Source organism: Quercus suber, unplaced genomic scaffold (genome assembly GCF_002906115.3).
Source record: "Quercus suber isolate HL8 unplaced genomic scaffold, Cork oak 2.0 scaffold_64, whole genome shotgun sequence".
NCBI classification, from domain to species: Eukaryota; Viridiplantae; Streptophyta; class Magnoliopsida; order Fagales; family Fagaceae; genus Quercus; species Quercus suber.
In genome coordinates, this window is record NW_027069529.1 from 36,435 (window position 1) to 106,611 (window position 70,177).

At 33.2% G+C, this 70,177-nt stretch overlaps 6 protein-coding genes and 1 pseudogene across 6 annotated transcripts in view; 1 reads left to right on the top strand and 6 right to left on the bottom strand.

The window, feature by feature from the left end:
- Positions 1 to 8,035, bottom strand: part of LOC112013229 (calmodulin-binding transcription activator 3) — a 13,323-nt gene extending 5,288 nt beyond the window's left edge. The window contains exons 1-7 of the mRNA XM_024045615.2: positions 7,655 to 8,035; positions 6,554 to 6,673; positions 2,841 to 2,956; positions 2,610 to 2,698; positions 1,237 to 1,279; positions 278 to 479; positions 1 to 104 (exon numbers count right to left, since the gene is read on the bottom strand). The exon at positions 1 to 104 is cut by the window's left edge and continues 10 nt beyond it. Coding sequence (XP_023901383.1) covers positions 1 to 104; positions 278 to 479; positions 1,237 to 1,279; positions 2,610 to 2,698; positions 2,841 to 2,956; positions 6,554 to 6,673; positions 7,655 to 7,694 — 714 coding nt within the window. The 5' untranslated portion in view covers positions 7,695 to 8,035. The remainder of the gene's footprint in view (positions 105 to 277; positions 480 to 1,236; positions 1,280 to 2,609; positions 2,699 to 2,840; positions 2,957 to 6,553; positions 6,674 to 7,654) is intronic.
- Positions 8,036 to 14,708: 6,673 nt separating this feature from the next.
- On the top strand, positions 14,709 to 21,120 carry LOC112013236 (cyclin-dependent kinase C-1). The gene is made up of 12 exons (XM_024045626.2): positions 14,709 to 14,976; positions 16,333 to 16,414; positions 16,571 to 16,661; positions 16,776 to 16,805; positions 16,970 to 17,079; positions 17,169 to 17,241; positions 17,344 to 17,464; positions 17,603 to 17,720; positions 19,012 to 19,151; positions 19,258 to 19,315; positions 20,109 to 20,179; positions 20,484 to 21,120. The coding sequence occupies exons 1-12, from the start codon at positions 14,867 to 14,869 to the stop codon at positions 21,028 to 21,030; spliced, it is 1,551 nt and encodes a 516-aa protein (XP_023901394.1). The 5' UTR covers positions 14,709 to 14,866; the 3' UTR covers positions 21,031 to 21,120.
- An 8,289-nt stretch (positions 21,121 to 29,409) lies between these two features.
- LOC136067238 (1-aminocyclopropane-1-carboxylate oxidase homolog 6-like) lies at positions 29,410 to 30,313 on the bottom strand (annotated as a pseudogene).
- A 7,346-nt stretch (positions 30,314 to 37,659) lies between these two features.
- LOC111993166 (1-aminocyclopropane-1-carboxylate oxidase homolog 6) lies at positions 37,660 to 41,903 on the bottom strand. The gene is given in 2 exon segments (XM_065772806.1): positions 37,660 to 37,786; positions 41,074 to 41,903. Coding segments are annotated over 2 exon segments (957 nt in total).
- A 435-nt stretch (positions 41,904 to 42,338) lies between these two features.
- Positions 42,339 to 42,866, bottom strand: LOC136067246 (1-aminocyclopropane-1-carboxylate oxidase homolog). Its single transcript, XM_065772807.1, has one exon. It carries the CDS (start codon positions 42,864 to 42,866, stop codon positions 42,339 to 42,341), a length of 528 nt encoding a protein of 175 aa, XP_065628879.1.
- A 13,413-nt stretch (positions 42,867 to 56,279) lies between these two features.
- On the bottom strand, positions 56,280 to 60,655 carry LOC111990868 (1-aminocyclopropane-1-carboxylate oxidase homolog 6). The gene is given in 4 exon segments (XM_065772781.1): positions 56,280 to 56,693; positions 59,849 to 60,063; positions 60,066 to 60,113; positions 60,116 to 60,655. Coding segments are annotated over 4 exon segments (951 nt in total). The 5' UTR covers positions 60,549 to 60,655; the 3' UTR covers positions 56,280 to 56,438.
- A 9,227-nt stretch (positions 60,656 to 69,882) lies between these two features.
- LOC112002298 (1-aminocyclopropane-1-carboxylate oxidase homolog 1) overlaps positions 69,883 to 70,177 on the bottom strand; it is a 1,787-nt gene continuing 1,492 nt past the window's right edge. The window contains 1 exon segment of the mRNA XM_024034454.2: positions 69,883 to 69,893. Coding sequence (XP_023890222.2) covers positions 69,883 to 69,893 — 11 coding nt within the window.

The following is a 70,177-nucleotide window of genomic DNA, read 5'->3' on the forward strand; positions in this document are numbered from 1 at the left end:
TCCAGGAAAATAAGGTTCAGTGAGTCCAGCATTAATCTTCTCCACCATGGGCTGTTGTAAATCAAAGAGAGAATGCAATCCAGAACTTGTTTGGTAATTACAGGCTGCACATATCACATTGAGTTGCAGAAATGTAATTAAACAATATTTAGAACATGCTGAAAATGAACAATCATGGCATAGATCATCCTCAAACATGTATAAAATCTTCTTTGTGAAGTAACATTAGCAGCTTATAGTTAAAACAAAAACTGAGGCATAAAGACAACAAACCTACCTGATTCAGCATCCTCATATTCTGATGCCTGAGCACTACTGTTGAGACTTGTTGTATCTGTATTTTGTGAAGTTATTTGGTAATTATTCGGATGAAAACAAGAGGATCCAGAGCTATCTATCTCAGAATTGGGTTCAGTTTCTTGGGAATAGGGAATAGCTTCTTCAGTCTCTTTAATGCGGTTACAACTTGTCCTATTGCCCTGATCAAGTTGGAAAACATTGAAAGAATATAAACTCAATGTACAAATATTTTAATGTAAATAAAGATTTGAGGAATAGTACACAACCCCCTACAGAAAACACGGAACCCCCTGAAGTTTTGAGCTTTAACACTAAAACCCCTGGGCATTTTTAGTATAACACAAAAACCCCTACGGTGTTGTTTTATGTGAAAATGTAACTATGTTACACTCAAAACCTTAAAGGGATTCCGTGTTTTAAGGGAAAACAATAGGAGGGTTTTGTATATATTTCCCAAAATTTTAATATGGAACAGAAGTAATTAGGAGATTAAAATCTGATTCCAAAAAATCTACAATGAGCATCAAAGCTGAACTTAATAATAATGGGTATACAACACAAATAATAGCAAATATGACTAAAACTGCATGGGCATCTTATAAACAGAGGAAGTTCCATTAGAGATAGAGCTCATTGGCAAACAAGGTTCAAAATATTATTTGGTATTACCTATAAACCTCTTGTTATTGAAAAGCTAAGAGTCACTAGTAGTGAAAGTTTAAAAAATACCACCATACCACACAAATACCACAACCACCACCATGGATCAAAGAAGCTGTGTAATGGGAAAGGTTAGATTATATCTTTCTTAGAAGAATCATTTAAATACTAGGGAGATAGTGAAGTTAATAATGCCATAAAGGACTATATTATTCACAGTTTACCCATTTATGACTTTATGGGTATACAAAATAAAGGGTAAAAAATATGAGTTACCTTTACTTCCCGATAGTGGACAAGCACAATGTGTGAGAGCTCCCTGAAGTAGTAGTGAATTAGGTAAGCAACAGAAGAGAAACCCAAACCAAAAGCCATTTCAAATATAGAAACTATAAGAGACAGAAGTGGCAATTATTTAAGCAAGCCTTATGGCATTTTGAATCAATAAGAATACCAGTGGCACAAGACTGGTTGATAACTAGAAGTGAAAATATTGCGAATTCATTCACATGCCTTTAAGCTGAAGACCATTCATGTAAATCCATGTCGGGGGAAAAGTAGAGAAAACTTAGAAAATAAATGGTAACATGGCTAGAGGCTTGGCAATGCTAGAATATCTTCTCTGGATTCTGCAACAAATGAGTGGAAAGCCAAAAGGAAAAACAGAATCCAATTTGCTGCTCAAAGCACAGCTTCTAGTTATGTCTATGGGTAGATATGGTTCTGGGGTTTTTTCAGAAACTCTGGTTGATTTTGGTAGTAGTTGGTTCTCTAATTTATTAGGAATTTTTACAATTTTGCTTAATTTCCAGTTTTACTTTATTAGTGTATTGATTTATTATGAGTGATTTGGAGCCTAGTTAATTAAAATGGATACAATCCACTAGATGTTAAGTTTGTATACTTGCACAATCAGAGGGTCTAATGGTGATTTGATTTAAAGCAAACAATTGATTTTGACTTTCTTATTATTCGCTTAATTTCTCTACTTACACATCCTTACTCCATCCCAAATGACATTAGACATAAAAAGATAAAAGGGAAAAAAATAGTTATCATGGAAGCATGTATAGTGTATCTGCTTGTGTTTTATGTGTACGTGTGGCATGAGAGAGAAAGGGCTTGTTTGGATTGAGGGAGAGGGACAGAGAGTAAAGTAGAGTAGACTCGGCCGGAAATTAGCCTCAATCCAAACAAGCCAAAAGAGAGTACAGCAGCGAACCTTACAATTTTTTGTTCACTGAATAAGCAATTCATTGCAAGGCCAGAAAAAGAATAACAAAAAAGGTCCTCATCTGAAGCCCCCAAATTAGGAAAAAATTTCTCAAAATAAAATGCAATAAACAGTTCTATAAATTTTGAAAAATAAAACTTTAGTCTCTCAATGATTAATACTAATATCAGAGTTTAAACATAAGCCAAAAAGTGTGAAACTAAAATAAGCCATAATATTCTAAGATCAATTGAGTGAATATTCCATTATCTTTTAAGTATTCATCAAAAAGCAGAACAAAGAAGATTAATTATTGCATCATCTAGTTTGTTACGAGACACAGATACTTACAGAAGATAGACTGATAGAGCAAAATGCTAAAATTCAAACAAAAAATTTTGCTTAACACCACAAAAATAACCCTTCAGGTACTCACTCTTCAAGTAACCAATAACTGCGTCTTTGAAAATTTTCATTGTCTTCTCCATGGGCATAGTAGCAGTGCAACACATCAATGCTTCCAGCCTGAAAGGAAGTACAATTTTCTCTACACAGTTAATCAGGAAACACAAAGAATCCTTCAACATATATCACACCCTAAATGAGAATGAACCATAACCCTAAGATTTAGTAAACAGCAAACAAAACCATGATGTCTAGTGCCTACCTTGAGCCTCTCATGAGCTTCCTTCACTGTCTTTCCATCCTTTTTCTTCCTCCAATTATGGCCATCTTTTCTGAAGTATCTCAGAACCTTCCGATCGAAAAGAAAAAGTGAACCATCTGAAATTGGAAATACATGTTATGTGAATATATGTTCTAAAGTATACTTCAAAAAAATTAAGAAAAAAATTGTTCAAAAAGTGCCTTATTTTTTTTAGTAGGCCTTAAAATGTACCTAAAACTACAACAACAAAAAAAAATGTTGATTTTTATGAGCTAACATAATCTATGTTGTAATCGTGGAAGATACCATCAGTAAAGCTTGAGATTAGCAGAAGAACACCCACATAAACAATTAAATCAAACATCCACACAAGACAACAAAATTTAACATAATTTGTGACTCAATGCCTACATCCATGTCACGCCAACCAAAATCTATTATCATCGATAAGGTTTACTATTTGAAGGAATGCAATGCCTGAAAATTTGAGGACATTGAGAGACCTATAGATCTGTTGAAATCTTTGCTAGCTAGGACTTTGTTTGAGTGGTCTCATATTTGGGGTTTTACGCATTGTACTTCCATGTCTAATTTCCTTATTTCTGTTAGCTCTTCCATTTGATTTGATTGTATTCGTTTCAAGTGCAAAGAGTTTACTACCGTAAACACATTGTACTTTTCCTATCAATAAAACTTTTATTACCTATCAAAAAAAAATCAATAAGGATTACTATTTTTGTTTTTTGATAAGTATCAATGAGGATTACTAATACTTTACTAAGATTCACAAACCATGTCATAAACTTAAATACAAACCCTCGCCTACATAAACCAACCCTCCCATTACACCAAAGTCAAGACTCAATCCCAGCTCACAAACTTAATACCATCACAAACTCAAAACTTATTACACTTAAATTACACACAACTCACATAGGCAAGCATTTTCAACCCCAAAAGCTACTATGCCAAAAGCTACTATGCATCTTTTAGCTTCCAAAGAATACCACATTATGCATCTGTTTCAACACAGCATATTTTCCCATAATAGCAATGCCTATATATAAAGATCCATTGTGATTATTACTCTCTTCATTCCCTACTTTTCAGTGAGGAATTCCAAATTTTGGAATTTGAGATAATTTGCATTGTTCAACATGTGCTTCTGGCTCTCTAAAACACCCATATAGGCAACAAAGGAGACTCAAGTTCATTAAAAAAAACCCAGAAAATAGAGGGAACTAAATTATAAGTGATGAGGAGATATCACCTTGGGGAGACTCAAATTGAGATACTAATATAACATATAGTAACACCATTTAGCCCAAAAAATGTAAGTCAATGGGTTTGGACCCAATTATATTATATTAACCACTCACTCTTGTCATTATTATGTGGGATTCTCACACAACTCACATGTGAATATTACTACTCCCTTCCAGCAAATCACTTATGGTAACAAGTTGGTTAGTCTCTCCCTTAAACGGAAGCCTTTTTCTTAACAATCCAAGTGCCTTGCATTACCATCGAGTCTAATGCAATAGAGTGTCATTTACTTAATTTTGGGTGGAGCAAACCAGACAGTATTCCATGCACAACAATGGGAGCCACCGACATGCACAATCACCTTGACTCAACACTAGTAGAGCCTTTTACTCAATCATGGCTGGAGATAACATGGGAGTCTTTCATTCTACTTGCTGGGACCCACTAACAAACACTAGCCCAATCAAACCATCAGCTTTGATACCACTTGTTGAGGAGACTCAAATTGGGAAGTTAATATAACATATAGAGACATCATTTTAACCCAAAGGCTTAAGCCAATGAATTTTGTCTAATTATGTTATATTTACTACTCACTCTTGTCATTATTATCCAATGTGGTACTTCACTACTTAACTAATCGCACAATTCACACATGATTATTTCAACAATAAGGATAACTAAGAAGAGAGATATTTCAACAACAACAACAAGAAGATGTTCTGAACAAGCCATAAGAACTTAGAGGTGAAACAAATAAATATTGTGCTGCAATTCTTTCAAAACTGAACAAGTGAAACGAACAAACTCCAGAGGAATGAATGAGAAATCACAAATCAACACCATACTTCAGGCCTAGGTCTAAAACCAGCATTTATCATGATAGGTTTTTTCAAGGCTATGGCTTACACATGTCAAATAAACAAATAAGTTGTGAAAATTATGTCTAAAGTAAATACATTTCCAATTTTAATTGTTATAGGCAATGGGCAATTAGGCAATTATTAATAAAATGTACACTGTAGATGATACTATAGAATATGAGTTGATAGAAGGAAACCAATTTGCATATCTCAGACTTATTTAATCTATATACCGACAGTGTAGTAGGGTAATATTAGTTTCGATTTAATTGTTGATTGAGTAATGCTGAGATATGTGAGATGATCATGAAAGAAAGTTTACAAAACTACCCATCATGCTAAGACACTTTTTTTTTTTGGGGTGGAAGGTGGGTGTGGTGGGGCTAGAACAGTAAGGAAAGTTCATCAAATTAGCATGATGGCATTGCATGGTACTGTAGTTCAGATAAGTGATTAGACTCACAAATATAGAATAATAATCACTTAAAGCAGTTGCAAAAGGAACCTGATCTCAGCTACAAAAAAAAAAGGGAATTTTTTTTGGCAGTCCACAGGATCACGCAAATAGATGCAGAAACAGGAGGTTAAAGCTTATGTAAAACTCTCCAGAGGTCTATCATTGTTTATATATAAATCCTGTAATAAATTACTTATTTTAAAATAAAAAAAAAAAAAATCTCTAGAGGACTTCCCGAAAAATAAGAAAAATGTAAGTTTCTTCCAGACCAAGCCAATAATGTTATCAAGATAGCTATAGTTATTTAGTATAAGTAATTTCTCAAAATCATTATGTGCGATATCAAACAAATCCACTGCAGTTAAGAAGAGAAAATGTATTTCTAATTCAACAATAGGGCATTCTGAACAAGCCACAAGAACTTGGATGTGGAACAAATCAACAACGCTTCAATTCTTTCAGAACTTAACAAGTGAAAGAAGAAACAAAATCACGATGAATGATTAACCACAAATCAATACCATATGTAGTAGAATTAATTCCAACAAATTTTTCTTTTATTTGTTGAGCGATGAGATGCCACATGGCTTAGGAAGTAAAGCCTGTGCCAACATACTTCAGGACTGGATCTGAAACCAGCATTCACCATTAAGGTTTCAGGAAGACTATCAGTATATCCCAAAAAAAATCAAAAGTTGGGAAAAGAATGTCTGGTGCAAAAAGAACTCTCAATTTTAATTGTTGTAATCAACAAGAAAATTGGACATATGAAGTCTGCAACAGAATGGTCCAGAGAAACTGAAAACTATAGGGATGAAACATGTAGTATAAATTTTATCAGAGAATACGATACCAAAGAACTGATAAGCCTGACAAATGTTGAGGAATTATCATCAATTAAACCAGTTGCAACAGAAACTTGATCTCAGCTGTTTATTTTTCCATCCTAATTAGTGAAACTTGATCTCAGCTATATAACAGCGAGGGGTATGAAATAAGAAAATCAAAAGGTTCATCCAGAAATCTGAGTCAATAATATCAATGAGATAGCTGTCAATATCTGGTAGAAGTAACTTCTAACTATCGTTCCTGATATCAAACAAAAGCGATGCAGTTAAGAGTCATACTTGGTGGCATGTTCGCAGGTTCTGGAGCAATACGAAAGTTCTTATAGTTTCGAAGAATTTCACAAATTTCTGCTGGACGTAGCCATCGACTTTGTGCTTCTATGAGTATTTGCTCAATATCTGCAATCCACCAAATTATAGCCATCAAAAATCTGTATTGTTAATTGTATCATTGGGAAACATCAAAGTATGGCCGGCTTCAAACTAACAAGTATAAATACTTTTACACAAATAGTTACTTAAACCGTCAAATCAATGCCAATGCATTTTCCATTTATATCAAAATAACTAATCTAGGGCCTTGTAAGAAAGAGTCAAAACTTTCAAGGACTACCATAACATGTGTAAACTGCTTCCCTAGCATAGTGCTAGTGCCAAAGAAAAATCTTCAATCCATGTATGCACGTCTATTATTCAGCAGGAATTATAAATGAGCAAGTGACTGAAATTTTTTTGAATCTAAGCTGGGGTATGGACGTTCATATATAGATTATTTAAGCAGATAGACAACTCATCTCCTCCTCAAAATTTAACTTCTTTCCTTTTGACTACAAAAAAATACTCGTCATTTAGTATACAAGATTAGTTTCTGATCGCAATCGCGTCATCTGCATGGTTCCAACTTAGTGTCTTTCACCAAGGACAACCCAATCAAGACTAAACTAGTTCAAGATTATCTCTAAACTCAGATAGCTCAATATTGAGCATTGCTCTAGCACTGATAATTAGCCGAGCCAAAAAATTTTGGAACTAAAACTTGGTTATTGTTGCTCTAGCACTGATAAGTAACACTCCCTTGTTATCAAGTGCAGACAAGTGGAAACTATCACACTACTCAGATATAACCCCCAATAAATCTCAACTCATTGACAAACCCAGCACATGACTACCACAGTACCACCTATAAATCGTTGACAATCGAAATTCAAAATCTAAAATCCAAAGTTCCCCAAAACACCAAACTACAAGCATTTCACTAGTGAATCACATAATAACAAGCAAAACCCATGAAAAGTATACATCAAATAAAATCAAAACAAAAACAAAAACACTTAAAACCCCCACAATTCTACTTTGGGGAAAAAAAAAAAAAAAACCCACCTAGTTGGTTACCAAGAACGTAGCGCCTGCTTTCCGCCATGAACTCTTTCTGGGTCACTCAGCCACAACTCATTACACACAAAAAAAAAAAAACCACTCTTCACAAACACTACTATTTCTAACAGATACACAACTCTTTGAATTGAGAAGGGGATAAGGTATACGTATAAAAGTAGTTTGTCTGATTTGAAGAGGGGATAAAGAGTTGAATTGAAAAGAGAAAGCGCGTTTGTGTTTGATTGACAAAAGATTGTGTCAACAATTTTGACAAGTTTAAGATTCTAGTATAGCGAAGTGTGATAGAGAGAGAGATATTTGAGAGAGAATAGAATTTTTAGAAGGAACCTACGGAGGAAATAGGAGTTGGCAGCCGAAGTGGAATTCATACTGTACTATAATAAATTATAAAAAGAGTAAAAAAAAAAAAACAACACAAACAAAAACAAGTTCCATATTTCGTACATGTGAAAATCGTATATAGTTCAGTTCAGTAGAAAAAAATAAAAAGAAAAAAAAAAACAGGATAAAAAAGAATGTAAAGTCAATGTGACTATGTCTTTTCCGGTCTTCTTGACGTGAAACCCGGGCTGGATATTGCCAGGTAATGCGAAAAAAAAAAAAAATCTACTTACGCGTTTAATGCCCTTAAAAGTTGTGGCCCTTGTGGGCATAGACTACTGCACTAGTACCCTATTTTCCACGTAGGCAGTGGTAATTAGTCAGCGTTTAGATAATAATAAAAAATTAAAATTATTTTCCTTATTTTTATTATTATTTTTAAGTTTTATTGCACTTTTTATTATTATTTATGAGTATTGTTATACTATCTTTAACTAAGTTTACCACTTTATAATAAATTTTCAATTTCAACAAAATAAACGGTATTTAAACAAATCCTTAATTTTTGAAAATTATAATAATCTCAATAATGGATGTTATTTACAAAAATTTAAAGGGTTTTAAACCATTTTAGAATGAGAATTGAAAAGGCTATCAAAGAGAAGTGTAAAAAAATTTTATTATATTTACAATATTTTTACAATAAATTCTAGGTGATAAATTGTTACTGATTCTAATTTAAATCTACAACTTAAATTACATTTTCTTTTATACATACCAAACTGTAACAACTTGTTACTTATAATTTATTGTAAAATTGTTGTGAATATAGTATTTCTCAAATATAAAAAGTTATAAAAAAAATCTTTTTTCTTTTGGGAAATTGCAATTTACCCATATGTGGTTTAGCCCGTTTTAACAATGTCCACCCGTGGTTTGAATTTTGTCACTTAACCCACCTGAGGTGGCCTCCGTTAGACCCCCGTTACCCACCTCTACCATTTCACTTTTAAAAATAGGGGTAAATGTGTCTTTTTCATTATATTTTATGTCTCTCTCCTCTTTTTTCTCCTCCTTCTTCTTCTTCACATAAAACATAAAAGAAAACCAATACACCTACCGTCACAAACAAAGCCATAAATTCATGTGAACATACACCCACAGATTCACTAGCCTTCCACTGCTAAATCCAAAAATTGACTACTTAATTCTTCATAGAACAATTACAAAATAAAACTCTAACCTTCTTTCTTTTGCTGCGTTCTCTAAAAAAAACCCAGATTTATAAGTAAAAAAAAAAACCTAGCAATCTGTTCAAAAAGCTAGGTTCAAATTTTTTGGGGTTAATACCATGATAAAACATCACATGCTATGAATGAACGAATAATGAATAAATACAATAAAACACCTAAACCCAAAAAAACATAGAACCCAAAACGGCAGTGAACCCAAAACGGCATATCCAGCAGTGAACCTAGATCCAAAACAGCAGCGAACCCAGATCTAGCAGATCCAGCAGCAAACCCAACTCTGTCCAAAACGGCATCATTCTGAGCCGGTCCAGGAGCTTCAGCAGGTGTACTTATTGAAGATGGAGGACTCACCAGAGCCTTAGAAGAAGCTGGAGGAGGAGATGGTGAAGAGTTCACCTCTGCCGGAGACGGAGCAGGCACTGGGCTGCGAGACGGAGCAGTTCACCAAGGCCTTCAATTTGGGACTTAAGGGCCGATATCTTGAAATTCTGAGACGCAATATTTTGGTCGAGTATCAAGCACCTTTGCTCCATGGCCCTGGTATTTGCGTGCTTTGACGCCAAGACCTAAGCCTTGCTTGCTTGCAATTCTCTCTCTGCCAGCAATCATTTTGTTTTTGTTTTTTTTTTTTTGCGTGGTGAACACAGGTTGATAAAATTAGGGATTTACTCTTGTTTGGTTGGTGAGAAAATTTATAGGAGAGGAAAACCCAAGCTTCAATACACCTCCTTGCTTACAAGTGTTTAGATTTCACTTTAGCAATCTAAGTGAAGAGAGAAAGGGATTATGAGTTTGGGGATTTTTAAGGGTTCTAAGGTAGAGAGAGAGAGAGCTTGTTTCGTTTTTTTTTTTTTTTTTTTATTTTTTATTTTTTTTAGGGTTCTATTTAGGTTTTAACTTTGGCTTATATAGTAAAGGAGATTTTCTAACGGAAATGACAGAGGTGGGTAACGGGGGTCTAACGGAGGCCACCTCAAGTGGGTTAAGTGACAAAATTCAAACCACGGATGGACATTATTAAAACGGGACAAACCACAGGTGGGTAAATTGCAATTTTCCCTTCTTTTTTCATAAAATGTTTCTAATTGTTAAACTAATATGCTTAAGGCATTTGTTAACTTTTTCAAGTATAGAATTGTTCAAAGTAGTCTAGGATACAGCAGTGGTCATGGTAAAGGATGATTCACTAATCACTATTGTCAAAAGTGGTATTGACATTAAAAAAAAGGGTAAATTACTCCTTTTTACCATTATTTTTCACCCAAATCATAAAGCCCACAACTTTTTGATTTTACATTACCATGCCGTTTTGAGAGATTGGATACAATGTTTACTCTGTTGACTCATTTGACTCAATTTAGTGACGTGACCAAAAAAAAAATGTAATCTTTCTCGAAAAGTTAATCACGTGTAAAACACGTGACCTTTGAACCCACAGCACTAGTTGAAATCCAAAAGAATATATAAATTCACGCTACTCTTGCCAATGTGAGTATAATTAATTGATTATAGTCATGTGACTATGGGCGATGCGAATATAATAAAATCTCACACTAACACATATAGTAAAGTAAATTCCTCACCATGCCTGAAGCAGTGCCAGCTCAATGGTGTAAGCCATTGATGCGGCCGCCTAAGGTCTTAAGCGGAAAAAAAAAAAAGACACCTAAATTTTAACCAATAGTATTAATTAAGCCGAAATATTAACTATAGGGATAAGGGCCAAAAATTATATATTGGGTCTTGGGTCTTATCCGAGGATGTGAGCATGTCCGAGGAGGGATAGATAATTGTGATGGATTTCAGATTAAAGTCTCATAAATAGGAAATGGTGTAGAAGGCAGTCTGAGGAGGAATTCCTCCTCGGCTATGACAAATATGGCTCAGATATGTATTCCAATGATGAACGTGACCTTCATAGAAGTTCCAATATTAGGGACATGCCTCGCAAACATACGAGAAGGAAGGGAAATCAAAAATATCTAAAAAAAATTGCTACCACCGCATTAAATGCACTGTAGCTATTTTTCTAGTCTCATTTATATGGAGAAAACCCTTGAACAGTACTGCATTGGCTACCACGACTCACAGAAAGCCAGAAAGGGTGTCTGATGGGACAAATACTTAAGTAAGGGCTCAAATGATCAACAAGTGTAGGGTCGAGATGGCCCAAAGAGAGATATATAATGCAAGAGACCCTCCATGAGAGGGGGATTGGAAAAATAGAGAAAGAATATTGTAGCAATTAAAGTAACAATTGTAATCAGTTTTATCCATTTATAACAAGACTTGCCTCCTCAGACAAATAATTCATTCAGCCTTATGTGCCTTGTTCTTACCTGATCACCTCTTGAATCCATACTAACCGTTGTCAAATTCATTAGAGCCTAGTTTTACAACCCACTCTCTATAAATTTATTGTACTGGGCTCACTGGGCCAAGACTCCATACATCTTAGGCTTGGGCTGCAAAATGTGTCCTTACATTAACAAATAAATAAAATAATATTTTCTTATCAAATAAAAAAGAAAAAAAATGCTATGTCCATAACATTTTTCACAATATTTTGACAAAAAAAAAAATCCTAAATAGCAGATTGTTAAGGGCTATTATTGACAGCAAAAAAATAATTTTAGTGATAGGTTCAAATAGAAAACAAGAAATAATCTAACACCTAAGATTCATTATGAAAAACATTGTAAACATAGCACTTCTAAAAGAAAAAATAAAAGAAAGAAAGCAATCCACAAAAAAATTTACAACGTTTTTCACAATAGTTGAGTTAGCAAACTTTTACTAATTTTTAACTAGATTCACCACTAACATTATTTTTTTACTAATTAATATCAATTTGCCACATCAACAAATGTAAAAAGTTTTGTCAATTTTTTTTGTGTTTATAAACTCTTTTTTTAATAAAAAAAATCTATGTGCCTCATATTAATTAATAGTAATTTTACATATGAACACAAGATAATCAATTTTTGCCTTAGACCCTCAAATGCATCAAGCCGCCCCTAACCTGAAGTGCAAACCCTCTAAACAAATGGAAACAATTGGCTCAAAATGAAGGTATGAGAGACTCGAGTTTAGGATATACCTTACAGGGAAGGAAAAGAAATGTAACTGCGCAAAGGGATATACAAAGTTTGTGGTTAAGGAATTACAAAATCCTCAAAAAGTGCTTACGAATCATTGATGAGTGTGAATTTTTAACAGTCATCCATCATACAAATTGATGATCCAATAAATGACATTTAATACAAGTGTTAATTTAGAACAGTTGTCCACCCGACAGATGAATGACCTCATAAGTATCATTCAATGCGGTGACAGTTGAAGAGTAACATACGAACTCCAACGAACGAATGATTGTTGAGAATACAAAGCAGCCATGACCATCCTTCTAGCATTGGGGGTAAGCTGTGCAAGGGCAAGGTCTAAGAAGCCTAAAAAATCTCTTATGGAGGGATGCAAAGGAAAGCATACCCCAACTTGAAATGCCCAATTCATGAAAACATACCCTATCACTGAATGAGGAACATGCAAATTCGTTAGGGGAAGGAAGCTTAATAAATATAGTGGTATATGATACCTAGATCGTATCCTAGCAATGTCTGTCTCCCTCAAGGTACTAGCATATATAGGACAAAGCTTGGAATGGACCATCATGCCTTGCCCCTTAAAGACCTAGTGGGAGTATTCACAGATTCTCCACTCATCCTCAATTGGGATAAAAATTGATGCACTGAGGAATTTGTAAGTAAAATGGTCACATCTTCGACTATGAAATGAAAATGAGAAGAAGGTGAGGATAAAGTCAACTACCTGAAGGCCATTATGACCCTTACTCATAAAGAAACACAAATGAATAACAAGAAATTGAAATCCAATTTTGCGAAGTAAAGAACTCACTTGAGAAAGAGAGAGCTTCTACTGAAAACATAGCTTTGGCCTTTGAAAATTCTCTAAAAATTAAAGAGGGAAAAGAGCAAACAGTCTACATTCCAACAACTAAACCACCTCGCCCATTATCTTTAATGTGGGACACGTGTTACAATTGGGTTCATTAGCCATCACGTGAATAATGAACATGTGTTGCAAGTTCACGAGATGGAAAAAGCCCATTGAGCACGAGTAAAGGAATACGAGAATAACTGATGGTGCATAAAATTGTTCACTCGATAAATAACTTACCAAGGGTAACAACGATATCCAAAGTCAAGGCTTCAATTTCAAGCACTGACATCCTTATTTGAAAGTCAAAGGAAATAGTTGATCTCCCGGAGGTGACCATGCAATCACGTCGCCTCCTCACGAAGGGAGAATTAAGGTGATTTGCTATAGTCAAGGGTTAAATATCAGCATAATCAACACCCTAAATAAAGGATCCTACCAATCACTCATGGTATGAGAAAAAAGCCTAATCTCTGCACACTTGAGTAAATGAGGGTGACTCTAATTTCATTGTCAAAAGATCCTAGGGCAAGCAACACACCAATGTTGCTCAACTCTTTTGTTACTTTCTTTGTGTGTATAGGATATTGAAGCTAAGCTCTACCTAATCTACAATCACCGTGCAATAACTGAAAGTTGATTTTCAAGATGCCTACTGATTGATGCTATTAAATCCTTATTATGGTTGATGTTAGATGATAATTATACACATATGATGGGTTTTAATTGACTCAATTGATAAAGTCTTTAATAGTTGAATAAGAGATCTAGAATTTAATCATCGCCTATATCAAAAATTGATTGAAGTCTTAGTCTGATGATAAAGAGTATAATCATTAGAAACGAAAGCTATAGGTTGAAATTCTAAAAAAAAAAAAAAACAAAAACTATACACACATGAACCGGTGGTCTCACATGTCTCTTTTCCCATCACTATCTAGGTTCTCAAGTACTAAAGTTTTTTAGAAGGAAGGGTTTTGTCATGATCGCATCAAGACAGGATCTTCCATGACTAGATGCCCTTACGCTTCTTTTTTAACATTTTAAAAAAAGTATTGAGACTTAATACCTAATGCATAAACACAAAATAATTATGTATTCTAGTCCACTCAATTAATAAATCTTAATGTTAAAAAAAAGGATTTGTGACTTTCATCTACAGTTAAAAATTGGTACATATAGCTTTTGAAAGGACAAATTTTTTTTTTTAAATTTTAAAAAGGTCCCAATCGAAAAAGGGTTTTATCCCTACTGTTATTACTTATAATCAATTTTTTTTTTGGATTTATATAACCAAACAATTGATAATTTGAAAAGAAGGAAAAAAAAAAGAAAAAGAAAAGAAGAAAAGGGTATAGAGGAACAAAAAAAAGAAAAGAAAAGTTATCAAAAAAAAAAAAAAAAAGAAAAGAAAAAAAAAAGCATGTGCAGTAAACAACAGTCCTGGACGAAATCGATCTCTGCAATATATATATAGATGAAAAGACCAAACTAACCAAATTCCAAAGCGTCCCAACAATAGGAGACACAAACCCAGGTCTGAGCCGCTCGTAATTTTAGTATTGTCCTTTTCTTCTCTACTATTACCTCTACCAAGAGAAGGAAAAGAAAATCTAAAGTATCAAACGCAGAGCGAGAACAAGAGAGTGAGTGAGAGAAAGAGATGGCGGTGGCCGGACCAGGCCAGCTTAACGTGGAGGAGTACCCATCATGGGGTTCCAGAAGCGTCGACTGCTTCGAAAAATTGGAGCAGATCGGCGAAGGCACATATGGGTATTTCTCTTTTTTTCATATTTTGAATTTTTTGTTTTTTTAGCTTGAATTTAAATTTTTTGTTGTGGGGTTTTATCGTTTTTCAATTTTTCTGAGTAAATTTTGGATTTTTCAACTGGTGGTACTGGTGGGTATAAATACTAAAGATGAAACTTTTGTCTAGAATTTTTGTTTTTTTTTTTTTGGGTATTTGGTTCTGTCAGATTGTGATGTCGTATCTCTGTTTTGAATCGTGATTCTGTGTGTATCAACAACTAAACATGGATAAGCAATCCTTGTTGAGAGAAGAATTGTGGGTTTGGCTTTCTTATGAACTAGAAGCTGTTTTTGTTTTTTTAATTTATTAGTAGTGGTAAAAAAAGGAAGTAGCAGAGACTATGAGTTTAGATAGAAATATAATAGAATGGCGGGAAAGAATACATGTGGCTGGTTCTGAAACTAATCTGTTGAGAATCCATAGCCAAGCCCCTAAAAGATGGGACTAAGGTTTGTGTTTGTTGTTGTTGTTGTTTAAATTATCAGGAGCAGACGCGAAAGGAAAAGAAAAATATGCTTGAAGAGCCACTCCTTTACTATATGCATTGTTTTCCTCTTATTTGGGCCCAACTAGCTTCCCTTTTGCTTGTTTTGTTGTTCTGTTTTTTTTCATCCATTTGTTTATAAATTTTTAATTTTGTAGTGATTTAGTGAGGTTTGAGTTATGGGCAGTGATAAACTTTTTTCATCCAGGGCTTTTGTTCTCTATTAGGTCTAATAATGATAACAATTACCATATAGGTTACTTATATATATATATAAAAAAAAAATTACCATGTAGGCAGGGAATGTTTTTGTATGTGCTTGTTTCCATGTTTCATGGAATCAAGGGTTTTAGGGAGGGAAAAGTTTGAGTATACAAGAAATGGTGTAGATGGTGGCACATATTCGAAGCAAAGCTATGGCCATTGTGGCAATGACCAATTGAGTTACTGCAAAATTTGAGATTCTCTTCGGTGTTGGCAAGTTAAAGAAGACAGGAAAAGAGTTATAAACAATGTAGTATGGTCTTAATATTTATTCGTAGATATTTGTGATTTGTTATCAAGTTAATAACTGTGATGTGGCACTATGAGTTGTGATATTTGTTAATGAAAATGAAGCTTTTATCTCATTAACTGTGGAATGCAGCAGGGACTAAGTTTCATGCAAGGATATTACATAATTTCCATGTCTTTTTAAGTTTCTGTATTCTCTCTATGCTCTAGAGAATGATATTTTCTTAAACTTACCCATCTGGATTTTTCTGGATTATAATCCAACTCAGTTCTTTGGTTTTTCTGATGTCTGAATTTTTTTTTCCCCGTTGTATTTTTGCAGTCAAGTTTATATGGCCAGAGAAATCAGAACTGGGGAAATTGTTGCTTTAAAAAAAATACGCATGGACAACGAAAAAGAAGGGGTAATTTTTCTTTACATGTAAAATGTGTTTTTATTTATACAGATTACAGTCCAGAAAGGTTGATGAAGCTGTTGTTACCTAACAATACATAGGTGTGTATACATATGCACACACATTCACATTTCTTTTGAATAATTTGTCTGGCCTGTTATGCAGTTTCCTATAACAGCCATTCGAGAGATTAAAATTCTGAAGAAGCTTCATCATGAAAATGTTATTAAGCTGAAAGAGATTGTGACCTCTCCAGGTACTTTTTAGTTTTGCCTGCTTTGGATACTGTATCTTCTATAGATTCTTAACAACAGTACTGAATCTATTTTGCTAATACCTTCTGTTTTTTGTTATTGTTATTGTCTCTAAGGTCCTGAGACAGACGAGCAAGGGAATCAAGGTGAGAGAGTTGTTGTTGCTTTCAAGATTAGTTTGCTTCATGAGTTATTCTTGCTTGCCCCTCAACCCTGTGTTTGACCATGTTGTTTATAAATGTCCCTGATACCTAAATTCTGCAATAGATGGTAATTTCTAACATGAGTTGCATGTTTTTGGGAGCTGCAGATGGTAATAAGTTTAAGGGCGGCATATACATGGTTTTTGAGTACATGGACCACGACTTGACTGGCCTTGCTGATCGTCCTGGGCTGAGATTTACAGTTCCCCAAATCAAAGTATTATATTTTAAAAAATCAAAAGTATATGTTTTGTAGTTAAACATCTAATGTGTAGTGATTACTGATTATCATTATTATTTTTCCAGTGTTATATGAAGCAACTACTAACTGGCCTCCATTACTGTCATGTTAATCAAGTGCTTCATCGGGACATCAAAGGTTATAATTATTTTTTCCTTATTTAAAATGATATATTTTTATTAAACGTTGTTGTTAATGTTTTGTGATTGGGGCTATGCTTGAGTAATACCTTTCTTGCAGGTTCTAATCTTTTGATAGATAATGAGGGAAATTTGAAGCTAGCAGACTTTGGGCTTGCACGATCATTTTCTACTGACCACACTGGGAATCTTACAAATCGTGTTATTACTTTGTGGTATAGGTAAGTTGTTACATTACACTGAATATATAGATTATACTTAAATCTTTGACTGTAATTCTCCCTGTACTCGGCGTTCAATGTTTTCAAGAATATCCCCAATTTCAATTTAGTTGGTTCAGATTGTTATGGTTTGGGCAGGCCACCAGAGTTGCTGCTAGGAGCCACAAAATATGGCCCAGCTGTTGACATGTGGTCCGTTGGTTGTATCTTTGCTGAGCTTTTGAATGGAAAACCAATCTTGCCTGGGAAAAATGAGGTTAGATATGTTCCTGAATTTTTGTCTGATAATTAGCATGCAGAAGCAGAATGATGTGCATAAGCAGGCTCTCTCTAGTTCATAGTTTACATAAAGTGTTGTTGGCGGTGTAAAATGGTAGTGAATATGGCTGCTTTGGAATTCATTTTTGGATTGTTACAACCTGCCTTTTCATAATTTTTTTTTTTTAATTGGAATTTAGTTTGCTTTTCCCGTTTTCTTGACAAATATGCTTTTGACAGAATGTAGTTTTAAACCAAAATTATGTATCAAGGTTAAAACCAGAATGTTTGTTAAAAAGTTATTTGAAAATCACTTTATTTTTATTCTTTGGTGAACATGAAGTTGATATTATGATAGTCAATGATCACACTCTTGACAGTCAATTGATTAGTATATGCTGTGAGAAGAACTGGATTATTGTTTCTTAATTGCATGAAAGATGTCTAGTAATTACATTATGGTTCTGGAGATGCTTCTCTTCTGCTTGGGTTAAACGGTTGGGCTCTTCACTATGAAAGATTTGCTGACACATGCAAATGAACACTAGTTCTAGTTAGTCAATATAATCACACGAGTCCATCAAATTGTGATTTGGATCTTATTTTTTCTTTAAATTAGCTAACTAACCATTGTTTAGAAGATGGTTTTATGATTTTTGCCTACTGTCAGGTTTGAGTTGTTTCCAATTGGATACATGTGTGTGTGTGTATAATATGAATCAAGGAGGGTTAGAGTAACTATGCCTTTATGGTGTTTAGTGTCATAATTTGTTTTACACAGCTAGAGCTGTACAAGAGTAGACAAAAGAGGACTCGCGGTATGTTGACAGCCAGAATAAACTTAGTAACGTCTTATAAACATGATTTTGAAAACCCAAAAGGAAAAAATAGTTGGGACGATCCATGTAGCTATATCCAATTATCTTAGAAAAGGATTCATGTGGCTAATTCCAGTTAGTTGGGATTAAGATTTTGTTGAGTTGTGAAGAAGAGACATTATGTGTATTTATCCTTGGCTCCTTATTCCTCTATACTCTGCTAAGCCTTGAGAAGCTAAATAGTAAATACTCAACCTTCAGTTGACAAGGACTTTACTAAAACTAAGCATGAGCTTGTTGGTTTGTAGATGTGAGATTATTAAAACATAGAAAGTTAGTGAGAGAAACCTGCAGGAAATCCGTTGACCTTAGATGAGATTAAATGATGATACATAGCTTCGCACTTCTCTATCCTGTTATTCTGAATGATGATAATTTTGATCTGAAATAATCTCTACACAATTGTTGTAGCCTGAGCAATTGAACAAGATATTTGAACTTTGTGGGTCCCCTGATGAGCTCAACTGGCCTGGTGTTTCAAAGATGCCTTGGTATAATAATTTCAAGCCATCAAGACCAATGAAGAGACGCATCAGAGAGGTTTTCAGACAGTAAGTAAACAAAGACTTATGTTTTTTTCTTAAAACAAATCACAGTTACAAGATACTGGAGTACTTATTTTCTAAATCTGATATTTATAATTGATATGGTTTACAGTTTTGACCGCCATGCTCTAGATTTACTGGACAGCATGTTGACTCTTAATCCAGAAAAGGTATCAATGAAACTCTAGATTTGTTCCTTTCATTACTATAATAGATCCTTATTTTATTATGGTTACTCAGTGGATTTTGAATATTTTCATATAGTATTCAATCTTTTGCCGAGTATTCTGTTGCCATTTGCTTAAAATATTCTTTTGCGATTCTTCATTTAATTAAATTAATTTGAATTGTTTTTATATACTATGAATTTGCAATTTTCTATAGCTTTGAAGCTTTAATGAATTTCTTATAAAAAAAGAGAGACTTTTCTATAGCTTTTATAGGGCTGGCTCCCAAGAACTAGATCTACCAGATGGTTCTTTGTATTTGATTAATGGGTTAAACATGCTGCCAGCCTTTTCCATAGCAGTTGCAAACTTGCAATGAGTAGATAGTATATCAAATTTAGAGGATTTAATTTTTTTCATACAAAAGCAAAATCAAATGACCCTTGTTGTTGTTATTGTTATTTATTTTTAAAATTTTAATTTTGTTAAATCTTTTTGGGCTGGAGAGGTGATGCTAAAAGAACAACATGAAGTGCAAAATATACTGGGTAACAACCCGTCACTCGCTAACTGAGAAGCAAACTACAAAAAGCTAAATAAATGGAAAATTATGTAGTGTAAACTCTAGAGGAAGATTCTGAGTGCTAATACCCGTCTCTAGTATTGGGATTATCCTGTTCTCCCAAAAAAGATGCCTTCTTTCTAACATCCTAGACAGTTTTCTTCATCACCCCACTGTTACCTTTGTCATTGTCACTTTGCCTTCTTTCCACGTACTGATCTCTTGCTTATGCAGAGAATAACTGCCCAGGATGCACTAGTTGCAGAGTATTTCTGGAATGATCCTTTACCTTGCGATCCCAAGAGGTATGATTCCCATCTCTATTTTGTGCATGCCTCTTATTGCCTACAAGGATTTCTGATGTTAATTTATACGTATCATTCCCATAAAGAGTACCATGGGGAACAACTACATTTGTGTTGTGCCACCTGTAGGAAACAATTTTTGGATATCTCTCCTGCGCTTTCATGGACATTTCCCTTTGTGCTTGAACTCCTTCAAAAATTTCCATAATTTTTTTTTGTCGTCTGCTTATCAAACATGTGAGCTCCCTTGTATGCGAGTATGCCTTATACTATGTTGAAATATGCTTGTCTTTGGATCATGTAGCCTGCCCAAGTATGAATCATCACATGAGTTCCAGACAAAGAAAAAAAGGCAGCAGCAGCGACAAAATGAAGAAACTGCAAAGAGACAGAAATTGCAGCACCCTCAGCAGCATACCCGCTTACCTCCCATTCAACATACTGGTGGGCAAGCTCACCCGTCTCATTGGCATGGGCCTAATCATCCCATCAATAATCCACAGCCTCCAGTGTCTGCTGGACCTAGTCATCACCAATATGGAAGGCCACGTGGTCCCCCAGGAGGTCCAAATAGGTACCCTCCTAGTGGAAACCAGAGTGGGGGGTATAACCAAAATCGTGGGGCTCAAGTCGGAGGCTACAGTGGTGGGCCATATCCACCGCAAGGCCGGGGACCTCCATATGCTGGGAGTGGAATGCCAGCTCCTGGTCAAAGAGGAGCTGCTAGTGGTTATGGAGTTGGCCCTCCAAATTATTCCCAAAGTAGTCAATTTGGAGGTTCAGCTGGTGGTAGAGGTCCAAACCCGATGGGTGGTAACCGTAATCAACAGTATGGTGGTTGGCAGCAATAACAGTTGAGAACCAGTGCTTGGAGTGGAGAGGATATTTTGACGGAATAGATATGATCCAGAAGAGAGACACAAAAATAGGGGGGGGGGGGGGGGATTAAAACCGCAGGAGAGTATTACGACTTGCAATTATGCAAGGCAGTAGAACTCATAAGCTTTGGAGTGGTGTTTTATAGTAATTATTTCTTGACCCTGATGCTGTATATTCATTTTTTAGTGAGCTTTTCGTATGCCTTTGTTCCATTAGTGTGGTGAAGTTGTAATGCTGGTGAAAAAGTTGAAATTATGACAATTTCTCGATGGGGTTTTTCTTATTCAATGAATCAATATGAAACTGTCATTTGGCTGTTCCGCATTTTTCCAATCTCTGTGTCACCTAACTATGAATCATGAATAATTTTTTTTATTTTTATTTTTATTGAGTAGCAGTTTTCAGCCGAGTCTATTCAGAAATCCTAACAGACAAGATGGAAAAAAGTGGAGTGAATGGTCCATTTTGGAACCCAATATATTTTTGGGTTCTTCCAGCTAATTCGATGGTAATTGTTGATCATTGTTCTTTTCTTATTTGGAAGAGATACCACTCAGATTGAAAAATTGGTTAGAGAAAAGAAATAAAATAACTATGAAACAAATTATACTTAAAATAAAAGTCTGACTTTAGAAGTTATGATTGCTCTTGTTTAATTGTCAAGTGAGTGTACCAAATTGGAGTAACTTTATAAATAGATGCAACTTAATTGTTCTTAGGTTACATTTGGATTGCATTGAAAAGGAAAGCGGAAGCGCGTCTGCATTTTTTCTCTAGATCTTGTGCACTGTTCACGCGACTTGCAAGTACGAATTTCAGCAAATTTAAGCACGGATTTCAGCAAATTTTTTTTAAAATTAGATCCAATGGTACTATTCACACATTTAAAAATTATTTTGTTACAATGTTTTCAATTTTCAGTTTTCAGCAATAAGCAGTATTTAAACAGACTCTTAATAACCATTCTTGTACTGTTTTATTAATTCTTTGGTTAGACACAAAAGCTTGACGGTTGGGATCATTTTTTTTTTCCAATTATATACAAAGTTTTTATTTATTTATTTATTTATTTAAATGGTTTATTTTGTTTCGTCTAGCCTAACACCTTTTTTTTTTTTAATTTTTTTAATTTTTTTTAATTTTTTATTTTTAACTAACAACTATTTTTATTTTCTGGTTGTTGTTAAATAACTTGAATATGATTGAAACCATGGTTTTGAAATTAGACTGTTTAAAGAACCAGAAAAGAGAGAGAGGTTCAATGTTTTTTGAGGTTGGACTGAAATCGAGGTTGAATTGTCATTTGCCATTTAATTTTTAATAAATTTAATTCATAAATTGCCCTTATATATAATAATTTCCCATGACAAATGGTGTGGCCCAATGCTTGTTACTGCATTTAAAACTGGCATTTGGGTCGGGTAATACCACCCAATCCAATCCGAGTTTCACAACCAACGTATATTGCCTTTTTTTTTTTTTTTTGGTGAATGTGTGTGGATATACGCAGTTGTTGTTGTGGGATAGAATTATTTTATTTTTCAATTAATAAATTAACTTTTTTTTTTGGGATATACATTGTTTAGAAAATTTTCAATTAATAAATTAATATTTTGAAAATTCAACCGTTGAATTACATGTTCTATATGTTCTTAACATGCATGCCAATTTTCATATCAATCGGATGTTATTTACCATTTGATCCATAAACTCATATTTTATGCATTATTTTAAACTATAAAAATTTAAATTTTAACAATTGATTGATGACATAGATATTAATTTTTGATCATCTTGATATTTTGCAAGTATTGAGAATATACAAAGATAATGTAATTTAATGGTGGATTTGTCAATATTCGCATCCAATTAAAAAAATATTGAGTGGTGTGACATTGCTTAGAGTTACACCAGGTGTAACTTGAACCTAACCCATATATATATATAGATCAAAACACACACACACACAAGCACTAGCATTTCTGGAATGATCCTTCACCTTTGTTCCATTAGTGCGATGAAGTTGTAATGCAGGTGAAAATGTTGAAAAAATTAAATTTATATGACAATATCCCAATGGGTACTTTTCTTAGACAAAATGAAACTGACATTTAACTGTTCCACTTCTAATTGATGATTTCTTAAATTTCTTTATCTTCTAACTATGAATAATTTTCTTCATAAAGTGAGTTGCAGCTTTCAGCTAAAAGCCCATCTAGAGATTCTAGGGCAGAAAATAGGAGAAAAGAAAGAAGTGGGGTAAATGGTCCATTTTGGAACCCATTATATTTTTGGGTGCTTCTAGTCAATTGGATAGTTACTGTCATACTGTGGATCCTAGTAGTTTTCTTATTTTGAAGAAGAACGACTCAGGTTGAAAATTTGGTTTGAGAAAAAAGATAAAAAAAAAAAAAAAAACAAAAAAACAAAAAATTGTGAAACAAATTATATGTTAAAAGTTTATGAAGCATAAATTATATAGAAAACAATTTAGCTTTAAGCAGGGCACTTGAGTTTGCCTTATTTATTATGCCACATTCTTGAGCAAGGAATGGGTGGCTCCATCCCATTCACACAGGTACATAAATATGCAACATATATCATATATATGGACTTTACCAGTCCTCTAAGAATTCTCATTTCACAGTTTAACTTTTTGTATGAAAGACTTGCTGTCCAATCCCTTGCTGAAAAAACTTTCATTGAATTCTGGCACTCTGAATTTGTGGTAAATAGCTGGTTTATTAGGTGACAATAATTCTTGTAGTGGTCCAAAGTAATTAGAATCAGCTTGAGTTCTCATGTTGAAAAATGCCACGACTGATATACGAGGCTCTTTAGATGCCTTAGCCAAAACACAATGCTCCACACTTATGAAATTATCATTAGAGATTATCTGTTAAAAGATAATTATATAAAAAATTACAAAATTAGTGAGAACCATGAAAAGTTTTTAACGTGTGTGCAAAAAACATGATACAACAGAAACCAAGTGATGCAAGTGTTTTTATTACATAAAAATGATGTTTAAATTTGAGGATTTTAAATTAAGGAAATTGATGAACATTTTTTTCTTTTTTTGGTTGAAAAATAACAATTTCTTATTATAAATTGAACAATTTGAAATAATATCTTAGACTTATTTCAAATCCATCATTCAATTTCATTCTGTAGAAAAAACAATTATCATTTCATACACTATTCAAATTGTGGGGGGAAAGGCCCAATTTAACATAGTGGGCCTAGGGTCCCATTTGAAGGCTACTGTGCATCCGAAGAGAAGGAAGTGGTAAGGGCAAAGTCCATCTGGAGGAAGGATACCAGGAAAAGAAAGATGGGTACAATCCGAAGAGATCGCCATACGTCCGAAGAGATTCTATTCCTCGGACTCGAATTATATTGATCAATCGAACGTGTAGAAGGTCAGAATGATCTTCCGAGCATTCCTACTGATCAAGATAAGCTTTGAATATGTCCGGAGACGATAAGAATAAGGAAATATCTAAAGGAAAAGCTGCTACCACCGTATTAAATACACTGCAACAACTTTTTTGGCCTCATTTATGTGGAAAAGATCCCTGAACAGGGTAACCTCATCTACCGCCACTCACAAAAAGCTAGAGAAGATACATGACATAACATGTACTCAAGTAGGAACCTAGATAAAGAACAAGTGGACGATGGAGATGAGAGGGGGGGATGTTATATAAAGAAGAAGGATTCCTAGAAGAAGAGGTCGAGGGGTAACCCTAAGAACTGTAACCTGTATCCAATTAATCAGAAGTCTCTTCGGATTCAAACTCGCTTAATCTTTGCATATACTTTTACGCTGGTTTCTACTTGCATGCCATAATCATTTGTTGTTAGCTCCATAATTAATTTAGCTCTATCACCCACGCTCTACAAATTTCATTGTTTTTGGGCTTGGGCCACAAATCCTGACCCTACACAAATAATTTAGACTAAAATTTAAAATCAAAATCTCTCTTTAAATACAATATGCACAAGCATAAATTATAGGAGCATTATTTCTTAAAAACGATTGTTGCAACTTATGATAGTTAAGTGACACGAGATTCTTATTATTATTAGTAGTACTGTTATTATTAAGTCATTTATAAAACATAGTCTAGTACCCCATTTTGGTATACACCGATATTATATATATATATATATAGAGAGAGAGAGAGAGAGAGAGAGAGGAAACTTCAGGGTGAATTCGGTTTTTCATGCTCTTCATTAGTTTTACAATTATAACAATAATCTGTTAGTTGGTGGATTCACAATTTTGTGCTTGAACTCCTTTAAAAATTTCCATAATCTATTTGTTTTCTGCTTATCAAACATAAGTGAGAGCTCTCTTGTTAGTTTTTAGTCTTATAATATGTTAAACCATGCTTTTATCTTTGAATCATATAGCCTGACCAACTATTAATCATCACACGAGTTCCACAAAAAAAGAAAATGGACAAAAGAAAAAAAAGGCAGCATCAGCGACAAAATGGCAATCTACTGGCAAGGCCGAGGCCCACCATATGCTATATGAAGAAAAAGCTAAAAGGTTTTTTATTTTTATTTTATTTTTTTTATTGTTATTTTTTTAATAAATAATAGCGGTGAGTCTTGGGACTAACATTGTAACACATCATCCATGATCCCCATCGATGTCCATGTGCTGTTCTGTCACTTCTGTGCATTTAATGGCGTTTTTGGCTGTTTTATTTTTTATTTTTTTGGGTAAATAATTAAAGAGATTATTTATAACTTTAAAATTTATTAGTTACTTGTTGAATGCTTGTGAGTGTAGTGTTCGTCTATTATATGTAATGATGTTACTCATTAAAAGAGATATCGATATGACAATTAGTATGAATTTAATCATAGGTTATTGAAAATTTTTTAAAAAATGGTGAGTTCGATTTTCATAAATAATTACATTGTAATATATTAAAAAAATAATAATTTTGTGCCTTTGACTTTGTTGATGGTTTACTAATATTAAATGAATGCTTATTTCGAGTTTCATATATATATATATATATATATGTGTGTGTGTGTGTGTGTGTATTTATAATTCTGTTCTTCTAACTCCAAGTCCTGGTTTCATCCTTGCTTTCTCTTCTCATATTTATAGTGAGATCTATTAATTAAATTCTTGGTGAAGTTCACCATGAATGTGAGAAGGAACACCATTTATCCATGTTCCGAGAGTATCTAAAATTTTTTCATACAAATGTGCTCCACGACCCATGAAGAATTATTATAGTTCAAATATAGGTTGAAATTTGGTGCTGGATTGAAAGTCATCCCACTACATTATCTTTTAATGGATTAAACCTCATTAAAGTGTTTTTTTTTTTAATTAATTATATATATATATATATATATATGATTTTTTAAGTGTAAATACTAGTACACATCACTTATTGCACACAAGTGTATACACACTCTTATTTAATTAATTATATATATATATATATATATATGATTTTTTAAGTGTAAATACTAGTACACATCACTTATTGCACACAAGTGTATACACACTCTTTTTGCACTGAAATCATAACTATATATTTGTTTGCAATAAGTGGTGTGAAATAAATACCACCTTTTTTTTTTTTTTTAAAAAAAATAAACTTTTAATTTGTATCTTATCCAACCATCACCCTCTATCATTACATATTGTGAGCCCAAAAGACATTTGTATCTTCTCCATGGACGTTATCAGTTACTCCTCGAGTCTCAAGGGCCACAGGGATAGCTAGGGACCAAGCAAACGGGGCACTCAAGTATTTGGTTCTCTAAGGACTCACGGGTTGCATCACATAATATGCAGATTAGGTTTTTAATTGGAAATCTTGAGTAGGCTTTTGGTTGGAAATATTTTTCAAACCAATTTCCAGAGAGTGTTCTTTAGCCTATCTTGTATCTTCTGATCCCAAAGTTTCTTCTAAGCTATATTCTAATTTCTACCTAATACCCGAAAGAATATCTCAAGATAAGAGAAAGAAATCAAGTCACAATTTAGTAACTTTTGACAGAAACTTGTGACTTGATTTCTTGTTTAGTGAGATTTGGCTTTGTTATGGGGAAGAAACCAAGATGATCTTTATTCCATTTACATGGATTTTTTTTTTTTTTGAAGAATCTACATGCATGGATTTTTTATATAGTGAAGATTATATTGATGGATCCTTTACGGTGTGGGTTTATGTATTGATATAGTGTTTAGATTTAATACTCAACCTTGGTTGCTTGAGAGTTGAATTAGTAGAGTTTACTATAAATATGAAAAAGGAACACATGACCATACTCATAAAACACTTAATAATTAATTAATTACTCTTATATAATAGTGACTAGTGAGAGCCGTCAAAATTAGGATGGCAATCTTACTATCCATCTACAATTCAAAGATTACCCAAATCTAAAAACCCAATAAAAAACCCATTATTCAAGCTCTTATTGTACCATGAAGTAAACATTACCATACCCAGCCCATGGCCACCATTCTTTGTTTTTGATTAATGGGTTAAACACATTTTTCTATGCTCTTCTGCCTTATTGATTCGCATAAAAAATGCAAAGCCTCTGGTGTCTGCTGGACCTAGTCATCACCAATATGGAATGCCTCGCGGTCCTCCTGGAGGTTCAAATAGTGAAAACCAAAGTGGGACCCATTATATTTTTGGGTTCTTTTAGCTATAATTGGATAGCAAACGTTAATCTTATACCTTTCTTATTTGGAAGAGGTACCACTCATGTCGAAAATTGGTTCAAGAAAAAAAATTTGTGAAACAAAATATAGCCTAAATGGCTATTAGAGCATTCACATCAGCTCTTTTATAAATGTGTAAAATACACATTTTGATCACTTTTACATATTTTGCACCCAAAAACCCTTTACATCAGTTCTTTTAAAATCATTCAAATATGTGTAAAACTATAAACGAGCTACAGTACCCGTGTAAATTTACACGGGTACTGTAGCTCTTGTATTTCTTTTTTTAATAGTTTTTTTTCTCTCTCTCTCTCACTGCCACTCAGCTCCCTCTCTATCTATCACAGACGCTGCCTCTCTTTCTCTCCACAACTTTCATCCTCAGCTCTCTCTTCCCATCTCACATCTCTCACTCTCTCGTTCAAAGCTCACCACCGGAGTTCTCAGCATGCCACCGGAGTTCACAGCATGGCAGCGATGATCACGGTGATGAGCGTGGCGAGATCGATCGATGACTGTAATCGGCGATGATCGATCGATCGGTGATGTCGGCGATGATCAATCGATCGGTGATGATCGGCGATGATCGATGACTGTGGCGACGTCGATCGCGGTGATGATCGGCACCGTTGATCTGATGTTGATTTTGGTTGATTTGTGTGGGTTTTGGTTGCTGATGATGGTGGTGATGGTGGCTGGGCGGTGATGATGGTGGCTGTGGGTCTGTGAGAGAGAGGGGCAGTGAGGGAGTAATAATAAAAAATTGTAAAATAGAGAATATTTTATTGAATAAACGTGAAAAATAGATAAACTGATGTGGGTGTATTGTAAAAGTGATCGGGTAAAATAGAAAAAGTAGGCTTTTTCATGTAAAATAGGCATAGAATTTACAAGAGCTGATATGAATGCTCTAGCATGAATTCTATTTGGAGTGAGGAAGCAATTTAACTTGAAGCAAAGTACATATAATTTGCCTCATTTATTATGCCATAACCAAAGTACATTTTTAGGTAAGGAATGGGTCACTCCATTCCACTCACATAGGTACGGAAATAAGCAACATGCATCATATTGACTTTATTGTCACCGTCTTTTTTTAGTATTCTCAATTCACAATCTTAATTTTTTAATGAAGTACTTGCTATCCAATTCCTTGCCATAAAAACTTTCAAGGAATTTTGTCACTGTAGATTTGCGGTAAATAGTTGGTTTATCGGATGAAAATAATTCTAGTAATGGTTCAAAACGCGCATTAGTGTTCATGTTGAAAAATGCCACAGCTGAGATAAGTGGCTCCTTAGATGCCTTAACTAAAATACGTTGTTCCACGCTTATGTAATTGTCATTTGAAATTATCTGCTAGAAAATAATTAAATAACAAAATTAGTGAGCCCCATGACAAAACTTTTTAACATGTGTGCGGCAAACATCGCAAAACAAAAACCAAGTGATTCAAGTGTTTTTATTGTATCCAATGAACAAAATTTTGACGTTTGAATTTGAGGATTTTAAATTAAGGGATTTGAAGAAAATTTTCTTATTATAAACACATGATTGTTTTAACTTTAGATATCCACGGAACCTAGGATAAAAAATGGTTAAAAACTAGTTTATACTGTAATCCAAAGTAGTTTATAAGGAAAAAGAAAATATCTATACCCGAATGATGTCGCCAATGTTGATGGTCAATGCTCCAGGGATAGGCTCTACATCCTCCCACTCATCACAATGCTTCACTTGCAACCCTCCCACTTGGTTCTGCAACAACACCGTGGACCCTGAATCTGTGTGAGGTTTTAGCCCCACCGTCAGATCTGGCTGTGGACAATACGGATAGCAGTGTCCAACAAGCAGCTTAGCATCGAGAAACCCCAACTTCTTAAACCTCTCAGCCTCCACACCCAACCCTTCTGACAGTAACTCCAACAAAATCTCAGCTACCTTTTATGAATGCGATTCCCATGCAGCCATCTCTTTCTTACAAATCTCTGGAATATCCTCCTCCTTTCCTCGCTTTTCCTCTGGGGCCGTCCAAATCGTGAGCGCGAGTCATGCCAGGTTGCAACTTTGGCTCGGTACAAGCCATAGTTGCTCTGGTACATAATCCCTTGCTTATCGTTGTCACGGTTATAGAGTTTGGCCTTGACCTCGTGGGGTTGGTCATAGAAGGCTTTGATTGCGTCCATGATTTCGTTTAGGACTGACAAAGGTACCCCATGGTTGATGACTTGGAAGAAGCACCATGAGGAAGTGGCCTCTCTGATTTGCTCCACAAGTTGGTGTCGTTTGGTGGGGACGTTGAAGTTGGAAAGGTCGATTAAAGGTATGGCTTTTTTGGTGTGAGAGGTGGATTTTTTGAGAGTGGAGAGAACCTCAGGTGGGTGAATGAACATATTGGGTATTGAGGTAATGCCAGATTCAGCGAGGCCCTTGACACCCATCTTGGATTCGTCAAATTCCTTGACCTCTTTCGCAATGTCATAGGTGGGAGTAGCGGCAATATGATTAGTAGCTGCCATGGTTTTTGCTCAGCTAAGTGTTTGTAGTGAGTCTAGTGAGTGTCGATTGTGGTTGAATGAATGTGTATTGAGCAAGGCTACAGACACCAAATATTATAGTGGTTGAGTGGTGTCGTTTATGGAGAATTATCAATTATAGTCCAAATACAGATCACTGTCCTTGTCTGGCGAACTTTCAACACATGCACTTAGGGGTGTTCAACAAATCGCAAAAATCACAAAAACTACACTAAAACCGGCCGTAAAATAGCATAATCGCATCGCACCGCAAGTAATAGTGTACCGCACCACACCACACCATATGGTGCAATACGGTTTGCAGTTTTATAATAAGAAAACCGCACAAACTGCACCGCACCGCACTCTCTCTATATATTAATATATTTATTTATTTATAGTATTGAACATATTATTAATAGTTTAATAACCCTAGTTTTCAAAAAAAAAAAAGTTAAATAACCCTAGCAAGTGTTGACTAGAAAAGCCGACCAAAAATAAAGAAAAACTAGCTCAATAATTTAAAACTTGGTAAAAAAAAAAGGGAAAAATTAGTTTTGGGTTGAGTAGGAAAAACCCAAAATTTGAAAAATATACTGATTTTAAACCGCATCTTATACATGGTATCGCATATATGACTGCAAAAATGAGGTGCGGTGCGGTTATAGTTTTGACTAAACTCTAAACTGCACCATACCACACAGCACTGTACATGTGACTGCAAAAACAAGGTGCGGTGCAGTTATGATTTTAGCTAAACTGCACCGCAAAGTGCGGTGCTAAAAATGACCCAAAACGGCACCGCATTGCATCGCAAACACCCCTACATGCACTGACGAGATCATCCACTTGCCTTTTTTGTACGAGTTATTTTATTTTAGGACCTAAAAATGCTAGTAGACAATTGTTTACACAATTTTTGGTGTTACCCGTTATAAGAGAGTTCTAAATGGTGGAGGTGTGAATTCATATGTACCACTATTTTTTATAGATTATTCATAACTTGTCACATGATGAGTTAGGACAAAAATTATCTAAATAGTTGTCATTTTAATATTATTTTTTAGTAATTTATAAATTGTTATTTATCACTTTTATATGAACACATCATTTTTATTTTCCCACTTATAGTTAGTCATGAGAAAAAATGTTGTAGAATTGATTGATCCTAGAATTTTTCTTTTCGTATATCTTAGTGGATAAATCTCATTCACATGTTTGTTTGTTTTTAATCTCATCCACATTTTTCTTTTCTGTTTGATTGCTATTTTTATTTTTGTAAACTTTTTGTATCTAATCCGGTATATAGAAAGTTCAAAAGCACGTGGACGACAGTCAAGATATCTTGATAGTGTAAAGGGAAAAAAAAAAAAAAAAAAAAAAAACTCTTTCACCATCGGAATGTCAATATTAACGTCGTTGTCGATATATTATAAAAAATTAAAATAGAGAAAAACTATCGATACCCTGTGCTTATGAAATATATTTTTAATAGTTTTATGAAAAAGAAAAAATAATTGATTTTTATTATTATAATTTTTTACATTCTTATAAAAATAGTGTTAAAACTTTCTTTAAATAAACCATTAACAAAATACTCTAAGAACATCCGTTAATAGAATTCATGAAAATATTGTCAGCCATATGAGATAAAAGTGAGAGTTATTTTGCCCTAATCACAAAAATCATGTCCATGCTCTTGAGTATACAACATTATTTATCATTTTTTTTTTGGATAAATTTATTTCATTCTTTCTTTATCAATATTGACAATATTGGCATGGTTATGTTAGAGCATTCACAATAGTGGTGCTATTTTTTTAGCTATATGGCATCACAAAAAACTACTTTATCTATGTTACATATTTACTTTACAAAACATCCAACATCAATTGATCTATTTAAGTTTTTAACACAATAAAATAATATAAACATCACAATAAAATAATATATCTACTATATTATTTTATTAATTTCTTTCTTTCTCTCTGTCTCAGTGCCGTGCCTCTCCACTCTCCACTCTCACTTCTCACTTCTCTCCTCTCTCACTTCTCTCCCTTCGTTTCCCAGCAAGTCTTGTCACCAAAAATAGTGTGAACGCACAGAGAGACTTGGTGGTGGAGTTCCAAGTTGTAAGCTTGTTTGCTTTATCTATAGAGGCTTTGAACGCCAAGAGAGGTACCAAATCTGGGTTTTTCGAAGCTTGGGAGAAAAGGAAATGGAGGACGAGAAGCAAAAAAGTGAAAGGTAGAAGAACATACAGACTTGGGTTCGCCATTGTTGTCTGCAAGTTTAGAGTGAGAGAGCTTTTAAAATAGTAAAATAATAAAATGTAGTGTAAACGCACCAATAATTTTTTTTTTTTACCTTTCATTTACGGTGTACAGCCAAAAATAGTTGTGCACGGTAGCTATCTTCACTATTGCAGGGTATATTTTGATATTTAGTGGGTTTAAAAATAGTTATATAACTATTTAGCACAACTATTGTTAATGTTATTATGGGTACATCTGTACATGATAAATTGTTAATGTTATTATGGGTACATCTGTACGTGATAAATTCCGGTGAAAGTGAGACCCAAGTAATGACTGATGTCGGTAATTTTACAGCCATCACAAAAAAGTAATGCTTGTAAAAAATATAATAAATATTGTGCGGCTAACTATACAATCATTGCAAAATTTGTTCTTTGACTAAGGAAAGTAAAAGACATGTCTTACCTAAAGAACCGAAGAAGCACTACGATAAATAATCAATCTATATATTTTCTTAAGGCGTCCTTAGAAATTAAAGAAAAGGGGGAAAAAAAACTTTGGATGGGAGTGGGACATGAGATGAGACCTAACCCATGGGATGCAAACAAACAAAAGGAAATATCAATCTACAAACAAGCACTCTCTTCACCAAAATTAAGACTCCACAGGGTTGGTGACTTGGTGTAATTTTAATATGACAGATGCAAAATAAGTTACAGGAATCATTAGGTCATAAATTACCACAAAGTAGTAATAATAATAATTACATATATAATCACCAAATTAGTTGGGTTACACATTGATGGGACTGACGAAGTCAACTGTAGACGACCTCAATAAGATAGACGAAGCCAATCTCTACAAGCCTAAACAAGTGCCCATCACCGTCGAGAGTAGCTAGACCATTCAATACCGCCAATAATGCCTCGGACAGTTACAAAACCATCTGTACAGACTGTTGGAAGCATATTAAAGCTCCATTACTAAGCAGGAGGCGTTACCAAGAAAGGCATTAACACCACAATAACAACCACAATGACTATAATCCAAGGCAACATATATAAAGCCCTCACATTGCCAAACACAAGGTACATAGACATTGACAGATATTTCTTGCTTTGTTATATTGCATTGTTCTTTTCCAAAGAGTTTCTTTATACTGACTTTGGCATCGAAGACATTGTGGCAAGCACCACACCGGTGACCATTCTAAGGAAGTTGATTTACCATTCCTATCATAGGGATGACATCTCGGCTCTATTTGGACGCACTCACTTAGACTGACGAATTTGCACTTCATCACACATATAGGAAAAAAAAGTAAAATTTAGATACATGACTAATTTTTTTATTAAGTGAGTAGCAGTTTTCAGCCAAGAGTCTATTCAGAAATCCTAACAGACAAGATGAAAAAAAGTGGAGTGAATGGTCCATTTTGAAACCCAATATATTTTTGGGTGCTTCCAGCTAATTCGATGGTAATTGTTGATCATTATTCTTTTCTTATTTGGAAGAGATACCACTCAGATTGAAAAATTGGTTTGAGAAAAGAAATAAAATAACTGTGAAACAAATTCGGACTTAGAAGTTATGATTGCTCTTGTTTAATTGTCAAGTGAGTGTACCAAATTGTAGAAACTTTATAAATAGACGCAACTTAATTGTTCTTAATAACTCTTCTTGTACCGTTTTATTAATTTTTTTTTTGAGAAACCGTTTTATTAATTCTTTGGTTAGACACAAAAACTTGACGGTTGGGATCATTTTTTTCCACTTATATACAAAGTTTTTTTTTATGGGATAAGAACATCGTGGTTTATTTTGCTTCGTCTAGCCTAACACTTTTTTCTTTTTTAACTAACAACTATTTTTAAAGAACCAAAAAAGAGAGAGAGGTTTAGTGTTTTTTGAGGTTGGACTAGAATCGATGTTGAATTGTTATGTGTCATTTAATTTTTAATAAATTTAATTCATAAATTGTCCTTTTATATAATAATTTCCCATAATTTTCCATGACGAAAGGTGTGTGGCCCCATGATTGTTATTGCATTTGAAATTGGCATTTGTGTCGGGTCATACCACCCAGTCCAATCCGAGTTTCACAACTAATATTTATTGCCTTTTTTTTTTTGGGTGCATATGTGTGGATATACCTGGTTTTTATTGTGGGATAGATTATTTTATTTTTCAATTAATAAACTAACTTTTTTTTTTTTTTGGGGATATACACAGTTTAGAAAATTTTCAAAATTCTCAAAAGTGTCATCTATCACCATTATAGTATGTATTTCTCGCTTATTTTATTTTATAAAAGGAGATTCATAATTCATTACCAAAACAAAAGAATTTGTACAAATAGGAACTAAAAGGAGAGCCACAGAGGCTCTACAGAGACACTAGACAAAACAATATAAACAGACCAACAAACTAACAGACCCCTATCTAGTTCCACAACAGCCAACAAAACAAAACAAAAACAAAAACAAAAAAAAAGCTAGATGGTTCTTGTCAAATATGAGGTACAAGAATTTTCCACACTTATTTCTTCAAAAGAAGCAAATCTGTTAGTCTTGAAATCCATGGAGTCTTAGAAGAAGCATTGAAATAGGAATGTTGGGCATACATCAATAGGGGTGGCAATTTGTGTTCGCGTGTTGAGTTCGTGTCGTGTCAACTCATGAGTATCCGATTATATAGGTCAACACTAACCTGACATATTTATTAAATGGGTTAAGATTTCTCGACCCTAACACAACTCATTTATTAAATGGGTCAGTCGTGTCGACCTGTTTATTAGATTTTATAAATAAATAAATAAATATATATATATATATATATGAAAAAACAAACAAATAAATATTTTTAATATAAAATTCAAAATTAACGAGTAACTGCATCACAAATAATCATTAAAAAATAAAGCATATCTCAATATCGAAAATAATCAATCACAATATGACAAAGAAAATAAACCATAACAACTAATAAGTTTATATACCTAGAGTTTGAAGGGTATATCGGTAAAATGTCATTTAATTAAATGGGTTAGACGGGTCAAACGGGTTCTATGTGTTGAACACTAACCTAACTTGTTTATTAAATGGGTCAGTCATGTCAACTAAAATATGACATGAGCCCATTAAGCCTTAACCCATAACCTACTAATTTCGTGTCGTGTTGTGTTGGGTTTTCGGGTTGTGTCCAATTTTTCCGCCCCTATGAATCATAGTAGATATGCATGTGTTGGAAACTCCTCTCTTTGCCAAAAGATCAACACAATCATTAGCCTTTCTCCATAAGTGACTAGAGTGCACTTCCCAATCTCGGGTCAGTAATGACTTGCAATCCATAACCAAATTAGTAAATTCATAAGGAAATTTTTAACTTGTGAAGTTATCCATTCTATAGCCAATTTTGAATTTGATTGGAGCTAAACATTACAATATCCCCTATCCCATAATATCTTAAGATCATGTCTAATTGCCCATAGTTCAGCTATCATACTATTGGATTAAGGCATTCCTAGCAAGTCACAAACCCCAGATATTGAAAGCAAAGAAAATTCTCTAAGGGATGTGATGGATAGGAACAGTTTTTCTTAAGTTTGTTCTACACCATGCCTGAATTGGGGATAGGAAAATGTTTTTGAAGAAGATTGTTTGACCTAAGGTTAACCAAAAGGATCTAGTGAAAGTGCAGTCTCTTAGAGCATGTGGGGGTGTTTCTTTGTTACCACAACGAAGACATATGATTAGGCATCTGGGTTTGTATGTCTGAAAATTGTGGCCCCTATTGGTAATCTGTTGTGAGCACATTTCCAAATAAAAATTCTCAGGTTTGAAGGTATAGGAAGTTTCCAAATCAAGTCCAAGTCTAATTCTCAATTTTATGTATACCAGGTGTTAGTGTCTATCTCCCTCCGTGTTGTTTTGGGCGCTTAGAGGTTACCACCCTTCCCTCCCACACAGTGGAGTTGCATCTCGTAAAAATATTGATGTGATGAAAGCTGCAATTGAAAGTAATCAAAACAAAGGTGTGCATGGAAGAGAAGATAATATTAGTTATTTTCTTTTAACATTATTTTACATATATGAACACCTGGTCTTTGGTTGTATGAGATACTTAGATTCCATTTGGATATATGGCATGGTGCTTTCACTTGCATTTTGCTCATTGGACATGGACCAGGACTTTTGGTTCCAAACTTGATTCTGTTGCATAAGAAATTTGTATTGTTTGGGAATAGGCATGATTCTTTGACTTGCATTGTGGTCTGATAAAACATGACATGACCCAGCATTCTTTGACTTTCATTTAAACTCATAATCTTTCGTAGACAGGCATTTGCCATCTGGCTAGGAAAAAAAAAAAAAAAAAAAACTATAACCGTGTTTTAAAATGTGGCTATTGCTGTCCTATATAGCCGCCTTTTATAAATGTGGCTAAAGTATGTCCTATAGCTGTGTTTCTAAAAACATGGTCATTGGTCCTGGCTTATAGCCGCATTTGTAAAAACGTGGCTATAAATCTCTTAGGCCTATAATTATGGGTTTTAGGCCATGGCTGAAAACGCGGCTAAAAAAAAACACAGCTATAGACTAAATTGTCTCATAGCCATGTTTTTAGGATCTATAGCTGCGTTTTAAAAACGCGGCTATAGGACGTGTTTTTAGTAGTGTTTATCTTCTTCATTCATTAGTTTTATAATAATAATAATAATAATAATAATAATAATACAATACATTGCTAATATCAAAATAGTATTTTTACCAAAAGCTTATTTAGCATGAATTATTTTCAACCTGAGTACTTGAGCTTCCCTCATTTATTATGCCTTAAGCCAAGTACATTCAATAGCAGGGAATAGGTATAGGTCACTCCCTTCAATTCACATAGGTATACGTACATAAATACGCAATATGTATCATATAGACTTTACTAGTCTTCTTAGTATTCTCATTTTACACTCTAAATTTCTGCACGAAAGATTTGCTATTCAATCCCATGCTGTAAAAATTTTAATCATACACCGACGCTAAGTATTCATGGTAAAGAGCTGGATAATTTGGTAATAATTCTGGCAGTGGTTGAAATTCATGGAATGAGTCATTCAGTCATATAAGTGTCGACGTTGATAAATGTCAAGACTGAGATATGAGGCTCTTTAGATGCCTTAGCCAAAACACGCCCTTAGCCAAAACACGCCACACTTAAATAATTGTTGTTACAGACAGGGACAGAGCCAAGACTTAGAGTTAGGAGGGGCGGTTTTATTGTTAGCTATATGCCGTGGTTTCGGCTTTTGGCTTTATTGCTTTGCCGGCAAAGGTTTTCTTTTTTTATTGTGTGTGTAGAGTGTGTCTTTTGTTGATAAGGACAAAATTATTTTGTTTAAAGTTTTTTAAAGGATAAGTTGTTTGTTTTTGGTAAAATTGGTTGATTAGTCTCAATTTTTTTTTTTTTTTTTTTTTAGCCTTGCTATTGCCTATTGGTAATTTTTGTTGTTGGGCTAATATTTTAGCTAAATCACTTATAGGTAACACTTCATTTTTTATGTATCATTTGAAACTAATTGTTAGAAATTTTTTTATAACATAGTTAATGTTTTTACTTTACGATTTTAATGTAATAGTATTTTTATATTTGTGCAGATTTCTTATTGGTGGCTTTAGGGGATTACTTTTGGCATTATTTGAAGACATATGAGGACATCTTTTGGCTCTAGGGGGTTTTAATTATATTATGCTACATTTCTTGTATTGTTATAAAACATTTTAAGTTATTGATACACAACGTTTGTTAATAACATACCTTCCTGTTTGAATTTGATACTTGTTTTAATTTTAACTTGTGGAATGTATGGATCGATTTTTTATAAATGTGTTGTTGAAATAATTGTGTTAATCAAATTTGAGGTTTGAATAATGTAATGATAGGTTACAGGTTAGTATCAACGTCATGAAAATAATAAAAACAGAAAATATGTTTTAGTGACGAATTTTTTCGTCACAAATGTGGCAACAAAAAATTGTTTTAGTGACGAATTATTTCGTCACTAAATACAGTGGAATTTTATAAGAAATGGTTTTAGTGATGAACATTTTTGTCACTATATGTGCATGGATTTTTAAAAAAATAGTTTTAGTGATGAATATTTTCGTCACTATATGTACCCGAAAATAGTTTTAGTGACGAAATGTTTCGTCACTAAATATGATTTAATAAACTGAAATGGTTTTAGTGACGAAATATTTTCGTCACTAAACACTGTTTTTAGCGAGGAAAACATTTAGCGACGAAACGTTTTCGTCGCTAAAAGTTTTTTTTTAATTACCAAATTGGACTTTTAGTGACGAAATTTTTCGTCGCTAAAAGTCGCTCTTTTAGTGACGGGGCTACAGCGATGAAACGAATTTCGTCACTAAAAGTCCAATTTCGTCACTAAAGGTTCTTAGTGACGAAAAACTGGATTTTTAGTGATGAAAATTTTCGTCACTAAAAATACATTTTCTTGTAGTGCATCTTGACTCCCAGTTATCTCACTCACTTGCCTTCGTTCAATACCCACAAATTTTCTACAATATTAGCAAGAATGACATATATGATGGTCAAGCAAGATCTGCTTACAAGGTGAATGAAAAACCATTATGTTTTGCTTGTGTGTCTTAAGCCAATTCAAATTATTGAGAAATAAGTTGTCATATTGAGCAATGTTATAGAATATTGTCACTTTTACAAGATCTACCATTTATTAAGGTGACAAATTATGATTAGTACAACACTTTTATATAAGATTATCATTGACATTATTTTTGCTTTACATCTATCACAACTTGCCACATTAGCCATTGCGAAAAAAGAATTGTCATTAAGACTTGTTGTTTCACATTAGGAAAATAAAAATACTACAAATTTATTATATAACCTTTATAAACTGATGTGACAATATATATTATTGATGGATCTCAAAATAAATGAGTATTGAATTAGTTTTTTGTGATTGATGACATATAATTAGTTTATAAAAGTTATGTAGTAAGATTTGTATTATCCCTAATTTCACTCTTCATGTTAACATATATATTACATGTTTTTTATCCAACTTAGACAAAGTGGCAAGGCATGATTTAAATGGCATCTTACACTTTTTTATTTCAAATCCATCAATAAATTTTATCAATAGAAAAAAAAATCCATTCCATATTTTATTCAATTTATTTAAACTAAAATTTAAAATCAAAATCTTTCTCTTTAAATACATATATCCAAATTACAATAAGCACAAGCTTAAATTGTAGGTGCATCGTTTTCTGTAAGTGTTACAACTTTCTATACTTATACAAATGAAGTGATGTGAAATATTATTATTATTATTATTATTAAGACCTTTAAAAAACAATGATTGTTATAAAACATGGTGTGTGTATATATATATATATATATGGGTTGGATTGTCAAAACTTACATCCAATTAAAAAATATAATAAAAAAATGAATTTGTATAGTAATAAGATAGACATCTAATATGAATTTATCAAAATTTGCATCCAATTAAAAAATATTAAATTAGTAATTGGAACTCAACTTATATATACAAATACAAATATAAATAAATAAATACATATATATATATATATATATATTTGATAAGTGGTGGATTCCCAATCATTGGCTACCAAATGCGGAGAGCACAAATAAGCCAAAGCTTTTGAACATCCATTTATTAATATACTGGCCTTATCACACGTGCTTTGCTTGTGCAATGAGATTTTTATTTTTATTTTTTTTTTGTCTAGTGTCATAATTTCCTTTTAAAAACAAATTATGGATAAGTTTGTTTTAAAGACATGGATTAGTAGGAGAGTATCCTATTTTGTAGAAATTTTAAGTAGAGTTGGAGATATATTTTTATTGGGTTGTCCTCAAATTTTTTCATTTTTAAATGTAAAGTTTAAGTGTATTTCTGAATTACATAAAATTCCAATCCAAAAAAGGGCCCTCTTATAAATAGTATATAGATAATTCACAATGACACTTTGTTAGAAACAATTTTAATTTCTCAAAGCATTTAATATAATAATTATGTTAATTTTTTTTAAATATACTTGTGTCACCTCATTAGTTGTGGGAAATTAAATTAAAAACATTAAAAAAAATTGTAATTATTTATTAATTTTTTTAATGTTTATGAAGAGCCATGTAGGCGTGTACCTTAATGGAATAGTATTCTCTCTTTTATTAAAAGAATTAGGCTCTTTCTTTGTTGGCCACAAAAGAATTAGGATTTTCTTTTTTTGATGAATTTAAATCCCATTACTTATTTAAAAAAGATTCATATTTCTTTTTATAACTTACAATATATCTTATGATATGATTTATTGTGATACTACTTACACTATTTTATTATGTCCCAATAAAAATATGTAATGCAACTTTACTCAAGAAAAATATTGTGTAGAACAGTAGAAGAACTTATTATTTATTTTATTTTTTATTTAAAAAAAGAAGGAGAGAGTTTATACCTGAATGTAGTCGCCAATGTTCACGGTCAATGCTCCAGGGATGGGCTCCACATCCACCCACTCATCGTTATGCTTGACTTGCAACCCACCAGGTTTTGCAACAACACATGCAGTCAGCCCTTCATCTGTGTGAGATGGGCACCCTACTGTCAGACCCCCCACCGACCTATACTCCAAAAACCCCAACTTCTCAAGCCTCTCAGCCTCCACACCCAACCCTTCTGACAGTAACTCCGACAAAGCCTCACCCACCTTTCTTGAATGAGATTCCCATGCAACCATCTCTTCCCTACAAACCTCTGAAATATCGTCCTCGCTTGCACCCGATTCATCTGGGGCCATCCAAACAGTGAGAGAGTCATGCCAGCTGGCTGCTTTGGCTCTGTACAAGTCCTTGCTGCTCGAGTAGATAACCCCATGCTTGTTGCTGAGATGATAGTGTTTAGACTTGACCTCATGTGGTTGGTCGTGGAAAGCTTTGATTGCGTTTATGGTTTCATCTAGGACTGATTTGGGTATCCCATGGTTGATGACTTGGAAGAAGCCCCATTTGGAAGTGGCTTCTCTGATTTGTTCCACAAGTTGGTGTCGTTCAGTGGGGGAGTTGAAGTGGGAAAGGTCTATGACTGGGATGCCTTTTTTGATGGATGTTTGAGAGTCAGGTTTTTTGAGGTCTGAGAGAGTCTCAGGTGGGTGAATGAAGATACGGGGTATAGAGGTGATGCCAGATTCAGTGAGACCTTTGACACTGATCTTGGATTCGTGGAAGTCCTTAACCTCTTTCGTACTGTCATAGGTGGGAGTAGCATGATGATCAGCAACTGCCATGTTTTGCTCGATGAAAGTGTTTGTGGTCCTGGAATTGTGCGGTTGAATGAATGTGTTTGAGCAAGGCTACATGCAGATTTTGATAGAGTGCACTAAATTGCACTTAACAATTGCTTGGTGATATATGATATATTTGACATTAAGTAATGTAGTAGATTATTAGTTATTGGCAGAAAAGTAATGTTTCATTTCATATGTAAACTATTTAAAAAAAAAAATTAAAACAAAATTATGAAGTAAATAGTATTAATAAATTATAAAATAAGTAAATAATTTTAATCAAAACAATTGCTTTAAGTTATAATTGTTTAGAGTTTGGACTTTAATTTGAGGAAATATATTATAACAAATAATATAAAATTAATTAATTTATTAGTTGTTCTTAAAATGTATTTTTTTAGAAACTAATTAACTGTTAAACACAGACATACATACTTAATTAGTCCCTCTCACCAAGCTCAAGCAAACTAACCACATCCAAACAGTGAGAGAGTCATGCCAGCTGGCTGCTTTGGCTCTGTACAAGTCCTTGCTGCTCGAGTAGATAACCCCATGCTTGTTGCTGAGATGATAGTGTTTAGACTTGACCTCATGTGGTTGGTCGTGGAAAGCTTTGATTGCGTTTATGGTTTCATCTAGGACTGATTTGGGTATCCCATGGTTGATGACTTGGAAGAAGCCCCATTTGGAAGTGGCTTCTCTGATTTGTTCCACAAGTTGGTGTCGTTTAGTGGGGGAGTTGAAGTGGGAAAGGTCTATGACTGGGATGCCTTTTTTGATGGATGTTTGAGAGTCAGGTTTTTTGAGGTCTGAGAGAGTCTCAGGTGGGTGAATGAAGATACGGGGTATAGAGGTGATGCCAGATTCATTGAGACCTTTGACTCTGATCTTGGATTCGTGGAAGTCCTTAACCTCTTTCGTACTGTCATAGGTGGGAGTAGCATGATGATCAGCAACTGCCATGTTTTGCTCGATGAAAGTGTTTGTGGTCCTGGAATTGTGTGGTTGAATGAATGTGTTTGAGCAAGGCTACATGCAGATTTTGATAGAGTGCACTAAATTGCACTTAACAATTGCTTGGTGATATATGATATATTTGACATTAAGTAATGTAGTAGATTATTAGTTATTGGCAGAAAAGTAATGTTTCATTTCATATGTAAACTATTTAAAAAAAAAATTAAAACAAAATTATGAAGTAAATAGTATTAATAAATTATAAAATAAGTAAATAATTTTAATCAAAACAATTGCTTTAAGTTATAATTGTTTAGAGTTTGGACTTTAATTTGAGGAAATATATTATAACAAATAATATAAAATTAATTAATTTATTAGTTGTTCTTAAAATGTATTTTTTTAGAAACTAATTAACTGTTAAACACAGACATACATACTTAATTAGTCCCTCTCACCAAGCTCAAGCAAACTAACCGTTAAAATGTTGATAATAGACTTTTTGCTGAAATAAAAGTCAAAATATATATATATTTTTTTAGAAAGAAAATATGGGTTGTTGTTTGAGATTTAATTTTAGAATTTTTTATATTAGACTTTTAGTTTGAATGTAATTTAAATTGGTTGAAGTTTGAATGTATATAATTAATTTACTAATTAGTTGTTTTTAAAATATTGATAATAGACCTTTAGTTAGAGTAAAAGTAAAAAGCTTATCAAAAAAAAAAAGTCAAAAGGTGGTTTTATTTTTAGAAAGAAAACGTGAGTTGTTGTTTTGGATTTAAGTCTAGAATATTTTATAATAGACTTTTAATTTAAATAGAATTTAAATGATAAAATTTTACCTAAATTAAATAATCGTTATATATTATCCCTTAATTGGAGAAAATATATCCTAACAGATAATACAAAATTAATTTACTAATTAGTAGAGCAGCTACTTGACGTAACCACAACTTCTAAACCCAACTTAATTGCACTTAATAATTGCATGATATCATACGCTCTGTTTGTTTCACTGGAAAACCTTCTATAAAGATAGTTTTCTACATTTTTTAGTATTTGGTAGCATAAAAAAAAAATTGGTCAATGGAAAACTATCTTTAGTCAATGGAAAACTCTTATAAAAATAAGGCTCATTTTCTATAGGTTGTTTTTCAAAAAAAAAAAAAATTGGAAAAAAATCTCTCTCTCTCTCACATAGTGCATAACTCTTATAAATATTATCTTCTTCTGACCTGGGAAAAAATATTTTCTTTCGCTCATTCAGCCTTTCTCACAATAAATTCTCTCACTTCTTCTCATTCCTTTGTTTTTTCTCTCTTCTCACACCCTCACTATCACCCCATCTGGCCTTTTCTCTTCCCACAAACTCCTCTCTCTATCTGCCTTTCTTCTCTTTTTTCTCCCTATTTCTTCTCCCCTCTATAACACCGTTCTTTAATAAGATTTGTATTTTTTTTCTCCTCACAGACCGGCCAACGGTTCTATAACAATTTTTGGTATATTTATCAGACTATTTGTACTAGATTAGTTTGCTAGTAAAACTATTTGGCCTATGTGACAATTTGAACTATTTAAAATGGAACTTAAGGTTATAATGGTTATTTTGAATTATGAGAAGTATGGTTTATATATATATATATATTATGAACGTTACTTTTTATATATGTGAGCAAAATGAGTATTTGAGATCATGAAAATTGGATAGCTAATTTTGATTGTATCCGTTGTCAAAATTTTAGTTTGAAAATCAATTCATTCTTGGTTTTTATTATTATTATTTATTTATATTGATTACATTAGGTGGGTTTACACAATACACATATTATACATGTTTTAAATTATATAAGAAATGTTATAAAAATTGTGAATACCAAACACCAGAAAACATTTTCAAGCTCATTTTCAAGGTTGTTACCAAACACTAGAAAATAAGATAATTTTCTAAAAAATACTCTCTGAAAAACGAATTATTTTTTAGAAAATGTTAATGTCGAAACAAATAGAGTGGTATATTTACAACTCTTCATATACCACATGTTAAACCTCATTCTCATGTAACTAGTACACACGTAACATATATATATATATATATACTAGTATTATTTCCATGTGATGCACAACTTGATGATGAAGATTCATATGTAAGCTAATTTTTTTAAAATAATTAAAACAAAATTATTAAATAAATAGTATTACTAAATTATAAAGTAAGTAAATAATTTTAATTAGAGCAATTGTTTTATTTAAGTTCTAATTGTTTAGAGTTTGGACTTTAATATGAGGAAATATATTATAACAAATAGTATAAAATTAATTTACTAATTAGTTGTTCTTAAAATGCCGATAATAGATTTTTAGTTGAAGTAGAAGTCAATTTTTTTTTTTGGTTTTAAAAAAAAAAAAACATAGGTTTAAGTTTACATTGGAGTAAAAGTCAAAACGCAGGTTTTTTTTTTTTTTTTTTGAGAAAGAAAACATGCATTGGTTGTTGTTTAAGATTTAAGTTTATAATTTTTTATAATAGACTTTCAGTTTGAATAGAATTTAAATGATAAAATTTTATGTAAATTAAATAGTTCTTAAATATTATCCCTTAATTTGAGGAAATTTATTCTAACAAATAATATAAAATTAATTTACTAATTAGTGAGAGTAGTCACCTGGCGCAACCACGACTTCTAAACCCAACTTTATTGCACTTAATAAATGCTTGGTGTCGTATACTCGTATATGATATATTTGACATTAATTAATGTGATAGATTAATTATTAGTTATTCGTAAAAAAAAAAGTAATGTTAGACCTGAGCTTAATATAAAAATCACGGATAACTTCTGCCCCACACACACACACACACACACAAATATATATATCTAAATTTTTGTATGATTTATTTGACTAGCCTTAATCATTCTTTAATTTTATATACACAACATTAACATCATTATTAGATATGATTTATTGTTATTGATATCTAATAAAAGTGTTGTCAGTGGTAGACTCTAGAATGTAGCTATGTTAGGGGCTGAGGGGCTCCTAACCCTAACAACACCTTATGTTTATTTGTTTTCAGTCTCACGTCATAAGAGAAATAATATTAATAAGTCTAGAGATACACCAAAAATTGATAAGAAATTTCACAATTCTCCAAGATGACAAGTTGTTAATGATGGGTAATAAGAGCAATACTACATACACAAAGAATTTCACAAGAGTTGAGTTGGTTATCTTTTACCGGTTTTCATCTGAGCTCACTATTGACATCACTCTTTTATCTATCATTAACAATTTGTCATATCAATGGGTGCGATATTTTTGTGTCTATAGTTTTTCTTGATTAATAAAATTTGTTTAGTGGTGGACCCATATAAAAATAAAAAATAACCTACTGTTCGGGGACCTTTCTCGGTTGCCTAGCCATGTGTGGTTTGTTAGAGGGATGACCTTACTAGGCCCGGGTTCTTTTTGGGGAGTTGCCTCCGGAACTCAACATTAGGCCACGTGATCCAACAGCTGCGGACGTACTTTTAAGCCTACAAAGCCATTAAAGCCAAAGTCTAAGAATCACGATAATGGTCGAATAAATATGTAATATGCATTTGATATGATAGCTTTGATTGGTTGTAATAACAGTTGAAATAAAGTAGTATTTATTTAGAGGTAAAGTAATCATGTATTCAATGGTGTAAATTTAAAGATATGCAAGTAAAGTCATTTATCTTTGTATGGTTTGTAGCCCAGCTGTGTAGCATCAGTGAGCTGATAGGACTCCAGCAGAATGCCAGCAGTAGAGACTAGTTAAGCTAGCCCCTCCTATCATGCATTTAAATGAGTTTAAGCCTTACTTGATAGTTGTAATAGTAGTTGGAATAAAGTAATATGTATTTAAATGTGAAGTAATCATGTATTCAACGATGTAAATTTAAAGATAAGGAAGCAAAGTCACTTATCTTTGATGGTTTGCAGCCCAACTGTGTAACATCAGTGAGCTGATAGGATTCTAGCAGAATGCCAGTGGTAGAGAGGTAGTTTGCCATGATGACTTCAAGATTGAAGGGGAAAAATGGGTGTAACTGGAGGGAGAAAGAGTATGCCCAGCTATGTGTAGGGGTTGGTTAGGCTTGCTTCTCTTATCATGCACTTAAATGAGTTTCCCATTTGACAATGCTCTTTTAGTTATTGTGAAGTTATGAATAGTATTACCTTCCGTGGGAAGGGCTTTTGTAAGATGTAATTTGTGCCTTTTAAGAGAAGGGTTTTTGTAAGAAGTAGTTATGCCTTCTAAGAGAAGTTCTTTGATATGAGATCTTGGTGCCTTCTAGGGGAAGGGCTTTAGTAATAGAAGTTCGTGCCTTCCATGAGAATGGCTTTTAGTATAAGTGTTTGATATCTCTTGAGAAGTGTGGAGATGGTAAAAGATATAGATGTGTTGTGAGATGTAGTATTTGTAATATGTGTGATATATGGAGGTATGAGAGATATGGTAGTTAAAGATAGTAAAAATATGAGATTATAACTGCTGGAGAAGTTGTAGAGATTGCTTTCCAAGAGGAGATATTTTGTAAGAGAAGAGCATGGAGATATATTTAGGTATTTGGAGATAGAAGTAGTGAGATAGGTGTATTTTCTGAATATGGAGAGTGAGAGAATGAGTATAAGAGGGGCAATAGTACTGTAGTGTGTTTAACAATGTTGCTGGGATTTTTTGCTGGAGAATGTATGAAGACTTATGAAGGGCATTTGTAAGCTAAGGGTTGAAGAGTTTAGTTCCTTATATAAAAACTAAAAATTTAGAAGCTTAGTACTTCATTAAGAGCTTCAGAAGATGATTAGAGGGAGAGAGAAGTTTATGAGAGAGTTCTCTCTCCCCATTGGTGTCCTCCTTTGAGGTGTTGATGAAAATATGTGTGATATATGGAGGTATGAGAGATATGGTAGTTAAAGATAGTAAAAATATGAGATTATAACTGCTGGAGAAGTTGTAGAGATTGCTTTCCAAGAGGAGATATTTTGTAAGAGAAGAGCATGGAGATATATTTAGGTATTTGGAGATAGAAGTAGTGAGATAGGTGTATTTTCTGAATATGGAGAGTGAGAGAATGAGTATAAGAGGGGCAATAGTACTGTAGTGTGTTTAACAATGTTGCTGGGATTTTTTGCTGGAGAATGTATGAAGACTTATGAAGGGCATTTGTAAGTTAAGGGTTGAAGAGTTTAGTTCCTTATATAAAAACTAAAAATTTAGAAGCTTAGTACTTCATTAAGAGCTTCAGAAGATGATTAGAGGGAGAGAGAAGTTTATGAGAGAGTTCTCTCTCCCCATTGGTGTCCTCCTTTGAGGTGTTGATGAAGGGTCCCCTTTAGAGTTGAGTTTAAGGGAGTATTTTAGTAAAGAATATCAGCCAAAATCTGTCCCAAATAGAAAGGAATTTTCAGAGAATCCATTTTAAGATTTGGCAAAAAATGATATGTTTAGCTTTAAGATGTTCTTGCTATTTCGGGTAAGAGCTGTTGGGGAAAAAGTAGCATAAAAGGAAAGTATTTTGGCAAGAAAAATGTAGTTTCTTTAATTGATTTTGGTTTTAGTCAAATGAGGAAAAATCAGTAATGCTCAGGCTGCTGGGTTAGCTGTCACAACTGTTCTGAAAAGGCTGTCCCAATTGTCAGGAAAAGTTGTGACAGCTATTATAAGACAGCTGTTTGCTTTGGACAGAAGCCAATGAGGTCAGATAGGTCATGTCAGGTTACTGGAGAGGTCAATTCATGGATTTGGTTGAAAAATGGTAAGATCTATTTCATGGGTATCTTGCTATTTTGGGTATAGTAGCTGGCTGCTGGGATTTCAGCATTAAATGGTTGATGATATCACTTCCAGCCAGGTGTCAAGTGCTAAATACACTGTTGGGATTCAGCTGAAAATGCTTCTCTTTTCTGGTGTTTGTGTTTTTGGTGCAGGGTTCCATTATAACACATTTTTAGTAAGTAATAGAAGGATTGGTTGAAAGTTAATGAAATTTTAGAGATTTGATCAAGGCCTCATTGTGTTGTGACATAAACTTGGTGAGCAAGAAGAGTATTTAATACTTTGCTCTGGCAGCTGACAGAGAAATATATGGTCTGATTGTGGCAGACAATAGCTAGGTATGAGAGATATCATGAATATTTTGTATAGAGAGAGATAAAAGATAGCCAATCAGATTAGGCTATGTGTTTGAGTTGGATTTTAGCTGAAAGAAGTAGTGTAGTTTATGTAAAATAATATAATGAAGTTTCTAAATTTGTATAGCAACAACTGGGAATTGAATGAACAATTATTTTTCCAGCAGTTAGATGGCTGGAGATATTGAGTATTTGTCATATGATGAAAGTTAAGTTTTAGGAAAAGTGCAATGGGGAATTTTATCATCTAAAGTGCTATGTGATAAGAGATGTTAACCATATGTTACCCGCTGCACACGGAGTCGTCAGAGTTTAGGGAATTGGAAAAGACACGCCAAGTAACATGTCTCTTTTATCAACTTTAAACCGTTGGAGTTTTACTAAACATATCTCTTGGCCCTCCAAACCATGACTCCCAAAGTTTCCCTAAAGAGACTTATGAGATTAGATCATAAGCCGAAGATGAGATGACGTAACTCGGGTTTTGTTATCATTTTGTGTAAATAGGGGCTCTTGTCGAAGAAGCCGCTTGCCATGAGTGTAAGAGAGGTAATATGGGCCGTGAGCTCTGCACACGGACTCATCAGAGTTCAGGAAATTGGAAAAGACAGGCCAAGTAACATGTCTCTTTTATCAACTTTAAACCACTGGAGTTTTACTGAACATATCTCTTGGCTCTCCAAACCATGACTCCCAAAGTTTCTCCAAAGAGACTTATGAGCTTGGATCATAAGCCGAAGATGAGATGACGTAACTTAGGTTTTGTTGTCATTTTGTGTAAATAGGGGCTCTTGTCGAAGAAGGCTCTTGTCGAAGAAGCCGCTTGCCATAAGTGTAAGAGAGGTAATATGGGCAGTGAGCTTTGATTCATTGCTTAAGCTCAATTCATATGTTGATGTTGATAATGTCGTGGGGTTATGATCCCAATTGATGAAGAGGAAATGTGAACCATAAATCCGCCGCTTGAACTAAGGATCTCGTGGGCCATGTGAGCCAAATCCATCTAGTTGAATGAAATATGAGCTTATTTTGGGCTTTAAAGAGATTTACCCAAAAAATCAATAATATGTTGATGTGGCATGGGTTGCCAATGAAGAAATGTCATGTGGGCCGAAAAAATGATCCTCAACACCTACTAACTCAACAGGTATAAAATATGTTGTGAAAATTGTTGTGTTCGTATCATTGATCAAATGAAAATTCTCATTGAATGAATGGGAAAAGTTCAACTCTAGTTATATATACAAGGAGCAGAGCCAGTCGGAGTGAAACGAAAACAAAGGAATGAAAAACATGACTTAACTAACCGTACTAAAGAAACAAAACACCAATTAGAACACATTGGTTCATTTAATATTAATTAACAAATAAAATGAAATATTTATTCTTATGCTATTTATTTATATTTATTTTTTGTTGTTAATTGAAAAGGTGTAGGAGTTCCAAAAAATAATGTAGAGTTTTTTTTTTTTTTTGAGGGAGAGTTTCAACCTATGGTGTCTGCTTCTGGTGATTTCTCTTTATCATCAGACCAAGATACTGATCAGTTTTTGGTGTAGGCGGAGATTGAACACCAAATTTCTTATACAACTTTCATAAATTTACCAGTTGACCTAATTAGAACCCACATAATGGAGAGTTATTGTATTGCAAATAACTCCAATCTTTAAGGTGATAATGTTCATTAATCTTGAGTAATTACTATGAGTCTATATATATAGACCTATATGCACCATTCCTCTACATATGTCTATATGCATAACAATATCTATGTAAGTAAGAAATTATTTACAATAATACACATTTTGAGAATGGTTGGACAAATAAAGATTTTTTTTTTTTGTTAATTTGTTGAGCTTTGGGCTTAAATATTAGTGTGGAATTAGCTTTAACCACATAACGATTCAGTTGGACTGTTGTATCCTGAAGAGAACAAGTCAAATAGAAAGTTTGCCACACGGGTTTATGAAAATTTCCTATCACAGAGTATGAGTTTCTTTAAAAAGAACAAGTGCCACACCTCCGCCAAATTGCTTTTCGTTCTAATTATTATATTATGTATCTACAATTTAATTCATTTTGTTATAATCTTTAATTTAATGTGGATTTTATTATATTTTAGTGAATTATCACTAATAGAACATGACACATTGACACCTGTACTGTACACACAAATATTTAAAATTTAAAAAACAGAGAACATATGAGAAACGATGTCGTTTAAGTCGTGTTGTTTACTGTTGCCCCTTTGTACCTTCACTCTCCAACTCAGTAAGCACTGCACTTTCAATCTTCAATTTCATCTTTGTAATATCTCAAAATAAATTGTTTTGTATAAATATTCATAATTTGGTCTTAAAAGTTAAAAACATATATACATAAACCTCAACAATTAAATTGACCCAAATATATCATAAAATATTAAATAAAATGATTCACTATTCCACGATGTTAGGCCCTCCTCCAAGAAAAAGAAAAAAAAATTTATTAAAAAAAAACATTTTTAGAGTTTCAGTTAGCTAATTAAAATATTTTTAGTAAACAAAATATAATTTTCTAATTAGGATAAATTAAGAACAAACCAAGAAATTAAATAAGAAGCTAATGACTTTCAAGCAATGTAACTCTTTTATTTATGTTTTAAGGTAATTGTTTGTTTTTTTAATTTTCATTTGTGGGTTGACTTTTTTCATCAAATTTCATTTTAGTTCTTTTTCCTCAAAATTTTGATGGGGATGATAATAAACCCAAAGAAAATATTTGTTTTTTATTTATCAAAAATTTCCTTGAATTGTAACAAATGGTTGGTAACGAGGAGAAGATCAATAACCTATCAACTTACTTATAGAGTTATTGTACTTGTGTTGACTTTATGATGTTTAAATCATAACTATTGAACGAGAACTTTCAGTCATGAATAGATTTTTTTTTTTTTTTAATAATATGTTGATGTGGCATGGGTTGCCAATGAAGAAATGTCATGTGGGCCGAAAAAATGATCCTCAACACCTACTAACTCAACAGGTATAAAATATGTTGTGAAAATTGTTGTGTTCGTATCATTGATCAAATGAAAATTCTCATTGAATGAATGGGAAAAGTTCAACTCTAGTTATATATACAAGGAGCAGAGCCAGTCGGAGTGAAACGAAAACAAAGGAATGAAAAACATGACTTAACTAACCGTACTAAAGAAACAAAACACCAATTAGAACACATTGGTTCATTTAATATTAATTAACAAATAAAATGAAATATTTATTCTTATGCTATTTATTTATATTTATTTTTTGTTGTTAATTGAAAAGGTGTAGGAGTTCCAAAAAATAATGTAGAGTTTTTTTTTTTTTTTGAGGGAGAGTTTCAACCTATGGTGTCTGCTTCTGGTGATTTCTCTTTATCATCAGACCAAGATACTGATCAGTTTTTGGTGTAGGCGGAGATTGAACCCCAAATTTCTTATACAACTTTCATAAATTTACCAGTTGACCTAATTAGAACCCACATAATGGAGAGTTATTGTATTGCAAATAACTCCAATCTTTAAGGTGATAATGCTCATTAATCTTGAGTAATTACTATGAGTCTATATATATAGACCTATATGCACCATTCCTCTACATATGTCTATATGCATAACAATATCTATGTAAGTAAGAAATTATTTACAATAATACACATTTTGAGAATGGTTGGACAAATAAAGATTTTTTTTTTTTTGTTAATTTGTTGAGCTTTGGGCTTAAATATTAGTGTAGAATTAGCTTTAACCACATAAGAGCATCCGCATTGGAAATTCTAATTCTATTCTATTATACCATCTCAAAAAGTCACTTTATCACTTATAACATACCATTTTACAATCCCTCCAGCATCCCAAAACTCTATTATTTTACCATTTTATTAAAATATTATTTTTTAAGTGCAGAAGGCAAACATAAAAAACAGTATTTTTATTCCTCCTCTCTCATTTTTTTCATTCCTTCCTCTCTCTCTCTCTCCCGTCTCACTTCTCTGTTACTGGTCTGGGTTTGATTGTGCTCCAGTCTGTGCTCTGGTTGTGGATCGTGGATCTGTGCTCCGGCTGTGGGTTTTTGTTGGTTGTACTCCGGTGGGTTTTTGTTGGTTATGGGGGTCAGATTTGTGGGTTTAGTCGTGCTCGATGGCGTCGCCGTCAGTTTGGCCGTGGGTTGTGGGTGTAACCGTCGGCTTGGCTGTGGGTTGTGGGTCGTGGTTGTGGTGCTGGGTTTGGCCATGGGTTGTGGGTCGTGGTTGTGGTGCCGGGTTTGGCCGTGGGTCGTGGGTTTGGCCGTGGGTTGTGGGTCATGGTTGTGGTGCTGGGTTTGGTTGGTGTCTGATCTTTGGTGCTGGGTTGGCTGTGTTGTGGGTTGTTTCTGGTGAAGCTCGATGGAGAGACAGATATGAGAGACGAGAGACAGAGATGAGAGAGATAGAGATGAGAGAGAAAGAGATAAAATATTAATATTTTTTTTACAATTGTGCTACAGTACAATTCTACATGTAGAATTGTACTGTAGCACAATTGCAAAAAAATTTGCAATTGTTGGCTTTTACAATTCCAGATGCTGAGGTTTTTGGGCTTAAAATGTCATATTTTCTTTGCATTTGGCATTTGGCCTTCCCAGTGCGGATGCTCTAACGATTCAGTTGGACTATTGTATCCTGAAGAGAACAAGTCAAATAGAAAGTTTGCCACACGGGTTTATGAAAATTTCCTATCACAGAGTATGAGTTTCTTTAAAAAGAACAAGTGCCACACCTCCGCCAAATTGCTTTTCGTTCTAATTATTATATTATGTATCTACAATTTAATTCATTTTGTTATAATCTTTAATTTAATGTGGATTTTATTATATTTTAGTGAATTATCACTAATAGAACATGACACATTGACACCTGTACTGTACACACAAATATTTAAAATTTAAAAAACAGAGAACATATGAGAAACGATGTCGTTTAAGTCGTGTTGTTTACTGTTGCCCCTTTGTACCTTCACTCTCCAACTCAGTAAGCACTGCACTTTCAATCTTCAATTTCATCTTTGTAATATCTCAAAATAAATTGTTTTGTATAAATATTCATAATTTGGTCTTAAAAGTTAAAAACATATATACATAAACCTCAACAATTAAATTGACCCAAATATATCATAAAATATTAAATAAAATGATTCACTATTCCACGATGTTAGGCCCTCCTCCAAGAAAAAGAAAAAAAAATTTATTAAAAAAAAACATTTTTAGAGTTTCAGTTAGCTAATTAAAATATTTTTAGTAAACAAAATATAATTTTCTAATTAGGATAAATTAAGAACAAACCAAGAAATTAAATAAGAAGCTAATGACTTTCAAGCAATGTAACTCTTTTATTTATGTTTTAAGGTAATTGTTTGTTTTTTTAATTTTCATTTGTGGGTTGACTTTTTTCATCAAATTTCATTTTAGTTCTTTTTCCTCAAAATTTTGATGGGGATGATAATAAACCCAAAGAAAATATTTGTTTTTTATTTATCAAAAATTTCCTTGAATTGTAACAAATGGTTGGTAACGAGGAGAAGATCAATAACCTATCAACTTACTTATAGAGTTATTGTACTTGTGTTGACTTTATGATGTTTAAATCATAACTATTGAACGAGAACTTTCAGTCATGAATAGATTTTTTTTTTTTTTTGGTTTATATATTGTAGACACTAAAATCATGTTAGTTTTGTTTTATTTTTCATGTATTATTTTGGTTTTAAAATCTTAGTCCTTTTTTTTTTTTTTTTAATTCTTGAAGTTATATATATATATATATATATTAAAAAGTCCATACTTTGGCCTTTCCAAAGCTGAATTTCTGGCTCTATCTCTAGGTGGACTAAGATTAAAATGGGATCTAAGTAAGAGTAATTTTGCGCTAATTAGAAATGCATGTCCATAATTTTAAATACACAACATTTTTCATCATTATTTATTGTTATTGGTACTTAATAAAAGTCTCATAGGTGATGGATTTAGGTGAAAGTAAGACCTAAATGAGAGTAATTTTACACCCATCACAAAAAAATCAAGCTTATATATATATATATATATTGTGTGGCTAAGGTTACCATCGTTGCAAAATTTGTTCTTTTGACTAAGTAAAAGAAATATCTTACCAACATAACCGAGCATTACAATAATCAAGATTTTCTTAAGATGACCTTAGAAAAGAGAAAAGAGAAGGGGAAAAACAAAACTTTGGATGGGACATGAGTTGAGACCTAACCAATGGGATGCAAACAACACAAAAGAAAAAGAAAAAGAAAATATTTGGTCATCTCTGCTTGTGCTTTCATAGACATTTCCCTTTGTGCTTGAACTCCTTTAAAAATTGTTTTCCATAATCTATTTGTTTTCTGCTTATCAAACATATGTGAGAGCTCTCTTGTTAGTCTTATAATACGTTGAACCATGCTTTAATCTTTAGATCATGCAGCCTGACCAAGTATGAATCATCACCAGAGTTCCATACAAAGGAAAAAAAAAAAAAAAGGCAGCACCAGCGACAAAATGAAGAAATAGCAATTTGTGGAGGTCCAAGTTGGAGGCTACAGTGGTGGGCCATATCCACTGCAAGGCCAGAGACAACCATATGCTAATGCTGGTCGTTGGCTATCCAAAATTATTCAAGGCTAGAAGAACACATCAGCTTTGGAGTGTGTTGTAGATCTATTAATTATTTCTTGACCTTAATGCTGTATATTCATTTTTTAGTGAGCTTGTCGTATGCCTTTGTTCCATTAGTGTGATGAAGTTGTAATGCAGGTGAAAATGTTGAAAAAATTAAATTTATATGACAATATCCCAATGGGTACATTTCTTAGACAAAATGAAACTGACATTTGGCTGTTCCACTTCTAATTGATGATTTCTTAAATTTCTTTATCCTCTAACTATGAATAATTTTCTTCGTAAAGTGAGTTGCAGTTTTCAGTTAAAAGCCCATATAGAGATCCTAAAGCAGAAAATAGGGGAAAAGAAAGAAGCGGGGTAAATGGTCCATTTTGGAACCCATTATATTTTTGGGTGCTTCTAGTTAATTGGATAGTTATTGTGGATCCTTGTAGTTTTCTTATTTTATTTGAAGAGGAACGACTCAGGTTGAAAATTTGGTTTGAGAAAAAAGATAAAAAAAAAAAAACAAAAAATTGTGAAACAAATTATATGCTAAAAGATTATTTAGCATAAATTATATAGAAAACAATTTAGCTTTAAGCAGGGCACTTGAGTTTGCCTCATTTATTATGCCTCAAGCAAAGTACATTCTTGAGCAAGGAATGGGTAGCTCCATTCCATTCACACAGGTACATAAATATGCAACATATATCATATGGACTTTACCATTCCTCTAAGAATTCTTATTTCACAGTCTAACTTTCTGTATGATAGACTTGCTATCCAATCCTTTGCTAAAAAAACTTTCAAAGAATTCTGGCACTGTGAATTTGCGATAAAGAGCTGGTTTATCGGGTGATAATAATTCTGGCAGTGGTCCAAAGTAATCAGAATCAGCTTGAGTCCCCACATTGAAAAATGCCACGACTGATATACGGGGCTCTTTAGATGCCTTAGCCAAAACACGATGCTCCACACTTACGTAATTATCATTAGATATTATCTGTTAAAAGATAATTAAATAAAAAATTACAAAATTAGTGAGAACCATGAAAACTTTTTAACATGTGTGCAAAAAACATGATACAACAAAAACCAAGTGATGCAAGTGTTTTTATTACATAACATACACACAACCTTCTAAATGATGTTTGAATTTGAGGATTTTAAATTAAGGAAATTGATGAACAATTTTTTGTTGTTGAGAAATAACGATTTCTTATTATAAATTGAACAACAAAAGATTATTGAATCTTTAGATATTTGGCATAAATACAAATATTTGCGATTTCATGGATTTGAAATAATATCTTCACTTATTTCAAATCCATCAATCAATTTCATCAGTAGAAAAAACAATTATCCTTTCATACATTATTCAAATAATTTAGACAAAAATTTAAAATCAAAACCTCTCTTCAAATACAATAAGCACAAGCATAAATTATAGGAGCATTATTTCTTATAAATGATTGTTACAACTTATGATAGTTAAGTGACACGAGATTCTTATTATTATTATTAGTACTATTATTATTAAATCATTTATAAAACATAGTCTAGTACCCTATTTTGGTATACACCCAAGTTTATATATATATATATAGAGAGAGAGAGAGAGAGAGAGAGAGAGAGAGAGAGAGAGAGCGAGAGAGAGAGAGAGAGACAGAGAGAGAGAGAAACTTCAGGATGACTTCGGTTTTTTATGCTCTTCATTAGTTTTATAATAATAATAACAATAATCTGTTAGTTGGTGGATTCGCAATTATTAGCCAGCAAATTAGGATGAGAGCCATTAAGCCAAAACGTCATTCACTTAAACATCAATTGACTAATATAAAATCGATAGTGACACTTTTTTTGAAACAATTTTTCTCACATTATTCATTTATCATACAGATAAAGATTGGTTACAACTCTACTTGATATATTTTTATTGTAGTCATGTTAATTTGGTGGAGTTGTAGCCAAATTTTAGTCTTGTTAATTTTGTCTTTATCAAAATATGCAAAACAATTTTTTTTTTTTTTTTAAATTATACATATGTCATATGAGTTGTGAGAAAATTAGGAGAAAGAGTGTGTCATTAATTTTTTTTTTTCCTTTTAAGTAATATTGGGATAATATTTTTCACAAACTAAAGCCAAGAGTTATATAGCTCAGTAATATAATACTCTCTTTTATCATGAGAATCAAGTTTGAGTTCCATTTTTGTTATACTATCAAATTATATATATATATATATATTTCATAATTTTTTTCGTATCTATTTATAAGGTTTAATAGGATTAAAGTGGTAGGTGGATTATAAAGTGAAGTACTATAAGCAGTATAAAATATTTCTATTCATTTTACATAAATTTATTAAGTACCAAATTGTGAAAAATATTGTGTCTAGAAATTCAGGGGTGTTTGGTTTAGGCAAAACCATCACTCAAAACTCAATTTCCATCATTCAATTCTCAAAATTTGTGAATCCTTTATTTTGTTGAAACTGAAATTTTTTTGCTAAAAGTACTGTAAATAAAGGTAACAATTAGCTTAAATAGTACAGTGAGATACATGAATAGTACCAAAAAATGCAGTAAAATTCATAAATAATAGCAAAAATAAGCTAAATAGTAAAATAAATTAGCCTTTTAATTTAGAGCTAAACATACCCATAGTTTTGTTCCCATAACTATTTTCATCACTCAAAACTTAAAAAACTGAGTTTTGGGTGATAAAAATTGAAAACAAGTTTTTGATATTTTTGAATCATGAATTATGAGTTATGTGAAACCCAAACTCAATGTCAAGTCACCCCCGGGCGCGTTGGTCAACTGGTAAGGGGTTGTCCTAGCTTAACCAAGGTCTCGTGTTCGAGCCTTGGGTATGCAGCTGCGTTAAAACTCGGTTGGGAGAGCTTTGCCGCCCTTGTGGTCCTACCCGGCTCGAATCCAGATTTAGTCGGAGCCCATGTGGTTCCGGATACCGGGTGGTTTAACCAAAAAAAAAAAAAAAAAAAAGAGAGTCATGCCAGCTAGCAGCTTTGGCTCGGTACAAATCACCGTTGCTCGAGTACATAACCCCTTGCCTCNCTCAATGTCAAGTCCACATCAAAGCCAACACTCTCTTTCTTCTTTTTTTTTTTTTTTTTTTTTTCTTTCTTTCTTCAGTTTGTACACTTTTTTTTTCCTCTTTCCTTTCTTTCTTCTCCTTCACCCAGATTTCTTTGCTCTCAGCTTTTTATCTTTCTTTTCTTAGCTTTTTTCTTTCTTTCTTTCTTACGACTCCGATTAGGGTTGTGATTTGCGTTTGTGGGTTTTATTTCTTTCTTTATTTAGAGTTTGCGGGTTTTTATGGAGTAATTTGTTGTGGTGTTGAAGGTGTTGGTGGTGTGAGTGGATCTGCTATGGTGGATGGGTTTGGATGGGTTTGAACTTTTTTTTTTTTTTTTATGTGATTTGTAAGGTGGTGGATGGAAAGCAACGGTGGTAGGTTGGGTTTTTAAAGGTTTTGATTGGTGGATTTGTGGGTTGCAGTGGTGGTAGGAGGCGGGGAAGCTTTAAGTTGGCTGCTGGCCTCTGGGTTTGGCCTCTTTAATTCCTAGAGGGTTGTCTCAACTCTTAGTTGGAGAGAGAATGTTCGCGGGTAAGGGAAGACCGTTCGGACCCAAGCAGATGTGTGGGCTCCATCATTTTGAGTTAAAGATGAATTTTTAAGTTGAAAATTGAAGCAAAATTTTTAGCCCTCACCCATTTGAGTTAAAGATGAATTTTGAAGTTGAAAACTGATGCCAAATTTTTTAGCCAAATGAGATTGAGTTAAAAAAAATAAAAAAATAAAAAAAAGAAAAAAAAGAAAAGAATAGAATAGAATATGAGACATGGAGTATAGTTTTAAATTACAAGAACTGAGTAACGAGTTATAAAAATGAGTAATGAGTTTTGAAATTTGAATTGAGTTAAGATAAAATAAAAATAAATAGAGAATAGAATATGAGACATGGAGTAGAGTTTTAAATTACAAGAACGAGATTTAAAGAACGAGTAATGAGTTAAAAACTGAGTAATAAATTATGAGAACTAAGTTTGAGGGATGCTTCAAACCAAACAGCTGAATTGTTTTGAATTTTGTTTTTGGTGTTTTTTCTATAAGAAAACATGTGTATTGTACCTGTATGAAGTCGCCAATGTTGACAGTTAATGCTCCAGGGATGGGCTCCACATCAACCCACTCGTCGCCATGCTTGACTTGCAACCCTCCCACCTGGTTCTGCAACAACACAGTCAGCCCTGAATCTGTGTGAGATGTGATTCCCACCGTCAGGTCCGGCTGTGGACAGTAGGGATAGCAGTGTCCCACAACCAACTTGCCCTCCAAAAACCCAAATCCTTAAACCTCTCTGCCTCCACACCCAACCCTTCAGACAGTAGCTCCAATTGCTCGAGTACATAACCCCTTGCCTCTCCTTTTCACGGTTATAGAGTTTGGACTTAACCTCATGGGGTTGGTCATGGAAAGCTTTGATTGCGTTTATGGTTTCGTCTAGGACTGATTTGGGAATCCCATGATTGATAACTTGGAAGAAGCCCCATGTGGAAGTGGCATCTCTGATTTGTTCCACAAGTTGGTGTCGTTTAGTGGGGGAGTTGAAGTGGGAAAGATCGATTAAAGGGATGGTTTTTTTGGTGCATGTTTGAGAGTTGGGTTTTTTGAGGTCTAAGAGAGCCTCAGGTGAGTGAATGAACATACGGGGTACTGAGGTGATGCCAGATTCAGCGAGGCCCTTGACACCAATCTTGGATTCGTCGAATTCCTTAACCTCTTTCATACGGTCATAAGTGGGAGTAGCATGATCAGCAGCAGCTGCCATGATATGCTCAATGAAGTGTGTGTATGGTTCTGGTTGTGGTTGAATGGATGTGTTTGAGCAAGGCTACGGACAGAGATTTTTATGGAGTGCACTTACTTGCTTGGTGTCGTATATAAAAATGAGGTACAATTAGTTGACGTTTACGTGACAGATTGTCAATAGACAATAGTATGTAGATGAAGGACACTTGGCAGACCAACAATCCAAAGGCTAAAAAAACCCCCACGTCATTCTCTCTCAATTTTGTCTCTCTCTCTCTCAATTACTCAGAAGTTTTCACAGCCCAAGCGAACCCACTAGGCACTATCATACATACACCCAACACCATTGGCGAAGGACAACAAGGAGTTGTCGAAAATAATGCCGGAGACGCCATCTGAGATGCGTGGCCAGCACATCAAGATCGCTGCTGCAAATACTTAGAAGCTCAACAAATTTTTCTTTTATTTTATATTCCTAATTTCCAACGTCTATGCCTCTCCCTCTTGCTACTGATTTCATCACTGTTGCATGATTACTCTTCTCTCTTTTTGTTTCTAGCACTTCATTTTGTGATATATTTGATGCAGGGGCGGCCCAACATAATTTGGGGGCTAAGGCGAAAAATTTATACGGATCCTTTAATATGTAAATATTAATTAAACAAAATTATTTAATACTAATCAAATTAAGGTTAATTTAATACATTAAATACATAAATAATACCAACTAGATTAATGTTAATTTCATATAAAGAATTGAATATCATAGTTGAACCTATAAATATTAATAAAAAGAAATAAAAATATATTGCGATTGAAAAAGATACTTTATTTTGGATATAAGACGATGCATAGTTAAATATAATTGTAATCTAATTTTTAATTTTATATTTTGATTTTAAGAGAGAGAGGGAGATATTACTTGGTGTATGACTTTGTAGAATATTATTTTACAAAAATCAAAGTCTCAAACTATTAGGAGAGATTAATCTATAATTGATGATTTAACACCTTTACAACATCTTTTTGAAATATTTTAGGGTTTCAATTGAGTTTAGGTTCTATTAGTCTCGTACTTTGAGAGTCTTAATAAAAATGAAAAAGAAAAATACGCTAATTAAAAGCACTATAAAATGTTCAAAATATAATGTGATATTGTCTCTCATTGATGAACTTCATCAATTTAACTAATGAATGTTTATATCACTTTTTTTGTTATTAATAATATGGCAATTTGTAAGCTAATAGTAAAATTTGTAGTATCTTTAACATCACTAATAAAAAAATGTACAACTTTTAGAAAATATATATATAATTTTATAAAAATTTGAGCCTTTAAGTATGAAAAGTGAAGCTTTTTTTCCTAAGGAAAAATTTATTTTTTGGTAGGGCCTTAGGCCTAGGCCCAACTTGCCTATGCCTTGAGCCGGCACTGATTTGATGGATGGGTGATTGATTATGTGTACTGGTATGTAGCTTAAATTTCTTTGATTTTACTGTTATGGGTTTTGCAAGGTTATTCTTGGGGTTTCTTTTTGAGGGATACAGAGAGACAAATTTTGAGAGAGTTCTTGCTTTACCTCTTATGGGTTCTTTGAATTTGTCCAAAAAATTTTGTTTCCATTTGGGTGATGCTTTCTTCTCTAGCGAGATCTGGTCTTAGCTCTAATACCCGGTTGACAATGATGATATTGGAGAGAGATTGGAGCAAGGAAAAGGAAAGAAAGACAAATTATAAAGAGGAAAAAATTGTATTTAACGTGTTGGGTATGTGAGTATGACGATGGGTTTGCTTGGTCTGTAATTGAGATAGAATGAGATAGAGAGAATGACGTTGGTTTTTTTTAGCCTTGAGATTGTTGGTCTGCCAGATGTCTTTCATTTGTATTAAAACCGGAGAAAACATAATGGCTTGTTTGGAAGTTTAGAGAGGGAGGAGAGTAGAGGGGAGTAGAGGGAAGGGGAGTAGTGGGGAGGAGAGTAGAGGAGAATGATTCACCTCCACCTTATTTGGATGTTTTTAAAATTAGTAAGGGGGAAGGGAGTAATTAGCCCTTCCCCTTGTGTAATTTTGTTAATATAATAAGGGTAAATTAGGTAATTTACTTGGTCAATAGTTTATGTACTCTACTCCCCCTCCAAATCTCTCCAATTTGGGGGAATTAAAATTGGGAGGCTAGAGGGAGTCTAAACCCCTCCAAACTCCTCCAAACCCCTCCTCCTTATTCTTTAAAAAACTTCCAAACAAGGTAATTGCATTACTCTCCCTCCCTCTACTCTACTCCCCCTCCTTTTTTAAACATCCAAACATGCCATAAGAGTTTGAAACGGGAGGGGAGCCGGACCCAAAAACAATAATTGCCTCATTGAAAATCGGTGATAGCTTGCCATATATATGTTGACAAGTCTTCACCTACGACTTGTTAAATCCCGTCGTCCACATGTTGTTTTATATATGTAACTTTTTGTATGATTTTTTTTTTATTATCTAATCGGACGAAAAAAAAAAAAAAGGTACAAAAAGAACGTGCTTGATTCATTTTTTTTTTTGGAGAAGAATTAGTTAGTAAAGTTAGCATTGAAATTCTAGTATTCTGACAAGTTTAAGATTACAGGTTTGATTCATATATGATTCATATATAATTGCTTGGTGTCGTATATAATATATATATATATATATATTGACATTAATTAATGTGATAAATTATTAGTTATAAGTAAAAAAATAATTTTAAATGTGTGCAGTGTGCTAATATTAAAATCATTGGTAACTTGTCATATATTAACTAGTCTTCACTTATCACAGGTTAAACCGATTATCTCCACATGTAACATGTTGTTTTATTTATATATATATATATATTGTATTATTTATTTTTTAAACTTTTAATATCCGAGATACAAGAAGTTGAAAAACAACTTGCATGATTCAATGTATTTGACTAGACCTAAATATATATATATTGATATTGTGTTTGTTTCTAAAATATATATATATATATATTGACATTAATTAATGTGATAAATTATTAGTTATAAGTAAAAAAATAATTTTAAATGTGTGCAGTGTGCTAATATTAAAATCATTGGTAACTTGTCATATATTAACTAGTCTTCACTTATCACAGGTTAAACCGATCATCTCCACATGTAACATGTTGTTTTATATATATATATATATATTGTATTATTTATTTTTTAAACTTTTAATATCCGAGATACAAGAAGTTGAAAAACAACTTGCATGATTCAATGTATTTGACTAGACCTAATCATCCTTTAATTTTTTATGCACAACATTTGTGTTGTGCCACCTAAGGAAAATAATTTTTGGTCATCTCTGCTTGTTCTTTCATATACATATCCCTTTGTGCTTGAACTTCTATAAAAATTTCCATAATCTATTTGTTTTCTGCTTATCAAACATAAGTAAGAGCTCTCTTGTTAGTTGTTAATCTTATAATTGCTTTTAACTTTGAATCATATAGCTTAATCAACTATTAATCATCAAGAAACGGACGCCATAAGTTGAAACTCACTCAAAAAAAATAAAAAAACTATTAATTATCACACGAGTTCCCAAAAAAAAAGTAAAAAAATAAAAAGCATCAGCGACAGAATTGAAGAGATGGCAATTTTTTTTTTTTTTTTAATAGCGGTGAGAGTCTTGTGACTAACATTGAGCATTTGCAGCAGTGGAGCTAAATAGCTATAATGCTATTTTAGCTCCACCAAAATACCAAAAAGGGCTACGCAGCAGTGGAGGCATAGCAATAATTTTTAGCTGAATTGCTACAGTGCACATTTATATATAGATGTGCACTGTAGCAGTCATCTAAAAAAAAATATTTTTTTATTCAACACTCCCGATTAAAATAATACTTGCTTGTTTATTTTTTTTTCATTCTTTTCTTCTTCATCTCACCGTCCTCTCTCCCATCACTCTCAAGCTCCCATCTGAGAAATTTCTCTCAAGCTCTCACCTCTCTGAAACTCTCAAGTTCACCTCACCATCTCACCATCTCTCAAGCTCACTCTCACCATCTCACCATCTCTGAAGCTGACCTACGCCGTCCTAGCCGAAGCTCAACCCACCGCCGTCCCAGCCGCCGATTGCCTCAGACCGAGCCGTCCCAGCCGCCGATTGCCTCAGACCGAGCCGTCCCAGCCGCCCATCTCTCTCAGACCGCCTCAGACCTCGGCGTCCCAATTATCTAATCGGACGAAAAAAAAAAAAAGTAGAAAAAGAACGTGCTTGATTCATTTTTTTTTTTTTGGAGATGAATTAGTTAGTAAGTTAGCATTGAAATTCTAGTATTTAACAGCTTTAAGATCACAGGTTTGATTCATATATAATTGCAGTTAATATTGCTTGGTGTCGTTATATATATATATATATATNCACCTCACCATCTCACCATCTCTCAAGCTCACTCTCACCATCTCACCATCTCTGAAGCTGACCGACGCCGTCCCAGCCGAAGCTCAACCCACCGCCGTCCCAGCCGCCGATTGCCTTAGACCGAGCCGTCCCAGCCGCCGATTGCCTCAGACCGAGCCGTCCCAGCCGCCCATCTCTCTCAGACCGCCTCAGACCTCGGCGTCCCAAGCGATCCACTTCAGGTCAGTGAATTTTTTTTTTTTTTTTGATGAATTAGCGAATTTTTTTCATTTGGTGTTCATTGTTTTGGCTTATTTTTTCTGCATTTGTGTCATCATTTATGGTGTTATTTTGTGGTGAAAATGGTGTGTTGTCTGGTCAGTGAATTTTTTCATCTTTTTTTTTTTTTTTGGATGAATTAGTGAATTTTTTCATTTGGGTGTTCTTGTTTTTGGCTTAATTTTCTGGGTTTGTGTCATCATTTATGGTATTATTTGTGGTGAAAAATGGTGTGTTTTCGTCGGTCAGTGAATTTTTTTCATCTTTTTTTTTTTTTTAATGAATTAGTGAATTTTTTGGTGGCAGCGGTGGCAGTGGCGGGCGGCGGCGATGGCGGCGGCGGCGGCAGTGGTATTGATATTGTGTTTGTTTCTAATATATATATATATATATATATTGACATTAATTAATGTGATAAATTATTAGTTATAAGTAAAAAAATAATATTAAATGTGTGCAGTGTGCTAATATTAAAATCATTGGTAACTTGTCATATATTAACTAGTCTTCACTTATCACAGGTTAAACCGATCATCTCTGTTTTCTCAACCAAAAAAAAAAAAAACCCGATCATCTCCACATGTAACATGTTGTTTTATATATATATATATATATTGTATTATTTATTTTTTAAACTTTTAATATCCGAGATACAAGAAGTTGAAAAACAACTTGCATGATTCAATGTATTTGACTAGACCTAATCATCCTTTAATTTTTTATACACAACATTTGTGTTGTGCCACCCAAGGAAAATAATTTTTGGTCATCTCTGCTTGTTCTTTCATATACATTTCCCTTTGTGCTTGAACTCCTATAAAAATTTCCATAATCTATTTGTTTTCTGCTTATCAAACATAAGTGAGAGCTCTCTTGTTAGTTGTTAATCTTATAATGGCTTTTAACTTTGAATCATATAGCTTAATCAACTATTAATCATCAAGAACGGACGTCATAAGTTGTAACTTACTCAAAAAAATAAAAAACTATTAATTATCACACGAGCTCCCAAAAAAAAAAGTAAAAAAATAAAAAGCATCAGCGACAGAATTGAAGAGATGGCAATTTTTTTTTTTTTTTAATAGCGGTGAGAGTCTTGTGACTAACATTGTAACGTCACCATGGCCATGTGCTGTTCTGTCACTTTTGTGCATTTGATACTGTTTTTGGCTTCTTTTTTTTTTTTTTTGAGTAAATAATTAAAGAGATTATTTGCAACTTTGAAATTTATTGGTTAGTTGTTAAATGCTTGTGAGCGTGGTGCTTGTCTATTGTATGTAATGATGTTATTCATTAAAATGGACATTGATGTGACAATTTGTATAGATTCAATTATAGATAATTTTAAAGATTTAAAAAAATAGCGAGTTCCAATTTTATAAATAATTACATTGTAATATATTAAAAAATAATAATTTTGTGCATTTGTCTTTGTTAATGGTTTACTAGTACTAAATGAATGCTTATTTGGAGTTTCATATATTTTTTTTGTTTATACTTCTGCCCCCCTACCTCTAAGTCTTGACTCTATCTCTGTTCTCTCTTCTCATATTTATGGTGAGATCCGCTAATTAAATTCATGGTGAAGTCTATCATGAATGTGAGAGGAAGAAGCATCATTTATCCTTACTCTGAGAGTACTTAAAAATTTTCAATACAGATGTTCTTTACGACCCATGGAGAATTATTATAGTTTGGATATAGGTTGAAATTTGGTGTAGAATTGAAAGTCATCCCACTACATTATCTTTTAATGGATTAAACCACATTAACATGGTTTTTTTTTTTTAATTATATATATATATGATCTTTTAAGGGTAAATACTAGTACACATCACTTATTGCACACGAGTGTATACATACTCTTTTTGCATTGAAATCATGACTATATATTTGTTTGCAATAAGCGGTGTGAAATAAACACCACATTTAAAAAAAAAAACTTTTAATTTGTATCTTATCCAATAACAAATACAAAAATTTAAAAAGCACTTGAATGTAGCCGGTCAGGACTTGGAATTAGGGGCGGATCTATTGCTGGTTGCGTGCGGTGGCTTTGGCCTCTAGCTTTGTTGCTACTGTTTAAATTTTTTTAAAGGCTAAGTTATTTGTTTTGAGTAAATTGGTTGATTGACTTCATTGTTTTTTTTTTGGTTTTGCTATTGGTAATATTTTGTTGTTGAGTTAATATTTTTCGACTAGTATATTGGTTTTAGATTTTAGATCTATACTTTTTTTAATGGTTTAAAAGGAGGAAGATGATAGAATACTAACTTTTTACAAATTGATGAAGTATGAGTGATATTACAAAAGTAAATAGTGATGTAAGTGGTGGACTCAAGTACAAATCAATAAGAATTTGTTACCTTAATATTTATAAATATCTTGTAGAAAAATTTGTGGTTGTAGTATTACTCTTAAAAGAATTACAAATATAAAGTAAAATAGTGATGTAAGTAGTGGACCCAGATACGAATCAATAAGAATTTGTTACCTTAATAATTTATAAATATGTTGCAAAAAAGTTTATGGTTGTAGTATTACTCTTAAAGAAATACTTATATTATTAAGGAGCAAGGAGTAAATTTTATAAAACAAATTACTAAATTAGTACTTGTATATAAAAGGAGGTTACTTTTTTAAAAGTAATGCTACAACTATAAATTTTGTTACAACTTGCTCAAGTGACAAGTTGTGATTAGTGGAGTACAATTTACTCCACCAATCACAACTACCATGTGAGCAAATTATAACAAAATTGTGATTCTAGCATTTTTCAGCTTTTTTTTTTTTTTTTTTAATTTTGGGTGGGCACCCCAAAGTCCAAAAGGACCTCTGTTGTCTGTTCTGCTTGGATCGCTTGTCAATGCATCTTGCTAGACTTTGCCATCGCTAAGTCTGAATCCATCCTTGTTCACACAACATTAAAGCCATTATTTTTTTGGTAGAACATTAACATCATTGTTGACATCATCCTGTATCAATATATAACAAACGTGTCGGTAGTAGTGGTCATGGTGGACGCTAGTAAAAGTGAGATCTAAGTACGAGTGATTTTGCGCTAATCACAAAACACTCTGTCCATAATTCTAGTTACATAACATTATTTATTATTGTTGATTTGTTGTCCATTGTTATTGGTTCATAATAGAGATGTTGTTAAAATTTGCCTCAAATTTTTAATTAATTTTCTTTGACATCTTATAAATAGACATTATTGCAAAAGATTTGATAACTTTTACTCAGTGTGAGTTTGGATAGCACTGAATAAAATTTTTAGATGCATTTGGCCTTTTTTTGGGTCCCACGACACTGTTTATGGGACCACAAAGCTCAGCAAAATGAGCATATTCATGCATTTTTGAGTCTCACAGTACTATTTATACCTTAAAAATTATTTTACTACAATATTTTCAGCAATAAGTTTTCAATTTTCAGCAAACAAGTAATATCCAAACAGATCTTTAATGGTCTTCTTATATGTAGGGAGAGGAGAAGGCTGTTGGAAGAATATGGAGTTAGTTTCTTCGAATAATTATTTGGTAGATTTTTTGGGTTGAAAGATACTTATGTGTTGAGAATTTGCTTGTTTGTTTGTGAGTATGAGAGAATAATTGGGTGTATTGAGGTTTTGGGATTGTGAATTTGTGCGTGTAAGAATTATAAATTATTTTGTGTTTATAAGAGGTTTCATTTTGTTAGTGAGGGTTGTGAGTGTTGTTTGTGTGAGTTGTGAATGTTGTGAGGTTTGATTAAGTGTTGTTGTAATTTATATCATTCATAATAAATTTTGGTTAGTGTTACCCGTTGATGTAGACACGGAAAGTTGGTGTTGATATTTTATTTGTTTGTTCGTATGAATGAGATTCCACTAACCCCAAATAACAACAATTATAGTAGAGCTTCCACTATCGCAGAACATATACCTCTCATCCCCTTGCTGTTACTATCTTATTCTACTTGTTTTTTTGGGCTGAATACTCATTGGTTTTATTACACAAAACAAGATAGGGACTCGATTCCATCTGCTAATCCTTTGGAGACCATAAGGTCCAGAATTTCTGAGATGGGAATGGCTCCGCGTTTACAAAACAAAGCCCATATTTCTAGCAATAGTGTGGGCTAAGGAATTACATAGTCTAGGTACACGCTGGGCATGCCAGCAATTCCAAGTACACAAACGAGATCAAATGTCTGTAATTACGTAGTCAATGGCCCAGTTGGGTTTACAAGTAGAACTTTGAATAGACTCCATGACATTCACAACATCGCCCTCTATCATTACATATTGTGAGCCCAAAAGACACAGCTCTTTGGTAGCCAACAGAGCTACCTCAGCTTAGCTTCAGCGCCATCAGTTCGGATTGAGATAATATTAGCAATGTGATTGCGAGATATGATAGCAGCGCATGCTTAATTTGTTGGCTAGCCAGAGCTGCATCGAAATTGGCATCCAAATTATTAGGTCCCGGTTTATTGTAGCATACTGATTGCAAAGTTCCTACTTTCCTATTGATCAGGTACACCAAAGCTCTCTTCTAGAATCTGGATTGATAACCATCTTCACCCAATTCTCCATGGACGTTATCTTGAGTAGGCTTTTGGTTGGAAATATTTTCCAAACCAATTTCCAGAGAATATTCTTTAGCCTATCTTGTATCTTCTGATCCCAAAGTTTCTTCTAAGCTATATTCTAATTTCTACCTAATACCCGAAAGAATATCTCAAGATAAGAGAAAGAAATCAAGTCATAATTTCAGTAACACTTGACAGAAACTTGTGACTTGATTTCTTGTTTAGTGAGATTTGGCTTTGTTATGGGGAAGAAACCAAGAGATCTTTATTCCATTTACATGGATTTTTTTTTTTTTTTTTGAAAAGAAGAAAATCTACATCTGATTTTATATAGTGAAGATTATATTGATGATCCTTATACCGTGTGAGTTTATGTATTGATATGTTTAGATTTAATACTCAGCCTTAGTTGC

Bases quoted from the DNA above. Each gene is read 5' to 3' on its own strand.
- LOC112013236 (XM_024045626.2), top strand. From the start codon at position 14,867: ATGGCGGTGGCCGGACCAGGCCAGCTTAACGTGGAGGAGTACCCATCA. The intron at 16,415-16,570 runs GTAATTTTTCTT...CCTGTTATGCAG, and splicing joins TGGACAACGAAAAAGAAGGG to TTTCCTATAACAGCCATTCG. The intron at 17,465-17,602 runs GTAAGTTGTTAC...TGGTTTGGGCAG, and splicing joins GTTATTACTTTGTGGTATAG to GCCACCAGAGTTGCTGCTAG.
- LOC136067246 (XM_065772807.1), bottom strand. From the start codon at position 42,866: ATGGCAGTTGCTGATCATCATGCTACTCCCACCTATGACAGTACGAAA.